General features: G+C 38.3%; 1 protein-coding gene and 1 non-coding gene across 3 annotated transcripts; both read left to right on the forward strand.

Annotated features, from left to right (window-relative positions):
- The first annotated feature begins 8682 nt into the window (after positions 1–8682).
- On the forward strand, positions 8683–11662 carry XRI1 (x-ray induced transcript 1). Of its 2 annotated transcripts, none has more exons than XM_006840867.4 (9): positions 8683–8949; positions 9632–9687; positions 9794–9925; positions 10002–10132; positions 10236–10326; positions 10402–10504; positions 10595–10635; positions 10763–10840; positions 10977–11662. In XM_006840867.4, the coding sequence occupies exons 1-9, from the start codon at positions 8894–8896 to the stop codon at positions 11252–11254; spliced, it is 966 nt and encodes a 321-aa protein (XP_006840930.1). In that variant the 5' UTR covers positions 8683–8893; the 3' UTR covers positions 11255–11662. The 2 variants fall into 2 exon arrangements, with proteins under 2 accessions (XP_006840930.1, XP_011622067.1); XM_011623765.3 differs by having other exon boundaries at positions 8684–8949; positions 10212–10326.
- A 31373-nt stretch (positions 11663–43035) lies between these two features.
- Positions 43036–51625, forward strand: LOC18430723 (purple acid phosphatase 15). The gene is made up of 8 exons (XR_002280353.2): positions 43036–43757; positions 44229–44420; positions 45038–45371; positions 46539–46756; positions 47735–47925; positions 48151–48440; positions 50758–50949; positions 51228–51625. It is a non-coding gene; the product is annotated as a purple acid phosphatase 15 (transcript).
- The last annotated feature ends 20464 nt before the right edge of the window (positions 51626–72089 follow it).

Raw genomic sequence — 72089 nt, forward strand, 5'->3', positions numbered from 1 at the left:
CATGCTTTGATAATATTTCTACACTCAATCCCTTTGTTAAAAGGTCTGCAATCATATCTGAAGATGGCAAATAACTTACAGTTATTTCATTCTTTCCAATAATATCATAAATATAATGATAATCAATTTCAATGTGCTTACCCTTGGAACTATAAGCTCCATTTCTAATTGATGAAATAACAGCCGGATTATCACAACAAAATTTAACATGTCCATCGGCTATATCTAGCTTCAAATCATTTATCCTTCTGGTTATGAAGCGTTTAAGCTAGATGGCATAAGTTGTAGCAATGCTACAAGCAATATACTCAGCTTCCATAGTATACCAAGCTACACAACATTGTTTCTTACTAGACCAAGAAACACATCCACCTCCAAAGAGAAATACAATTCCTGAGGTTGATTTTCTATCATCTTGGTCTCCTGCAAAATCTGCATTATAATACTCAGTAACATCTAAGTTGTCAGCTTGGAAGCACAACTTGTAATTTTTAGTTTTCTAAATATATCTAAGTATCTTTTTTACAGTTTGCCAATGAACCATCCCAGGATTAGTCTGAAATCTACTTACAAGACCATATGCATGACTCAAATCAGGTCTTGTACGCAACATGACATAATTTATGCATCCTATAGCTTGAGCATATGGAATTCTTTCCATTTCAGCTTTGTCACTATCATTTAATAGACACATTTTTTGATAATTTCAAGCCTTTACAAACAGGTATATCTATGGGCTTGCAATTTTTCGTCTTAAATTTCTTTAAAACACTTTCTAAATAATTTTCTTGAGATAAACATAGAAGTCTTGAACTTTTATCTCTTGTTATCTTAATGCCCAATACATATGAAGCTTCTCTCATATCTTTCATCTCAAAATGGGAACTTAGTCATGATTTGGTATGGTTAATCATGCCAATATCATTACCGGCTATCAAAATATCATCTGCATATAGTGGAAATATAACAAAATTACTCCCACTATTCCAGACATATACACAATGGTCTAACCTATTGGCGATATAACCAATTTCAATGATTGCATTATGAAAAGTAAAGTACCATTGCTTAGAAGACTGTTTTATACCATATAAAGATTTCTTAAGTTTATATATTTTGTCTTTTTGGCCTTTAATTACATATCCTTCTGGTTGTTTCATGTATATATCTTCTTTTAATTCTCCATTTAAGAAAGTTGTTTTGATATCTATCTGAAATAATTCTAAATCATAATATGCAACTAATGCAAGGATGATCCTAATAGATGAAAATTTGGCTACTGGAGAATAAGTTTCTACATAATCTATGCCCTCCAATTGGGTAAATCTTTGAGCTACCAACCTAGCTTTATATTTATCAATGGATATATTTGCATTAAGCTTTTTCTTTAAGACCCATTTGCAATCGATGGCTTTTTTATCTTTAAGGAGGTCAACCAACTCCCTGACTTGATTTCTTTTAATAGAATCAAGTTCATCATCCATGGCTTGAGTCCACACAACTGAGTCATGTGAGCTAATAGTTTCACTGTAGCTTCGAGGTTCATCTATTGTATCATCACTCATTGAAGAGTAATTGTATTCATTCATAAATACATAAAATTCTTCTAAAGTCATAGGTGGGGCTCTAGTTCTTTTAAGCCTATCTGGTATACTTGATTCGATTGAATCATTCTCACTAAATGTAGAGGGAGTCTGAGAAACAGGTTCTTCCAGACTCTTATCTTTATCAATTTTATGTAAGTCAATAGGCTTATTTGAAATATTTTCATCATCTATATTTTCTAAAAAATGAGTATCACGACTCTCTACTAATGATCTAGTATTATGGTTATAGAATCTATACCCTTTAGAATTTTCTGAATAGCCTATGAAAGAACATTGTATAGTTTTACATTGTAATTTATCTCTATTTTGTGGTGGTATAAACACGTGTCCAAGAACCTCAAACTTTCAAGATAGTAAGGTCAGGTTTCCTACCTGTCCATAATTCATATGGGGTCAAGTCTATAGATTTAATTAGAACATGATTAACGATATATACTGCAGTATTGAGAGCCTCACCCCAAAAATGAGGTGATAAATTTAAATGGCTCATCACGGACCTAACCATGTCCATTAGTGTTCTATTTCTCCTTTCAGCTACACCATTTTGTTGTAGTGTATATGGCATAGTTATTTGGTGAATTATACCATACTCCTTACAAAATTTAGAAAATAAGGCGGAGCAATATTCACCTCCCTTATCTGTTCGAAGAATTTTAATATGTCTACCTAACTAATTTTCTACCTCAACTTTATATTCTTTAAATGTTTCTAATGCATCTGATTTCTTACTAATTAGGTATACATATCCATAACGTGAATAATCGTCTATAAATATTATGAAATATTCCATACCTTTATGTGTTTTCACATTTAATGAGTCACATATATCAAAGTGAACAATACTAAGTAGTTCATTAGACTTTTTCCCTTTAAGGAAATGCTTCTTAGTTAATTTACCAAATATACATGGCTCGCATGTTTTGAACACAATTTCTCTTACATTAGGGAGCAAGCTTCTTTTAACCATTTGATTCATTTTGTCTTTATTTATATGTCCTAATCTTAAGTGCCATAAATATGGATCATCCATACACATAAAAGCATAAAAGAAACGTCAATATAACAAAAAAATGATGAACTTTCATTAATATTCAATCCGTACAAATTGACAACTTTAGTACTGTACACCTAAGCTCTAGAATGCTTCCCAATGGTAACCCGACCAGACCTGAACCTTATTTTATAACCCTTGTCGTCTAGCCTTAGGACATAAATCAAATCGCGCCTCATATTGGGCGTATACAATGTATCAGTCAATAAGAGATTTGTTCCTCCTGGTAAACACAGCTTGAAAGTACCAACACTTATTACATCGCAGTAGGTGTCATTTCCCATATAAATCCATTGGTTACGGGTTGCAATCTCTTTCAATTATGTGCATCCGTCCTTGGTCTTCGAGACATGTCGAGTGGAGGCTGAGTTGACCTACTAATTTATCATGTCATGATCGACAACTATTGATTATAGGACTACGCAGATCATGTCCTTTATCTTATTTTGATTATTTCGAACAGGGTTGTTATTTTGGTTCCTATTTTTACTTTTTAGCTTAGGACAACCAAACTTGATGTACCCAATTTCCTTACAATAAAAACAGGTCTCAACCTTATTCTTTTGATTTTTAAAATTTCTCTCATTTCCCTTATGCCTATTATTTTCTTGATAATTGAAAGGTTTCTTGGGGATCTGAGAAGATGAACTTTGGGCAAAGTGGAGCTCATTTGACTTCTTCCTCATTCTTCTCTCAACTTTAATACTAAAATGCATGAGAAGATTTAACATGGTTATCCCTTGTGCATAATGGTTTAATGCAATTACAACAGACTCCTAAGATAGAGAGAGACTGTTAAGGACAATAGACACTTGCATGCAATCAGGACTGGATTCTCTGTTACAACAAGGCCATTTGCGAGCACTGTCATTTTATTGACATGCTCGGTCACTGAGTCACTTTCTTTCATTCTGCAAGAATTGTCTTTTTCTAACAACAATTGTACATGAGTCTCAAAAGTGGTCTCAGACTTTTCAGATAGGGCGCCCATCATACTTTGAGTTGTGGTGTAATCCTTAAAGACTCTAATTAAATCATCTTCTATAAAGCTCAACATGGCAGTCTTAGCTACTCTGTCACCTTCTAACCATTTTTCAAGTCGCTTTCTAGATTGATCATTGGCATTAGGCTCTAAAACTGGTGGTTCTGTTTCTAGGACATAATCTACCCTATCTTGAAAAAGAATATATCCAATTTTTCTTTTCCACATAGAAAAATTGGCCCCATTGAGTCTTTCAAATTTGGATAGTTCTGACATGACTAACCTTGATGGCATTTTAAATTTTTAGCTAATACCTAAAAGTTCAAAAAAAAAAAAAAAAATTGTGTTTAAGAAAGGGTTGTCTGCTAGTTAACTCAATAGGTTTGCCGACTCTAGGTGAGCTGAGACCTCAAAAAAAAAATTCTTGAACAATTTATGTTTGCACTGCTGTGATGCAACAAAAAATTAATAAAGTAAGACAACAACTACTTTATGTCAAATCTTGCATAATAATAATTTTCATAAATATGTGAATATGTCTTAGCACAAGAGAGAGAGTTTGCAATGATATTTGATATTTTCAACAAAATATATAGCATAACATAATTATAAAAAAAAAAAAATGAATTCACAAAATCAAGATCATGAAATTTTCTTACCTAAAAAAAAGAAAAAAAAAAAAGAACAAAGCATAGAATAATAATGTAATGCAATGATAATTATTATGCAAATAAAATAGGTGGAAAATCCTTAAATTATAAGCTACAAGAAAAAAAAAAAAATCATGCAGTTGATATAACAACCTTTACTTGAATTGTTGTTGTGTGTATAACAATTTTCAATAATCCAATAAAATTATGCACTAATTTTCAGCAATAAATATGGAAGAAAGAAAGGCGCAAGCCAATTGATTTTCAGCAATTATGTGTCTCTTTGTCTCTCTCTCTCTCTCTCTAAAATTACAGCAATAATTCTATATCTCTCTCTAAAATTAAGCAACAAATTTTATCTTTAATTTTATTTTATTTTATTTTATTTTATTATATTTTATTATTAGAGAGAGAATTACCACTTCACTTTGGCCAAGTGGTTAAGGGGCGCGGCTGTTATGTGCACGACGTTTCAAAAAAGAAAAAAAAAAAGGGAACTTTTTTTGAGTTAAAGAAGAGCAAAGCAAAAGGGGCTTGAAATTCACTAAAATTTACTGAAATGCAGTGAGTTTCACTGTGATATTCAATGAAAAACAAAAAAAAATGTTCAAAAAAAAAAAAAGGGCTTGGCAAAAAAACAAATGAATAAATAAAATAAATAAATAAATAAATAAATATATATATATATATATATATATATATATATATATATATATATATATATATATATATATATATATATATATATATATATATATATATATATATATATATATATATATATATATATATATATATATATATATATATATATATATACGTTGAACTGCTTGGGTAAATATTAATTCACTAGAAGGGCTAAGTATATATCCAGATATGGAGGAGATCTCCTGCCTATCAGTCACCGACTTGCTACATACAAGAACAATGAATCATACAATAACTATCTATGTATGAGGGTCGATAACCTTATCAATAAGATATATGCGAATCAAGAACAATGAGTCAACAAGATATATATGAATCACGTAGGCAAGAAAGTGAATTAAGAGTAGAGGATTATGAAAAAAAAGAAGAAAGAAGATATATCTCGCTGCAGCAGTAGAGAGCCAAATTTGAGAACAAAAAATTTACAGCAAGATATATGTGAATGGCAAAGCACAATATCAAAATTACTGTAAATTAAACTCAAGATAAAACACCAATAAAAATGAAAAATAGAACCTGGGATCTGTAGGTTATGAGCCCACCACGCTTCCACAACCTACTCTGATTCCAATGTTGAAATCTTGAGGGAAGCGATGGACCCACTTCCAAGATTAGGGGCAATGTCGTGAGACTATCGATTGAAGAGATCAGGCTTTTACCAAAACTATGAGAACTCTGTAAATTTTTGTGTATCTCTCCATGGACATAAAACCCTTCTTAAAGAGGGATAGAGGAGGCCGTTCTCCAAGGTCCGGCTTCCTCATGAAATCTCTGAGAAAACGTGGCCCTGTAATCTTGGGAAGTGGGTGCTTACTTTCTAGCCGTTAGATAACGACACTTTCTCTTTCTAAGAAGCCTCTCTTTGTAGTGATAAGCATTAAATTATAAGAGAGAGAAATATTGCACGTTTAAAGGCCTCATGGCCACACACATGTACTAACAAGAACTGTGTTGTATGAGATGGTATTGTCTTGGATAGCGGACCCTCAAAAGTTGCCCTTCGACACATGGTGTTTTTAAGGAATAAAAAATTAAAAAACTATGGGGGAATAGGTAGGAATGGGATTTAAGGAATAAAAAATTAAAACCTGTGGGAATCGGTTGGGTTTGAAAATTTAAAAACTGTGTGGGAATCAATTTTAAGGAATAAAAAATTAAAAAATGTGGGAATAGGTGCGAATCGGAATAAAAATTAAAATATTGTGAGGGAATGGGTGGGAATGGGTTTTAAGGAATAAAAAATTAAAACATGTGGGAATCGGTCGGGTTTGAAAATTAAAAAACTGTGTGGGAATCAATTTTAAGGAATAAAAATTAAAAAATGTGGGAATAGGTGGGAATCAGAATAAAAATAGGAATAAAAATTAAAAAATTGTGAGGGAATAGGTGGGAATAGGTTTTAAGGAATAAAAAATTAAAACATGTGGGAATCGGTCGGGTTTGAAAATTTAAAAACTGTGTGGGAATTGGTTTTAAGGAATAAAAAATTAAAACTGTGGGAATAGGTGGGAATCGATCGGGTTCTCAAAAACTCACAGCTTCGATTGCTGTTTTATGACCTCATCACACTGATTGTATACAACATTGGATCCCGTTTAATGATTAGATCTCAAGAGGTGCAGCCAATTCAGATTCGGATCGCTTGATTCCTAATTGAGTAACGGATATTTTAAACCTTGGTTGCAACTTTATAGAAACCACACCAGAAGCAACCCATATAAACCACACCAGAAGAAACCCATCTTTATGTCAACGGCTTGCTAAGTTCAATAGTACTATGTTGTATCCGATGGTATTGGCTATCTTTATGTCAACATCCTACTAAGTTCAGTAGAACTATGTTGTATGGGATGGTATTGTCTTGGATAGCGGGCCCTCAAAAGTTGCCATCGGATCACATTTTTTTTTAGGAATAAAAAATTTAAAACTGTGTGAGAATAGGTGAGAAATGGTTAGATCTACAACGGTCCAATCGATTTCAGATCCAGATCGCTCGATTCCAAATCAAGTCACCAATATTTTAAACCTTGGTTGTAACTTTATAGAAACCACACCGAAAGCAACCCATCTTTATGTCAACGGCTTGCTAAGATTAGTAGAATTATATGGGAAGGTACTACAGCTTGTTAAGTTCAGTAGAACTGTGTTGTATGATATGGTATTGTCTTGGATAGTGGGAGCTCAAAAGTTGCCCGTGGGACACATTGTTTTTAAGGAATAAAAAATTTAAAACTGTGTGGGAATAGGTAGGAATCGGTTTTGAGGAATAAAAAATTAAATACTATGGGAATAGGTGAGAATCGGTCGGGTTCTCAAAAACTCACTGGCTCGATTGCCACTTTATGACATCATCGCATTGATTGTATACAACACCATATCCCGTTTAATGATTAGATCCGGTCTAATGGTTAGATTTAGAACGGTCCAACCGATTCTCAATCCGGATCGCTCGATTCTAGATTGAGTCATCGATATTTTAACCCCTGGTTGTAACTTTATAGAAACCACAACAGAAACATACCCGTGAAAAAATTAATTGTCATCTTCAAAGAAATATTTTTTGCTATACCGTTCTTTCTCAATTCAAAAGTAAAATTACACATCACAATAAAGACGGATATTGCTATCTATTCCTTTCTTTTGCTTTCCCTTTATTTTCCTTCTTATAACCATTTCCAACCCTTTCGGGAAGGTACGGAATAATGAATGATGCATGAAATGCCAGAAAATAAACGAGAGGTCCCACTTTTTCTATCACTATCCATTCGTTAATGGGACGGTTACAGACTCCATTAACCCAAGATTTTTATGGTTACGCAGATTATAATATATTGCTTTCCCTTTCTTTTGATAAGTAGTATGTTCGTCTTCAATTTCTCTTCTTCCTTTCCCAGGGGACGGCATCTCTTTTGATCAACCCACACAAAGCAATAGGTAAAAGGCCAAAATATTAATAATAAAAGGCCAAAATATTTCATACTTTAATAAGAGTATACTTTTTATTTATCCTACAGGTAAAACCCAATTTAGGAGTAACCCTGAAGGACTCTAAAATTTGGCAATGTTAATCTCTACAGTCCATATAGGGACCTCAATAAAATATTTCTAAATTGCGCTTTCTATGTACTGGAATTAAAAATTAATTTTTTTTTTTTAAAATAATCATCAAGTGAATCTAAGGCGATTATCAAAATTGAGATTTTTTTGTTAAATAATTATCTAGTGAATCCAATGTAGGTCATCTAAGATAGGGACTAGGCTTATAACATGCTCATACCTAGGGTTGGCAATGAGCCGAGCCTTGGCCCTACTCCCTACTCCCTATATGGCCTGCTCAGGCTCGGTCTAGCCTATCAAGGCAGAGCGGTGAGGGCCTAGGTCCTGTCCAACCCTAACCCTATCAAGTGTGGGCAGGGTAAAATTGAATTAAAAAAAATACGGCTAGAGAGAATTAAAAAGAAAAAAAGAAACAAAAAAAAAAGTAGAGCCACGTTGGGCTGAATTTAACCAACCCTATCCAAGCCTTTGCACGGCCCGATCCGACTCCATGGTGAGAGCCGAGCCGGGCTGAATTTAACCAGTCACTGCAGGCCGCTGTACGGCCCGGTTAAAGCAACGGCCTTTAGAGCCACGCAACACGACCCGGTACCAACCCTACCAAATACATCCTCGAGATTAAATTAAAGGAGCGTGCGCGTCATGTACGTTGGGAGTTACCCAAACCCCCACGTCTCACTCATTTCTATCTTTCCTTTTTCCCCTTCCATCGTTTTTCTTTTGCCCCTTCCATCGCTTTTATTTTTACCCTCTACCCCGTGAACAATGCAACCTTCCTTCCCTTCCCTTATTACTTCACTGCATTTCTTAATCTCTACTGTCCTTCCACTGCATTCTCATGTCGAGGTCGCCTTCTTCTTTGCCCGATTACGCCATGGATTTGGCCAATGCAAGGTTCGTATCTCTGCATAAAACCATGTTTTCCAATTTGGGTTTTTGATTATTTGAGACAAACCAGTTGTGGGTCTTCTTCTTTTACACTAAACATGGGAGGTTCTTGTTCATTTTTTACCTCTCCTCTTATGAACGAGTGAGGAAGCTATCTGGGTCCTTTAATGAGGTGATATCTGTTAATGGGGTCGATGGGTTTGATTGAACTATATCGACTTGTAAGAGTCTTCGATCTGTAACTGCGAGGCTCTTGGTCTTGAGTGGCAACTGGATCGACTGGTTATTTTGCTTCTGGTCCTAATGTAGATGCTTGCTTTACTCTGAATCTATCATTTTCTGTTGGTTCTTTCAGGCTGCCCTTTCGCAATTTGCTGCATTTATGATGGTTAGATGCTTTGGGCTTGTCCTGGTTTTACGGTCCAAGGATCTGAATCATTTTTTAACAGTACCCTGTATGCGTTTTACAAGCTTATCGATGTTTTAGAACCTATTATGTACACGTCTTGTTACTATTAGTTCAGACTAAGTTCTGTTAAGTAAATTTGTGCACGGTATGCTATTGATGAATTGTTGGGTTTTTTTCCTTGGTTTAATGTATTGTCATCCTTTCAATGTACATTTTTCTCGACAAATATTCAGTTGTGGATTGATAAATGCTTATCTCTACCCTTTTTCTGGTTATTAGTGAGCAGTGGGAATGGGAGGACGGTGGGTATCAACTTGCCGGGGATTCTCCATTTGGTAGGTTATTTCGCCTAGGACATTTCTTTATGTTTCCTCTGTCTTCTTCTCTCTGATTCAAAGGGTTGGCTATTCTCTGATTGGAATGGGCTTTTTGTATTCACAGAACCTATGGCTTCGGGCCTGTGGAATGGTTTCAACCCATCCAATGAAGATTCATTGTATATGTTTGATGAAGCAACACCTATCAAAGGGTCAACCTCTATGGAGTATCCCGTTTGCCCTGATCATAATCAAGGTGACTGATCTCTGTTACTCTCTCTCTCTCTCATTGAAGGACTGCATTTAGTGATTATCTTAAATTGGAGCTCCAGGAAGCTTGAGCAAGGGAATGGAGGTATGTCGAGAGTCTTCCCAGTCAAAACGACGTCGTGTACTACAATTCAATTCTCCAGAGAAAGGACACTGCCCTGATCAAAGTTCACCTGCATGTGTAGATTCAAAGGTTAGTTAATACGAGTATGATATGCTTTGCTTGCCTTTGTTATCTATTGCACATTTTTGTCACAAAATTTTATGTTTAGATGCAAGTCTCGATTAATGTCCAGGATGGGGAGAATTCTTCCATGGAAAGAGGAGTTGATTTGCATACCATGGAACAATTGGGTGCAGAATCATATTGGGCTTCAAGTGTCTCAGGTAAGCCTCTTTTTGCCCCTCTGTTTTTTATTATGTGGGAAATTTTGTGTTCTGATTATGTTTCAATGGTGGCAGAGGAGAGATGCAACTCAGGATGTGACAAAATGGACTGCTCATCAGAGGGCTGGGTCACTAAGTGCTTTACTGATAGTGAGATGCAGATCAATGTGGATGACTTGTATGATTCTAAGCTTCTTTGTTGATTTTAGTGCTTTACATCATTTTAATTTTTGGGGTGTTTTTGCTTATTCTGGTTTGAGCCAACCAGGAACATTGATGGAACCCCTGAGGATGAAATTGATGTTTCAGGTGTGTTAATCCTGTCATCTGTTATTTTCTTGAGTTCTATCTAGCTTATGTACTATAACAAATTCTAACATTTACCTGTTTTTTCTGTTTATTGGCTGATTTCTTCTGATGTGTAATTGCTTCTTAGAATTCTGCACAATACCTCCTGAAATGGAAACAGATACATGGCAAGAGCCTCTTCCTCCAGCTCCACGCGTCATTATAGGTACATTTGTCACTGGATCTTTATTGTACCATCCTTTATATAGAGAAACTTTATTTTTTAGTTTTTTGGATGCTTGAATAAAAACTTGGGTTTTTTTGCCATTTAATTCCCACTTATTGTCTCTGTGGCCTATTAGGTAAAAAAAAGATTCTTCGAACCCCAAGAAAGCTGGCCACTCCTGTTGCCTATCCATTTGCACTCATAAAACCATGTGGGGTACAAGGTGATGTTACTTTGAAAGACATAAATCAGAGAATCCTTACTCCTCGACAATCAAGGTTGAAGCACATGAAGGATGATGCATCACCTTCATATCCTACTTCTGCATTTTCAGGGAAGCCTGTGGTTGCCTTGACTAAAATCCATACTGAAGGAGGCAAAGGCAGCATCACAATCATGAGAACCAAAGGATGAGAATATATGTACTTAACCCCTCTGGTGTTCCCATCATATACCTCTTTTTTAGTAGGAGTAGTTCAATGATTTCAAATGGCGTCTCATGCTCATAGGCTGTGTTGTTAGTTCGTGTTTGAGTCCTGATGTAATTTCTGATGATCTGCTTTTTTATTTCCCTCTCTCTCTCTCTTGTTTTCTTTTTTTTGATGGCCCCCCCGAAAAGGTGGACAGGGGGGGGGGAGGGGTTTTAGGGGGGTGATTACATGTATGTTCATACTTTGGTTGCTTGTAACCTTTGATAGGATGCTCAAATCATAAAATTGTGATTGATTTGCCTCTCTATCATTGAAACTGTGATGACAAGAACAAAAGAGTGGAGTTGTAACTATTTTATCTTGAAAATTGGGACTCTCTTCAGTTTGTGTCTTTGTCCATTGTTTTTCCAACTAGCAATCTTCACTTGCTGAATGTCATGACTGACACAATACCACATTACTTCAAAGGATGGTTTTGATATGATTCATTTGAGCATGTATTCCATGCACAAAAAGTAATGTTTTTGTAATATTAGTCTGTCCATTAAAAGTTTAACCTCCTTGTAATTTGGTGCATCCTTCCTTAAGAGTGATGTTTGAATGTAATTTATGAACCTTTTTTGCCCAGGTATTGCATGGCTTCTTTACTTAAATCTTTTTCATCGCAAAAATTGTGCATCAATCTAAATCTTTGTTCCTGTGAACTTTAACCTCTGGCCTCTTTCTTGAAAATCGTGGGAGATGTTTCTAGAAGTCTAATAGTTTTCTTGTAATTTATCTAGGAATTCAATCCCAAACATATGGATTCCCGTTTTTGGCATCCTCAAAACTCCTTAAAGTTAAGAAAACTTGAGATTATTATTTTTTGAATAAAAGAAGACTTGAGATTATTATCGGAGCAAGGATAAAAATTAGTTTGCAATTTTAGTAGAAAAATGACTGTTCACCATTTTAAAGCTTTTAGTACACTGATTTTCATGGCTGGTCGTTACTTGCACATTTCCAGACTCAGTTTAGTACTCCCAATCTAGGAATTAATGCTCTTGGTGCTCTCAACCTCGCGTTCTGTCTCATGCTCCCTTGAAATTAAGGATTTCTTGTTTCTGGACTAGTTACAATTGGATAAACAAGCACATACGTAGTTTGACTTCTGATGTCCACTGATTTGTAACTATTAGTTTGAGAATTATTTAAATTATAGTGGGAAACAGGGTTCGTAAGGAATGCATGGAAAAGAGACAGGAAGAAAACCTCAATGGCATTTGATTCCTAATATATATATATATATATATGTATTAGATTCTTTTTTCATCTGGGTTGAAGTTGAGAAATCAAGTAAGATAGAACTAGCATGAACCATTCAGGACATAGAGCACTTAAAGAAATGTCGAGTAAATGCCCCAGGGTGTCTATGAATATGGCATATTTTTTAATGCTTTGTTCACTAATTCTCTTTCAAATTTGTGTCAAAGCATATGTACATTCAGTTGAAGCAGGGAGAAGGGCATGAGCTGATGAATCTCATCTCATAAAGGATTGCAGCTCTTGACCTGCCACAAAAAGATGAACTCATTCAAGTTCCTTCATAGGCTTGTTACATTTAAGACTGGTAGAAGTCCAGAGTGTGTTGTGCTATCTAGAAAGGGTGTTAGGTGTATTCTTTTGGTGCATCTCAAGTTAATTTGGAAGGAGGAAGTCTTTGGCTATCTTAATGGAGTTCTGCAACATCAAAGATCACTTTGAGTGTGCATTGATAACCATGCATGACAGCTACTAGGTACTGCTCTGGAAGAGCTCGATCAGGATTGGAAATCATGGCAGCTCCTTTTGTAAATTGAAGGGGATTTCAATATTATCTGCTTCTCTTATGAGATCACATAAAGCATGGAATGGTTTTTGACTTAGCCATTGACTGGTCATTACTTGTGGCTCATCTACTTAGAGGTATGTGCCTGCATACATGAACACACACTAGCATGCACCCACTTGCATGCAGGCCAGCAAACACATCTCTTTCCATGTAATCATGTGGGCATGGAAGCGGGGTAAAAAAGTCGTGTGGCACATGCATGTGCATGCATGCATATGTTTGTGTAGTTCACATGGTCCAATTGCCATTAGGATCCTACGCTGCCAAGATCGCTATCTTTGCATCTAGAGGCTTAGAAGGGATAAGAGCTTGGAAGCTTGGAAGAAACCTAGAGGTACTAAGTGAAGATGAATAAATGAAACCATACCACATTTGGGGTGTTTGGTACATGGAATGTTGAAACCTTCATGGAGCTCTATGACCTAGATATGAAGAAGAGTAGGCTGGTATCTCTGTAGAAGAGACAGTTTGATAGGTTGAAGGTGGTTTAATAATGTGTCCTACATGCAATAACAGTGATTGGCTACTAAAATTTAGTCTCAGATGTCTTCTTGTTGACCATAATTCATGAACCCAGTTACCATTTGATATTCATGAATAATCTTTCTTTCTTCAACAAGATTGCTAGTGCCAAAAGATGGGAAAGCCTCACTACGGAATTCAGTGTGAAGGGTTTATGTCCTTCTGCCTCCTAAAGGACACTAAATCTTGGATGTTGCCTTAATCACACATGAAGAACAACTGTGGGCATAGAGATTACTTGTTGAGTCTCATGTGTATTGAATTTGAAGATGACAATCATCATGTGGAATGGAACTTTTCCAACTGTCTATGGAAAGATAAGACGATCAGGTTTGATGTTTCCTGCATGTCAACCTCTGCTGAAACTTTTGGAGCTCAATGGGGATTAGATGTGGTGGAGGATTTCTACCATAGGATTGAGAGAGAGTGATTCTGGTCATTCTCAAGGACCCTGCTATTCCTCTGTGTAACCACACTCATTATGTGATGCCTCCCTATATTATTTAAATAATTTTTGTTGTGTCTTTGCTGCTTTGACGTTTTCTCTGGCCTTAAGATAATTGAGAAGAGTGCCCTAATGGTGAATGGTTTCTTTGCTGCTTTGTGTCAACAAGTCTGTTAAGCACTTGAGAGATTGGGCCTTGGAGCAATTTGGAATGAAATTGCTAATTGGCAAATGCCTTTCCTAATCCTTTTGGGTCCTTTTGGGCCAGGGTTATGCTTAATGGTAATGCTCACGAATCTCCAATGTATGCAGGGAGTGTTTGACTATGAAATGAGAATGCCTTTTGACAGTGTTTCAGTGGCGTGAAAATAATGGAAAGGCCTATGTACTATAGAATATTTTTCTTCTTATCATGTTGGTTAGTTTGGTTAATGAGCTTCTTAAGGAACAAAACTTAACTTACCGAAAAATTAGATCATGCAGACGGGGAATATAGACACTGTTTTTCGGGTTTGGGTACCAAATGATCTTGTTCCTGCCACATCTTGGGAATAAAACTGGCTTGAGCAACTCGCAGAACACGAGGACATGAAAACACAAAACCCTGAACTTGATGGATTCTTTTATTTATTCTTGTTTCTCAGTCTAAATGCCAGTTTACATTTGTTTGGAAATTAGAATCTGCTGACATCCCAATGCTCTATACAGTTAACATTTGCACGTAGGCATGTTTACCACATTTGATACTTCAAGCAAGAACAAATGTTGTTGCCTCATTGAGCATTAGGACCAACGGGGGCTTTGCCAGGCATATTTGTGGACATGGGTTTGCAGGTGTCAGGAACAGTCTTGGCTATGTAACAATGTCTAGATAACTATGTTGTATATGGTCTGTACAACTTGATCCATATGGTCATGATAACAATGTGACCATGAAGTTATCACCGACAGCATCTATGGGTTGAATGATCATGTAGGAAGTGGATCTCACTAAACATTACTAATTTGTCTGTATGTTCCACTGTCCTGCTACCATCAGATTCATTTGATTACATGATGATAGTCCACATGTCCCTATTGTTATTCAGGACCATGTTCATAAATTTGCCTTATCTACTTTTGTAATCCGGTGTCTATATGCATGTACTGCATGTCCATGAATAAGCCCTAATCTTTCATTCTCTGCAAAGCCTGGATTATACCTCTAGCTCAAACTGTATGTCTTTGACTCTGGTTTTGGAATTCTCTATTGTTGTTCAGGACCATGTTCATAAATATTTGCCTTGTCTGCATCTGTATCAGGTGTCTATATGCATGTACATGAATAACCCCTAATCATTCATTCTCTGTGAAGCCTGGATTATACCTCTAGCTCAAACTCTATGTCTTTGACTCTGGTTTTGGAATTCTGGTCTTTTATTTCTAGAACACTGGCTTCAAGTCGTATTGTTCTGCGAACTGTAGGTTTAGGTTTGGAAAGCTCTCATCTATGTCGTCCCATTAAAACCCTATAAACTTCCTGAAGGGTTTCTTGGCATATTCCTTGAGTTCATTAGTTGAATCTCTCTCTCTCTCTCCCGTCCTTCCCTCCTTCCCTCCCTCCCTCTGTATTTGTTGGTTCTCACATATGTCCTCTCCCTTCTCTCTCTATCTGTTGGTTCTCACGTTTTTCCCTCCCCCTCGCCCTCTCTCTGTGTGTGTGTATCTCATGTGTGTCCCCTCCCCCCCCCTTCTGTGTGTGCTTGTGATGGTTCGCACGTTTGCTGCATTGGTCAATCTTAGTGTTTCAATTTAATTCATTCTTGAGATGTTGATGCATTTAACATACATAAATTAGGTGCCACTGATTTGATGGTGATTGGATTTCCACCCATTTGAAGTCTACATTCCTCCAAGATCTCTGAGGCCCTTGTGTGCTGTATATGCATGCATATGTATGACAAAATCACCAAAGAACGGACTTACCAAAAAAGCATGAGAAAACGCCAAAGAACTGCATTTGTTGAAAACTAGCACTAATAGTTGGCTTTGTTGAAAACTAGCACTAATAGTTGGCTTTGTTAGACGAATGCTATGGTGTTTTGTTGGTGTCATTCCATGTTTCAGTAGTGGTCTTGATTGTAATCTAACATAGCCGAGGCTACCCCGTTCTTGCAATCACTTTTGTGGAGTTGCTTTAGAAACTCCCTTGTATCAGATCTGTGTTCTCTCGTAGCCATATAAGTATGCGTACAAACACACACACTCATATAGATGTATGTAGGTATTTGTATATGTATGTACTATTTTGTGTAATGTACACATGCTGTCCGAAAATCATTCACACATGGAGTTGTCCATGGGTCTGTCCATGTCTCTGTGAATCTTGTGTTGAGGTTTACCATTGACAATGGGTATTGTTGTTTAGCAATTCTATGGAGGTGTGACCTGCACTGCCGAGGTTTACCATTGACAATGGGTATTGTTGTTTAGCAATTCTATGGAGGTGTGACCTGCACTCGGCAGTGTTCGCTTATGGATATCTTGTTAGTATTGATATACATCATTATGAATACATATCAGTATGGGTATATATCTCTTAATTAGGTGTCTCTTGATTATGATAAGATTAGTTAGTAATTATCCATAATTGTTGGTATTTATATTTAGTTGTTACTGGCCGTATATACAGAGTCTTCTATATTCTTGATTAATCAATTAATAAAGAGAAAGTTCTCTACAGTATTATGCGTTCCTAATATGGTATCAGAGCTCTAGACGCTTCAACCTAAAATCTAGGCTCACCAACCTCAGATCTGAGGTTGGGAAATTTCATTACCCTCTGTCTCTGTCGTTGGCTCGGATTCGTGCTCACCGTATTTTCACGATATCTGAGTTTCTCTCTCTTTCCATTTGTAGTTTCTGCACTAAGTATATTACTCTCAGCCGATCCGCACAGATCATATGATCCAAACTCTAGTAATGCTATAAGGGTCTTCAAGATGTTAGCCTCAAAGATAAGTTGCCTCGTTGAGGCTAATCCTACTTGGCGATGGTCTTATTATTAGCCATGGAGGGATCTTTCATCTATATCAGTAGAATCAGAGATGATAAGCGCAAATCATGCTTGTCAAGCTCTACGTTTCTTTTTCTTGGAAGTCCTCAGTGAAAAATTGTCAAGCTCTAGATTGTTCCTTTCGGATGCTCCCATATTCGAGAGCAATGCTATTGTACGTTTTGTTGCTCGTTTGAAGGGAGATAACATTCTCTATGGCACTTCACTATTTGAATATGCCAGCACAGAGCAATGGATTGATTTTGCGATTTTGCATCTCTTGAGATTGATGTCACATTAGTTGGTGGTTCTACCCTAGACTGGGTTTCATGGTCTATGTTCCCTGGCCGAGGAAGCTGCCGTTACTGCTCTTAAGAGGGCATAAAATCTGGAGAAACTCCTTCATCATCATCCGATAAGAAGAAATTACGAGACTCGCCATTTGCACAAAAACTTCTGCTTTCCTCTACGTCCATTGTTGAATCAATCAACACTATCAATTTGACAAAAACTTCAGCTCGCCTCTTTGTCCAATGGTTGAATCACTCAACACTCTCAGTTTAGCGAGAGAAACTCCTATACCAAGGAAGCACTGCCAAAGGCCTCCAAGTCATGTTTCGACTCTCTGCCGAGTCATGTTTCGGCTCTCTGCCAAGTCTGTTTCGACTCTTTGTCGAGTCGTGTTTCGACTCTATGTAAAACAACATTTGTCTCTATTCTGGCCTGTGTTCTGGACTGCGAGTTGCTGAATCTGTCTCGAACTGTGAGTTGTTGAATTTGTCTCGATCCACACCGAGTTCTGTTGGTTCTTCCGAGTGCCATTCTGTGCTTGTTGTTCAAGCAATCTATGCACGTGAAGACTTCAAGATCCAACTAGTTTGTTTATGCAACTTATTGTTCAAACTCCAACTGCTTTGTGTAAAAGCATCTTGAGTTTGAGGGGGAGTGTTAGCATATGGATATCTTGTTAGTATTGATATACATCATTATGAATACTCAGGATGGATATGTATCTGTATGGGTATATATCTCTTAATTAGGTGTCTCTTGATTATGATAAGATTAGTTAGTAATTATCTATAACCGTTGGTATTTATCTTTAATTTTTACTGGCCATATATTTATACCGGGTCTTGTGTATTATTGATTAATCAATTAATAAAGAGAGAATTCTCTGTAGTATTATGAGTTCCTAATACGCAGAGACACTACGTCTTGGCCAATTCAGTAAAGAAACTAAAAGAGAGTCTCTGAGGACCCAAGGCAAACCATCTTGGGCAAGTCCTTAGTCAACTCCCAGAGCTTCAAAGTTCTTGATACTCCCAGAGTATCAAGAATGTAATCCTAATTACTTATCCGATGACCGTTGTAGCATATAGATATCAGGAAGTTAATGAGGCTCATTTCTGGTAATTTCAGTAGTAGCAACATTGACTAATGAGGTTAGTGGACAAGATTATTCTAGGATTTTGGCTATAATCAGAGACAGAGCAGAGACCTGAATTGAGTTCCATAAAGATGGATAATGAGAAGATTATAATCTGAGAGGTTTTGGAGGAAGAAGCCAGTGAAAGCGTCCTAGACATGAAGTTAAAAGAGTTCATTGGCAAGCTCATAACATTTCTACAAAGCAATATGGACCTGTTGACTATATCATAGTCTGATAAGGGAATTTTGGCTATAAACAGAGACAGCAGATACCTGAATTGAGTTCCATAAAGATGGATAATGAGGGGGTCATAATCTGAGAGGTTTTAGAGGAAGAACCCAGTGAAAGCGTCCTAGACGTGAAGTTAAAAGAGATCGTTGGCAGGGTCATAATATTTCTACAAAGCAATACACCTGTTGACTACATCATGATATACATGAGATCGGAAAAAAAACAAGATGGGATTGGTCGTCTGCCTCCATGGTTGCTCACTGTAAGAATATGGTGCTTCTTTACTGCCACCTATTGTATGTCACATTCGAGTGGCATGGCACAGGCTGATTTCTAAATTGCAAACAAGCAGAGTTGAGGTTGCTGCAATTTGTGAGAGGGGGTCTTGTCCAATCACTATCTCTTGTACATATGCTAGGTTAAGGGCTAGTTTGTTTAAAAGAAGACTACATTTTGGTTCGTCATGTATTGGTACCCTCACCAGATGCACTATTTGCCAGTGGGATACAAATGGAGCAGAGCATTTGCTTTTTTTTTGCTTCTGACAAAGGACTGGCATTTTGAGTGTCTGTAATACATGATTCACAGAGCAAAATGGCATCCAAAGCACTATTTTCAAGCATGTTTGCAGCACAGTCTAAGATGGCCCAAACATGGTTGAGAGGGCTATCCAAACTGGGGGTAATTGTGCATGCTTAGTTTGTAAGTTGGCATCTGGGTTAGGTACCTAATGATGAAAACGAGAAATTTGATCATATCGATGTAATACTAGATAGAATCCTAGTCTCCAACAAAGGACTAATGGGTTGTTTGGATCCTAAGGTACCTGAAATCATGTTTTGTATACCCAAGGTATTTTGCATAAAAATATGTTTGGCAATTTTCTTGGACTCATAAAACATAATCATGTTTTGTGTAAGCAAGAAAGAGGGCCAAAACATGATTACACAAAATAAAAAAAAAGTTGGGTTATTCAAAACACGACCTTGAGTAAGCATGAGAGAGTGAATACAATACAATCCAACTAGGGTGAGGTTTCTACAAGGTTGTAACATTAAACAATCCAATTAAGCGCACCTACATATTTTATTATAACATATAGTTTCGGTGTAAAAATTATTAGGATTATCTCAAAATCTATTTTTCATATCTAATTATAAAATTGTAAACTCTAAAAATGGTTAAAATCAAGTAGATCTGTAAACATATGAAAATCCTAAAAATAGACAGTCTAGATAATGTGTTGCAAGATGCAATGTTTTTTGGATTCAAAATATTTTTTTTTTTTTTTCTTATTCATACATCTCAATGTTGAAATGATCAATTAGAGCGTTTTTCAACACTAAAACTACCTTTTTTTAATGGAGTTTTGAAGTGCATCTATAATTCTACATTTCAGGGTTGCAACCTTATATGAACTTTTTCCTAGAACTAATGATAATACTATTTTCACATATCGGAGCTGCCCACTCTATTAAATACAATTAGTTCTGCCAAAATGCCCCCACAAATTAGAGAGAGAAACTACCTCAAATTTTAATTTTTAGAGAGAAAAAGTATTTCAAATTTTTAGATAGAAACTATATCATATTTTAGAAATAGAGAGAAACTATTTCAAAATTTTTAAACAGAGAAACTATATCAAATTTTAAGTTTTAGAGAGAGAAAGTATCTTAAAATTTTAATGAAAGAAACTATATCAAACTTTAGAGAAAAAATACCTGTAAATTTTTAGAGAGAATTTTTCAAAATTTTAAGGGAGGAATTATATCAAAATTTAAGTTTAAGATAGAGAGAGTATCGTCAAATTTTAGAGAGAGAAACAATCTCAATAATTTTAGAGAGAGGCACTATATTAAATTTGAAGTTTTTGAGAAAGAAAGTATATTAAAATTTTAGAGGGAAAAACTTCTCAAGAATTTTAAAGAGAGAAATTACTTAAAACGTTTTAAAGAGAAACTATCGCGAAATTAACTTTTTGAGAGAGAAACTATATCAAATTTTAAGTCTAAGATAAAGAACGTATCTTAAAATTTTAGAGAGAGAAACTATATGGAACACAAAAAAATAAACGCAAAAAAAATAACGGAACCTAGATTTTTCCTGATAGGTTTTATTTTTGTGTGTTTTTTTGCCATTTGGGCGGATTTGGTTTTGATCGGTTTTAGAGGCATCTTTGAACGATTTCAGGCCCTTAAAAACCACTGGTCCGTGGCGATCTCAGAGTTTATTCGTCCCCGTTTTCTCTCTTTGAAAAGGGAAAACTCTTCGAATCAATAAACCTCTATTGACTTTATTGCAGTGAATTTCAGTGAATTCCACTGTTTATCACTTAATTTCATACAAATCTGACGCTCAGCCATCTCAACGCTTGTTTAAAGGATTGATATTATCAGTTAATATCATACCAATCATATTCCTTTAAATATCACGCATTGTTTAAAGGATTGATAAGCACGTATTCAACGCGTGTTTAAAGGATTGATATTATCACTTAATATCATACAAATCTTATTCCTTTAAATATCACGTATTGTTTAAATGATTGATAAGCACGTATTCAACGTGTGTTTAAAGGATTGATATAATCACGTAATATCATACAAATCTTATTCCCTTAAATATCACATATTGTTTAAAGGATTGATAAGCACGTATTGTTTAAAGGCTACAAGGTTGTAGTATTATGTTTCTTAGGAAGCATATCTATAATTACTTATTCCAAAACTATATCAACATTACAACTATATTTTGGCACGTGCGAATTCTTAATATGATAAATTCATTTATTGTTTAAAGGATTGGTATCACGTATCTTATATCAACATATTTACTGCATGCAATATTACTGCTACATTATACCAACAAGATAATTACAAAGTGATATGGAAGGATAGATATTTTAGATTTCATATGGTAGAATTTTGTGTCATAGAGATATAATCGCCTCTGTGAATAAAATTATCCGTACGAACTTAAATTCTTGGATAAATATCAGTGGTTACAATTTTTTTTTCTATTTTGTTGCCTTATATATTGCTGATATTTCTATTAAAAAAAGAAAAAGAAAAAGAGGAGACAAAAACTATAAAAAAAAAAAAATATTATTTATTGCTCTATTAATTTTTTTTGGCTGATTTTTGAATGCAATTAATGCACTTACTGCCTTGGTGTGATATAGAAATTGATACTTGATATTTGTTCTTTTATTTTAAGTGCTTGCACACCCTTGATATTGCTCTTGCACCCCAAAAAATAAATAATGTAAAAGAGATATTTTATCTTTGATAATTGTGGTTCTTATAGATTGAGAAATTGCTTATTTCAAAATTTTTTAAGGCATCAATTAACAACTGATGTTGTTTATGAAATACTTGCAGCTCTCTCTGTACAAGTATTGACCACATATTAAATTTTGGTGCTTTGTTTAATTTCTTTATAACTTAAAAAGAATTAGTTTGCTAGCACAAAATTTAGCAAATGTCCAGTAGAATTGTAATGGTTGAACTTTCTAAAGTTGAGAAATTGAATAGAAACAATTTTGGAACGTGGAAGAGGAAGATGAAATATCTTCTCATCCAAGATGAAATAATATATGTCTTAAGAGAAGATCCACCAAAAGTTGGTGATAAACCAACTGAAGAAGAAAAGAAAAAGTTAGAAATTGTTTTAGAAGATGACCTTATAGCAAAAGCATCTATGTTAACTTTTATGTAAGAAGACTTTATTAAGGTTTTTGAGCATCATGAAACATCTAAGAAAATGCTAGAGGCAATAAAAACTAAATATGACTTAACCTCTGAAACACACATCCAATTGCTATTTGAGCAATATAATTCATTTAAGATGACGGATGGTAATAATGTAGTGGACTATGTTAACAAGATGCTAGTTATACCTAAAGACTTAGCCATTGCTGGGAATAAAGTCCCTGAGCGCATGCAAGTTTCCACTATTTTAAACAGTCTTCCACCTTCATGGATGATGGTAACAATTGCACTTAGGTTGAATGCAAAATCTCTTACATTAGGGGACCTACCTATGCAACTGGCCTTAGAGCAAGAGCATATGAACAAAGATAAAAGGAGTGAACGCATGCTTACTCAAGAACCTCCCAAATTTAGTCAACCCAAGCCTAATAACCATAAAATTTAAGGAAGGTCTAGTTAGATGATCAATAGGTTAAAAAATAGATGAACTAAGCCCTACAACCAAGAAACTAAACAAGGACTGCCAAAATGCGTCTTATGTAATCAGACAGGTCACTTCAAGAACTACTGTCAACAGAATAGAAACCTGTAAAATCCTAAGAATAGCGGGAATAAAAGCAAGAGGCCTGAAATTATTTGTGTGGTCTCTGAGTGCCTGATGACAGACCACAACATCAAAGTATGGTAGGTAGACTCAGGCGCTAATCGGCATATCGCAAGTTCAAAATGCCTCTTTGAGAACTTTCAAGAGATAAAAGCCGAGGAGAAATGCATCTACATGGAGAAAAACACCTATTCTGATGTATTAGATGTAGGAATTTGTAAGTTGTATGTACGGACAATCTACCTTGTATTAGCTGATGTATATTTTGTCTCTTTTATGAAACGAAATATTTGTATCTGTTCCCTTGCTCATTAGAAAGGGCTTTGAAGTTCGCTTCCGGTCATTGAAAGGATCAATCGGAAAGCATGGACAAATTTATGCTTGGGGACACTTAGTTAATGACCACAATTATTCCTACTTCATGTAAATGAGAACGCTGACAATAAAATTTCATCTTATTCTGGTTATATTGATAGTGTAATGGTTGTTGATGCATATACTTGGCATCTTAGACTTGGCTATATAGGAAAATACAAAATGAATCGGTTAATAAAGAAATGTCTTATTCCAAATCTAAATAATGTAATATTTTCAACCTGTCAGCACTATTTGTCAGGAAAAATGACTAGACAATCATTCAATAAAGGGGAGAGAGCTAAATGTAGTCCACTCAGACATTTGTGGGCCCCTCAATGTTAAAACTCATTGAGAGATGTCATACTTCATCACTTTTATTGATGATTTTTCTAGATTTGGATACGTTTATCTAATTCACCATAAATCAAAAGCTTTGGAAAAATTTAAAATATATAAAAGAGAAGTAGAAAATCAATTGGGTAGAAACATCAAAATTCTTAGAATTGATAGGAGAGGTGAATACATATCTGAACCTTTCAATGCTTATTGCCAAGAATATGATATTAAAATACATATCGCTATGCCTTATACGCCACAACAAAATGGAATAGCCGAAAGGCGTAATAGAACCCTTTTAGAAATAACTAGATTCATGATGGCTAATGCTAATCTACCCTACACCTTTTGGGGAGGAGCAATAAGCACATCCATGTATATTCTTAATAGGGTTCCAACTAAGGCTATAGATTCTACCCTTTATGAACTGTCGACAAGTAGAAACCTTATTTATCCAATTTAAGGAAGTGGGGGTCGACTACGCATGTCTTAATTCCATATCAGCATAGAAACAAGTTAGAAAACAAAACTCTAGTTTGCAATTTTATAGAATACCCTGAAGGATCAAAGAGATCGATTTTATCATAAAGATAAGGGACTCATTGAAAGTAGAGATGCTGAGTTCCTAGAAGATTTTATTGAACAAAACCTACATGTAGTGGATAATGACAATCCACTTAACATCATAGATGACTTAGAACCACTACCTACAGTAGATATGAATAGCCCTAATCAATATGATGATCTTGAAGTACACACACACGTAATGTTAAGTGGTTAAAAGAGGTCTAGAGCTCCTCCATCAAAGTATGAGTGAAGAGACAGATAACATTATTGACCTAGATGAAATCCATGACCCTTTTGACTTCAATGACGCTATGAAGTCACCAGAATCTCAAGAATGACTTAATGCCATGAGAGAAGAATTAGATTCTATAGAGAAAAATAAAGTTGGGATTTATGTGATTTACCATCAGATAGGAAACCCATAGGTTCTAAATGAGTATTTAAAATTAAAATTTGATGGATCAATCGATAAATTTAAAGCTAAAAATGACTTCACCTAAAGAAAGGGAGTCGACTATGTCGACACTTATTTCCCAGTTGCAACATTTATATCCATTAGAATAATTTTGCTAATCGTTGTATACTATGACCTAGAACTTTACCAAATGGATGTAAAGACTGCATTCTTGAATGGTGAGCTAAAGGAAACTATCTACATGAAGTAACTTGAGGGCTTCATAATTGAAGGTCAAGAAAGTAAAGTATGCAAATTAAATAAGTATTTATATGGTTTAAAACAATCTTCAAGACAATGATACTTAACATTTCATGATGTCATCCTACAAATGGGATATGAAGTAAATAAATTGGACAATTGTGTGTATGTCTTGAAGAGTGGAAGTAAATTCACAATACTCTTATTATATGTAGATGATATCCTGATAGTAGGAACTGACATAGAAATGATTGATAAAACTAAATCATATCTTTCATCTCAAACTGAAAGATATGGGAGAAGCATCTTATGTCCTAGGCATAAAAATAGTGAGATAGAAAATAAAAAATATCGTGCCTAAGCCAAGAGAGATACCTCGAATCTGCTCAAAGGATTTCAAATGAAAAATTGTAAACCATTGTCTACTCCTGTTGAAAAGAGAGTAAAGTTGTCTAGAAAAGATTGTCCAGTAGAAGGACAAGAAAAGCCTAATGTTCCTTATGCACAAGCTATTGTTAGCTTGATATATGCAGTAAGATGTATAAGACCAGATTTTAGTTATGCCGTAGGACTTATTAGTAGATATCAAAATAATCCAGAAATTGCTCATTGGAAAGAAGTAAAAAGAATTCTATTGTACATTAAGGGAACAAAGCATCTATAATTGTGCTTTCAAGCAGATAAGATTGAAGTTATAAGATATTGAGATGCAGGTTTTACTAGGGATAATGACGATAGTAAATTCACCTCAGGAGATATTTTCCTCTTTGGAGAGGCTACTATTTCTTAGTCTAGTAAGAAACAAGGGTGTATAGCTAGGTATACACAGGAAGCAGAACACATTGCATGCAGCATTGCTTGTACTTTTTTTGTCTGGATAAAGCGCTTCATAGATAACTTGAAGCTGCAAATAATCGACGGACCGATCCAAATATTTTGTGATAATCAAGCTACAATTAAATTAATTCAAAGTAGGGCAAATAGCTTAAAAGGAAAACATATAGATGTCCAATATCACTACATTCAGGATGTAGTTAAGGAATGTGAAGTAATTGTTAGTTACTTGCCCTCATCAAATATGATCGCTGATCCATTAACATAGGATCTAAGTGTTGAACAACTCTCTAAGCACACTAGCTTAATGGGACTTAAAAATGTTTAAGTCAGACAATTTTCATAAGTGAGAAATTTGTATTAGCGTGAAAATCCTCATAATAGACTATCTTAATGAGACTTAAAAATGTTTAAGTCATATAGTTTTCATGAGTGAGAAATCCGCATTAGCGTGAAAATACTCATAATAGATGTTTGTTATAAGAGGCATATCCGCAAAAGCGTGAAAGAAACCTCATGACAAGAAATTTTCTTAAAAGGTCTTACTCAAAAGTGGGAGTATACATGTGACTGATTATTACACTCGGCCGTCATGGCCAAGTGGGAGATGTTAGCACGTATGGCTATAAGGCCTCGCGTGAGTTTACCTACAATTGTGGGAGGAATCCTATCCAATATTCACATTAACCAATGTCCATATGAACGTTGGATGTATATCTTTGAGATTAGGAAATTCTTGTTTTCTCAAAGACCCCTTGAGAAATGCAACAGATAACGTTTCTTCTCCCTATAAAAAGGGAAGCTTGAGAGAGGAAGAACATAATAATAATAAAAAAGGTATATAGAGTTCCATCTGTAAACACAAAATTTATCTTATCTCTCTCAAAATGGCAAGAAAAATCCGGGCTCTGTGATCTGGGGTTGATATAGTATGCACCATCAATTTTTACTTTCACTTTAACTAATATTTATCCTTTTTTCTTATTATGTGTTCTCTCTTCTCAACAACACTCTCCCTGGTTTCTGTCTTGTTCACCTCTTATACTTTGATCTCAACTCTCGCTGCCCCCTCGCAAAGACCCATAGTTTCACGTCTTATACTTTGATCTCAACTCTCGCTGGCCCCTCACAAAGACCCAACTATGGGGGGTTCACAATGCGTAGATGAGAGAGAATCCCCAAAGAAAAAGTTATAGTAATAATTAATCACATTTGCATAATTGCTTATGATATTTTCAAATCCTCATATATCATCTTATCTATCTTCATTGATCTGTTTAGTTCTTTTACTGTACATTCAACTATGCAAGTTCCTAGATCATTCCCTACTATTTAGTGATTTATCAATCATCGAGTCCACTCGAGAATAGCTGATTTGTCTCGGAACCAGAGGCTATCGGGGCCAGTTCTGCTGCAGGGTCGGGCAAGTCGGCCTGGTTATTTTTTTATTTCATTTATTTTTTTATTTTTATTTTTTTAGTTTTGACAAGAGAAAAAGGAAAATTGGCCTTTTTATTTTTTATAATTTTTACCACCTTTAATCCTTACCCAAACCCCATTTGACAAATTTCAACCTAAATCAATCCATCTTATCCCAAATAAATATATGGCTCGAGCTCCCAATCATAGGCCTGTGTTTTATTTTGCATGTACTTGTTCTACCTTATTTAACAAAAATAAGTACGGGCTCAAATCCCCACTGAATCAACTAAAAGATAATCATGCTTTGGGTAAAAGAAATCCATCTAGGAAATAAAAGGAAATTATTGCTAATATACCTTAATTTTAAGAAAATCACAAAAAACTCTCAAAATCCCAAAACCTCACCCACACTTTTTTTTATCAGATTTTGGGATTTTTTGGACAAAAATACCCTTTATGGTAGTCTTTCTTCCGTAATACATTTTGAATGTATTACGGTAGAAAAACTACCATAATAGTGTGAAGATGCATTACAGTACTTCGAGTACCGTAATGAACATTACGGTAATTTAAATATCATAAAGAATATTACGATACTTTAATTACCGTAATACATAAATATATTCGTCACGGCATTCTTAGAAACCATAATGCTTCGAAAAGCTTCAAATCCAAGCTAATATCAGTGCTACCCCTCTCCTCCTGCACTCTGTGAAATCAAAACCAAGGGACACATTTTTTTCACAAAATCCCAAAAATTTCTCTCTAATATTTCATTTTTAAATAAATACAAAGTAAAGTTAGAACAAATTCGAGCTGGGTTTATCTGAGAAACAGGTTTACCATCTCGCACAAGCAAGTCATTTATGAAATCATAACCATAGGCGACTTCTTATTTTTCCATATACTTCGAAACTCAATTACATAAACCAAAATTACAAAGAGAGTGAATTATGCTAGTAGGTTAAATCAGACAATGCTCAATGATGAAAATACTAAAAATCATAATGCTAATATGAACATCATCAATGATAATATGATAATTTATTAATAAAGTATATATGCTTCCACATCATTTGATGGTTGTAATCTGTTAGAAAAAGTTAACATGTTCTGAGTAGACGCCATCTGATTGGCTTTCAATCTGACATTTACGAGCATGTCTTGGCACCGATGCAGTTCTTTATCTATTCTGTAGGCAACAAAAAGATAAATAATGCACATTAGAAACCATGTGTTGTGTAATTTTATGCATCTCACAAGATTAAAATTTAATGGCCATAGTATGGAAAACTTCATTAAAAGTGTACAGAAAGAAGAGAACTAGTAAACTAGATAGGTCTTAGTCTCTTTCTCTCTCTCTCTCTAGGAATTTGTAGAACCATTTTTTTTTTCTTTGCAAAATACCCACATGGTGGTGGGTAATCTGTGTACAGTATATACATTAAGGAAAAAAAAAAAAAAGCTCTAGTTTGATCCAATTTTTCTCTGTATTTATTCGAAAATGAAATATTAGAAAGAAAGTTTTGGTATTTTACGAAAAAAAATGTATCCCTTGGTTTTTGATTTTGCAGTGTGGGAGGAGAGGGGTAGCGCTGATATTAGCTTTGGTTTGAAGCTTTTCAAAACATTACGTTACTAATAATACAATGAAGAATATGTTTATATATTACGGTAATTAAAATACTGTAATGTTCTTTACGGTATTTAAAATATCGTAATGTTTATTACGGTACTTGAAGTACCGTAATGTATCTTCACACTATTATGGTAGCCTTTCTACCATAATACATTCAATTGTATTACGGTAGAAATACTACCATAAAGGGTATTTTCGTCCATAAAATCCCAAAAAGGGGTGTGGGCGAGGTTCTGGGAAGTTGGAGCTTTTTTTGCGATTTTTTTAAAATTAAGGTATATAGCAATAATTTCCCTTATTTACAAAGAAAAACAAAAAAACATTGCCCCAGTTTTGTACCCTAACTACTAATTCGCCATGTCTCTCAGTTTTCAAGCAAATCCGATTATATGTGATTCAAAATGTTGGTATTGGAGCCATCTAATATATCTATATAGAAATTTGTTAGATCCAAAACCACAAGAAATGAAAAATAAATGTTCAAAAAAATGAAATTATTCGCTTTTATCACTACTTTTTACCAAATTTGCTCAAATTTATATGAAAAAGTATTGTTCTAGTACTGATTTACAAAATCCTTAACTTTTTTCCTTGAATCATAACAAAAGCCTCCATTTTCAACTTTTTGTTTTCTTCATCCATTGTTTTCCCTCATTTTATTCTTAAAGTTTTTTTGGTATTTTGATTTTGTTTAATACCTTATGTTAGATGACATAATATCAAATTCAATTTTGAATTTTTCTTTACAATTTCTTGTATTTCTTACCATATTTCTATATTTTTCTAATTTTTTTATCTATTTTTCCTTTTCCAGTCTATATTATCGATCCTATATATAAAATATTATATATCTATATCTATAGAGATTGTAAAGATTGTAGGTCACATTCCTTATATCTATATCTATAGAGATAGTAAAGATGGTAAGTCACATTCATATATATATATATATATATATATATATATATATATATATATATATATATATATATATAGAGAGAGAGAGAGAGAGAGAGTATTTTATATGTGAAGGGTAGAGATTTTAGGAAGAGAGAGATTGTTTCCATATCTTATTGTGAAATAAGATAAATTTTTTTTTTATTGAAACCTTTTCTAAAATTTGTGAGTGAAGAATAGAGAAAAGAGAATCTTCACCTTTTCCTAATACTTTGTGCGTAAAGAGTAGACATTTTAGGAAGAGAGAAAGAGATCGTTTCCATTTCTTAATTTGATAAATAGCAGATTTTTTCCCTATTTTTTGTTCAAATTTCCTAAATTAGGTACCTATTCCCAACTCAAATTCAAGAGAGAGAAAGATATGCGTACATGTCTAAGATTATTTAGGTGAAGAGTAAATAATTTAGGAAGAGAGAGAGAGAGAAAGTAGAGATTTTCATATTTTAATTTGAGAAATTTAAGGTTTTTCCTATTTTTTGGTTTTCTAAAATTAGTACATAGCCCTAACTCAAATTCAAGAGAAAGAAAGATATGCATACATATCTAAGATTGTTTTCATATCTAAGAGGACTCCCCATCCAAGAGCATGATAACCTATATCAATCATGGTTAGCAAGTCGGGGAATAATAAAATATCGATAAGCTAAAATATCAGTGATGAATCGGTCCTGTTTCAAAATGTCGATGGAAAAAATCAGGTAAAAAATACACATTACCAAAAAATGAGGTAAGTTATAAAGTCGTGAAGAATTCAAATTTGTCTATAAAATGGAGTGAAAAAATTGGATATGTAAAGATGACGTTTCAAATTGTCGGTGGAAAAAAATCGGGTCAAAAATACAAATTGCCAAAAAAAATGAGGTAAGTTATAAAGTCGTGAATAATTTAGGTTTGTCTAAAAAAAACGGAATGAAAAAAATCAGATATGTAAAGATGACATAATATAGGATTATGATTTGAAGTTATTGTATAGATACATTAAAGGAATTGAACAATAATTTCATGACCTTACCATGTTTCGTTAGAGTGATACTTAACAATTTATTGTCTAAACTTTCAATAAGTCCAACAACAGTGCTTACTCTGTTGTCATAACACGAAACATATCACAAATTTATTTGGAGCATAAAATGAAATGTAAATAATACTTAACACAAGAACTACACTAGTAGATAACAAGAACTGTAAACTAAGATATAAGATTATTGTTTGAAGAAAAAAAACCACAAAAAAGACCGTCAGTATAGGATTGCAATTACCTAAAACAAAATACATACCCAAATACGTAAAATAGCAGTCCATCCAAAATGCTATGTTGTATATACCAATAAAAAAAAAAAAAAAAAAAATCAGACTCCTCTCTGTATAAAGAAAGCAACAAAATGTTTAAGCAAATTTGAATCTCACGCTGAATTCCTAGTTGCTTAAATATTTAGTATAAAAAATCTGCTTAAATCTTTAGTAAAAAGATGCTTAAATCTTTTATAAACTTTTTTTAAGGGAAATTATTGGTGAAATATTTTATGGAATTTTACTTTAAATCAAGATTCTTAATTTACTCATACTATGAATTTGCTTATCTTTAAATAAAAATTCAATAATATTAAGTTAATGAAGAATAAAGTTATAGGGAAGAAATGTTTTTTTTTTTTTTTGAAAAAAGATAAAATACGGGTTTACATCGGTTTCATGAAAAAAATGCATTTGTTTGAAGATCTTTTGAAAAACTCGGAGTTCTAAACGAATTTCAAAGAATTAGAGATTTTTTGAAAAACTTGTGTTTTAATTGGAGGCTTGCTAACTATGGTCTCAATACATGCACGCCCTACCCTCTCTATCACACCCCAAGTTTTGTAACACTAAACTTCTGGAGATGTGACAGTCAATTTATATAGAACAAAACAAATTTGAAATGTTTACTATATAGTGCAAATTTTCTATTCAAGAACTTTCATATTTGTAAAAAGTCTATTCACAACTTATAATTAACATGAAGATCTATATGTATATATATACAACTTTGATAGAACAAAAGTTACAAAGGCAGATTTCTTCATGACTACAAACTTCTTCCAAACTATTCATGTTGTACACTACCAAAGGGTCCCAATGAGTAGTGCCTCCCAAAGAGTACCCTTTGGCAGTGTAGCGTTCTTTCTTCAAGACGTGACTCTTTCATTTGCCTTTCTGATGAAAGAACACTACACTACCAAAGGGTTCCAATGAGTAGTGCCTCACATAAGTTTTGGGGGTGCAACCTCCCAAACACATACACTCCTAACTCTCATCCTATGATAAAGAGCAAGGATAAATAACAGTTGCCAGCACAATTATCTCATCAAATCATAATAGAAACATGTATCCATGCACACATATCTTATCAAAAGCTTGTTATCATGCATCGATCATATAACAAAAGCATGTCGCCATGTACACATATCTTTCCAGAAGAATGTGTCATATATAATCACAAGAAACATCAACATGTCTATGCTATACATATAATCACAAGGGACATCATTATATCATATTATCATGCATATAAATTCAGGGGACATTATCATGTCAATAGCATGACATATATCAATGTAACATATATTACTAACTATTAAGAAACAATAATATTGTATTTTCAAAGTATCATTGAAATCCTTAACGTGAATTCACATGAAGTAATTTATAACAATAACTTTTCACTGACATTTTCATAAATATTTTGGGCTATGGTTTTTAAAAGGTAGTAGTTCTAAGAGACATTTTTGGGATATAACAAGATAAGCAGTCTATTCTTAGAAGATTCGTTATGGAAATCCAAAGTCAAATTTTCAAACATCTAAAATTCTTAAGAATAGAAAGAAATATCATAAATGTATTAAATATGGACATATAAATTTTTAAATAATAATGTTAAAGAAACATGTAAAACTTATAGCGCCAAAACCCAATTTCTTTTTTAAATAACTGTTTTTCAAGAAAAGTAAGGCCATTTGCACATTAGCAAGCTTTCTATGGTTCTCCTACAACATAAAACTTATATAATTCCCTTTATCCAACCGTTCATTTTGAATGGAGGGTTAAGATTGCCCCAATCATAATGTCATGTCTCTACTCCATTTTATTTTTAATTTGTTATATAAACTATTTTGATACCAAATTTTGGATGTCCATTCCTCTATTAAACTTGCACTAGCAAAAATATAAAAAAATATTTTCGATAAAATAAAATGACCAAAATACCTTTAAAATTTTCAAGGGGGATTTTGGTCATTATATTTTATCGAAAAAGTATTTTTAATATTTTTTATAGGTGCACCCCAATGAGAAGATGACATGTACCAAATTTCATATTCATACAATTTATATAAAAAAACTAAAAATAAAATAGTTTAAGACGTCTGATCTAAGATCAAATGGTGAGTAGCTCTCTTGATCAAAATTAGACGGCTGGATGGTAGGGGAAGGATAAAGCTTCTATGTGTTAGGGGAAGTATAGAAACCTTTTGTGAGGGCCACAATTCAATTGAACTTGATCACTCGCGGCAATAGAGAGAAGGAAGTCGAGAGAGATGGAAGCGCACGCCCAACATTAAGGGCGAAGGTTAGCGTCGTCTGTGTGATTTGGCCTAGTGCCGTCCATGTAACGTAAAGGCAACACCACGCGTGTAAGTGAGGGCATTGCCGCGAATGTAAGGGCTAACACCAGGTGCATGAAGAGGCACAACCGCACGTGAACTTGGAGCAGTGTCGGCTGTGTGACTGGACTAATCGCCGACTGAGATAAAGAGGCGGTAGAGAGAGGGCGGGTTAACTCCGTGCGCAGGCCAGGCCAACTCCGTGTGTGAACTATTCTGACGTCGAGCGGGATGGGTAGCACCGTTTGCGCACCACCATATATGGAGTAAGGCCTAACGCCAAGGGCTTAAAGAGAAGGAGAAGGAACTGGCGCGTCGCCGCGAGCGTATTGCCGTCTGACGCACCGCCGCCAGTGTATTACCATCTAGGGCAACACCGTGAGCGTCTGGTCAAGTGTATGACTGTTGGCTAGGTCAGCGCCGCGCCGAATCTGTTAGTGCCGTGCCGAATTTGTCAACACCGCGCCGTGTGAGTGATGCTAACCACCACACCTTTCCCAACCACCCGCGTCGTTAGCCACAGTGGATCCCACCAACCCACGCATTGATAAATCATGCACCTCCTCACCCTTAGCGCCGTTTTCCCTCTCTTTCCCTCAAACTTTCTCTTTCTAAAGAGCCTTGTGCTGCTACTGTTGGGAGGCTGCCGACTGGAGCAAGGGGCGACCTGCGCAAGGAAGTCTAGGAACATCGTGGCCATAGGTAAGTGGATTTAGTGTTATGCCTTGAGATTTCCATAGAGTGATTGCTATGCCTTGAAATTTCCAGTGGGTAATGGGATATGAAGAATAGGAAAATGGTAGGTTAAAACGCAAGAATGTAGAAATGCATGGAAAATAAAAAGAATGAGTATTCATCCATTGCCAAGGTTATAAAGGAAATCTTCTTGCCAAACATGCTAATTTGATTTGTAAATGGTGTGTATTATGGTAAAAGCATGTTAATACATGTGAGAAAGAAAATTTTCCAGCAACTGTGAGGGCTCTTACTTTGAGATTTTCGCTGGTCAAACGATGCCCAAACGGGCCCAAACTAGTCTTGAATAGAAACATACGTGTCTACTTTAAGTTTTCTTTTTATGCTGTACTGAAAAGTTGTAAAGATTGAAAGATGTGGACTAAAATGTTATGACATGTCACTGCTCACAGTGCTGTAAATTCCAACAACTGTGACTTGTTTTGGGCCCCGCCTTTGCCCTAGAAAATGGCTTCCAAACGCCCTTAAAACTACCTGCTAGAAAACTCTATTAATGGGCTTACATTTGCATGTTTTGAGATTTTCGAAATTCCTTATAAATTTTAAGTTATGCCCCAACATGCGTGAGCATGTCACTGCTCATTGTTTTTCCAACAACTATACATGTTTAGAACCAAACCTTTGACCTAACAAATGGGGTTCGATCTCCTTGATAAGTGAAGTATTGAATTTTCTCATTTAGCTATTAATGGAACATTGAATTTTCCTTGATAAGCGATAAGTGTGATAATTGCTATGCATGTGCCATAAGGGTATGTGAATGATGCTCCGCCACAATGTGCTATGTGAAAAAAGTGATGCGTACAATATCGTTGTGATAACTTCATAATGAAAGTTTCATGATAAGTGCCAAAATGCCGATAGTGATATCCATGTGTAAGTACGCTCTGATAGCCTATGTGATGGGTGCTTTGTGCTAAATGTCATATTGTTATAATGAGAATGTGATTTATTTGTTATAAAGTATTGAATTGGCATGAATGAATTGAATGCTCTAGCTAAAGATGAGGCCTTAATGATGACCACTACACAATGGGATACCCATTGGTAGAGGATACTATTATGTTATATTGGGATGAGACTTGCCACTGCTTACTGATATTGGCCACTACGCTATGGGCCATCCATCGTTGGTGGAGATTGGTGTGCTTACTGATATTGGCCACTACGCTATGGGACATCCATTGCTGGTGGAGATTGGTGTACTGAGAAAGTAATGCCGACATATTTCCTAACCTATACAATGACAGGAACTGGTTAGGGGAGAAAGGAGGGTCGCTCTCTGTGATTCATGAGATGAGATATGTGATTGATTGATGCCTTGCAAGGTAAGAGCCTGTCTAACCCTCAATGCGTGCTGGGGACTGTGTGTGTGAGTTGAAGGTATTACGAAGTGAATTACCTCACTTGTCATTACCTGCCCACTTGTGGGATGGTAGAGGTCATAAGCAATAGGATTGGTTTGGCCCGATGGATAGGATTGCTACTACGGGAGTAGGTGAACAAGGGATGAGTGTGTAATGAATGAATTGTGAATGTGATTTCCTATAACTGTGATGATTGCATGATGACTCCTACTTGGATATCATGTCTATAATTGATGCATTGATATAATGATCACCGCACATGACCATTGCACTGCAACTTGCTATATTTAAATAAATTGTTTAGACTTGTTACCAATGCGCCAAACTAGATATGCTTACTGAGCTTTAAAGCTCATTCCATTATTTTTTTCCCTCCTTGTAAACTGAGAGTGACATGTTCAGAATTAAGAGTGCGAGTTAAATCTAAGGATCAAGGCGGCCACTCCGAGGAGGAGTTTTAGATCTTGCAAGTTGTCGGGCTTGTAGCCATGATTGTACTATTTTTCTTTTGAACTGCGTAACTTTGGGCCCTGAGGCCCAGAACTCTATTGTACTACTTTTGGGTTGTAATGTAATGTAACATCTTTTTCTTATGAATGGATTTGCTAAATTTTAAACTTTCAGGCTTTTGTGAGTATTTACTTTCCTTGGTTTGCTTGATTACTAAGAATAAGGTGTTGAGTCTACTCCTACCTGAGTGACGAATGCTACATTGGGATCACGAACCCATGCTCGGTCGCCCTCCATCATAAAAGGTTAGGCGGTCAGGGGCGGGGTTGTGACACCTTTCCCCTTGCATATAACACTTACAATATTTAAAATTTATAGTAGAAATATTACAATGAAATATAGAAATACTTAAAGCTTACTGTATCAGAGATATTACAATTAAATGCAGAAATATCAGTTTTTCAAATAATGATTTAATAAGAAAATGAAGTCACTTACCTATATGTCACTTCGAGATGGATATGTTACTATTGTTGCCGGAGTAGAATCAAAATCAAGGGTGTTTAGTTAAAGGTATGAGAAGAGAAACCGAATGAGTTTCCATAGCGAGAGGACCATAAAAATATGTTCATATAAGAGAGAGAAATATTATATGCCTACGAGAGAGAAAAGAACCATTATGAGGAGAGAAGATATAATAGTTTTTATGTAAACATTATTATGAGAATAATACTGTTTTTATGAAAATCATCATGGGAATAATAATATTTTTATGTGAATATTATAATTATGGATATAATAGTCACTAAAAGAAATGGTATGATAACATAAAAGACAAATTAAAATTGTATGGTATAGTCCAGATTTGGATTATAATGTGTAACAATGTGATATTACCCATCATATTTCTCATACTATAAAGTGACTTTTTTCTGTGGAAGTAATATATTGGATACGTGACATGATATATTATATACCAGAATAACATATATATGTAACATCTGAGATATAGGTGAGATATGTGAATACTATAATATAGATCGATGACGACTGTTATAGTAACCAATCCTTATTATATAAGTGATATAATATCCATATGGCATTAATTATATGAATGTGATATCCAAATTTATATGAATATGGTGTGACATTATAGACTATATAGTATCATATAGGTCAGTTTATCCCGTCACCACAAATTTCATATACTATTTTTATAAGAATATCATCATTATCATAATATTATTATGAGAAAATATTGAGAATATTAAAAGTGAAAAACAATATTATTTTTATAAGAATATACATCGTCACCTCATCCAATAATCATTCAATTGGGATATATATTAAGGACACACATAGTTACCTCATCTAAGAACCATTCAAACTCAAGACTTAGTCTTCTTTATCTTTTTTTTTTGTTATTATTCTCGTGTATATTTTTTGTACATAAACAAGTAAGTCTTGAGTTTGAATGGTTCGTGGATGAGGTGACGATGTATATTTACTTATCTAATTTACATTTACGATTAATTATTCTTTTCTTTTCTTTCTTCTTAAGTAAAATTATTTTTACTTATACTAATAAATATATTATATACTTATAAGTAAGTACTATTTTAAAAATTGGAGAAACTAAAAATATAAAATATATATATATAGAAGGAATTATATTGTTATTTTTTGTATTTTTGGTTAATTACTTTTGTCTCTTATCTTTTTTTTTCTTATTTTGAATTATATTATTTTCTAAAATAATTAAGATTATTTTAAATTAATATTAGCAAACAAATTATTAATTTATAAGTAAATATTATTCTATAAAGGGTGTGGTTTTTATAAGGTTGCAACCTTAAACAATCCAATTAAGGTGCACCTCCAATTTTTATCATAACATGTAATTTTGGTGTAAGAAATTATTAGGATTATCTGAAATCTATTTTCATATCTAATTATAAAATTATAAACTCCAAAAATAATTAAAATAAAGTAGATCTACAAACATATGAAAATCTTGAAAATAGATTGTCTAGATAATGTGTTATAAGATACACTATTTCGGGGACTCAAATCTTTTTTTTGTCATATTCATACATCGGGGACTCAAAATATTTTTTTTGGCATATTCATACATCTATATATCAAGATGATCAGATTTTTCAACATCAAAACAATCTTCTCCGATGAATTTTGGACGTGCATCCGTATTTCTACATTTTAAGGATGCAACCTTATATAAACTTTTTCCTTCTATAAAATTAAAAAAATTATATTTATATGAAATAAATATAATGAGTAATGATCCTATAGAACCCTCCTCCACCCATGTGTGTAGGACCTCAAAGGAATACCATTAAATTTGACACCAATCTTTGGAAAAGTTGTCACATGGTATGAGACTTATATTTTTTAGAGATCTGTGCCAAATTTAATGATGATTATTTAGGGTCCTACACATATAGGTGAAGGAACATCCTATAGGATCATTTCTCTAAATATAATATTTAATGGGAATGTGTACCATAAGACCATTAGCAGTTGGTTGCATGCTCTTTTTATAGTATATTCTTTGGTTATACTTCTTAATGTATATAGAATGGTCTTCTTGAAGCATTTCAAAACTATAAGCCATTATAGCCCTATGAAATTTTATATACCACTGTCTTGATGATTGTTTGAGACCATATATGGATTTCTTGAGCTTGCACACTTTGTGCTCAAGGCCAGAGGCTACAAAACCTTTAGGTTGCTCCATATAGATCTCTTCCATCAAGTCACCATTTAGAAAAGCAGTTTTCACATTTATTTAGAAGAGTTCCAGGTTCATATGTGTGACGATTGCTAGGATTAGGCGAATCAAGGTCATTCTTACCACTGGGGAGAGTGTCTCATCGTAGTCCACTCTCTCAATTTGGGTGAACTATTTAGCCACTAAGTGGGCTTTATACTTATCAATAGTTCCATCTGCCTTCCTATTGATTTTCAAGACCCACTTATTTCCAATTGATCTTGTATCAGGCGACAAATCCACAAGTTCCCATATTTGATTTTGCTCTATATAATTAAGCTTATCTTTCATGGCAGACATCCACTGGTTCATAGCAGGAGAATTCAAGGGCACTTGGAATGAGCTAGGCTCATCAACATCAAGTGAATGCATGTGAGACCCTCTACTTTGAAGTGTCTACGAGGAACTTTCCCACGTTGACTCCTTCGGAATTCAACCTGCGATTCACTCTTAATAGGTGTCTCTAGCATAGTCGGTAACTCAATATGGGTCATATGCTCATTCTCAACTAATAGTTTACTCCCACTATCATTAACAATCATGAGAAAACTCCCACTTTTATCTTCAAGTGAAAGAATTATCTCAATGTCTGTCTGAGATTCAAGCTCTTCATAGAGCTCATCAGACATACGAGATCACTTCCTGTTAGGGAAGTCTCTATAGAATCCACATCTCGATATTCTATTTCCTTCATCCCGCTACCATGACATTCTTGACAGAACACATATCCCTTCGAACGCTCAGAATATCTGACAAAAATGTGCTCAAGAGATCGCCTGTCTAGTTTCCCTATCAATTGAGAAGGGATGTGAACATATGCAGCTGACCCCCAAGGACGTAAATGAGAAAGATCTGACTTTCTACCTGTCTATAACTCATAAGGGGTCTTGGGAATAGATTTTGATGGCACTCTGTTTAGGACATACATCGCAGTAATAAGAGCATCTCCTCAAAATGATATTAGGAGGTTGGATGAGCCCTCATAAACCTCACCATGTCCAACAGAGTACGATTCATTCTTTCTGCAACATCATTTTGTTGTGAAGTGTAGGACATCGTCTCTTGTCTTCGGATTCTGTTATTCTCACAAAGCTTCTTAAATTGATTAGATAAGTATTCTCGTCCTCGATCAGTACGAAGAACCTTATTCTTTTATCGAACTGATTTTCAACCTCTAGCATAAAATGGTGAAAGAAATTTATTACTTGCGATTTATGCGAGATTATGTGTATATACCCGTAGCGAGAATAATCATCGATAAATGTGATAAAATAACGAGAATCGTTACAGGCCATCTCATTAAATAGACCACACATTTCAGAATGTATTATATCTAGAAGACCGATTGCTCTTTTTTCTTTAGAAAATGGCTTTCTAGTTGATTTTCTAGCTATACATGGTTCACAAATAGGCACCACTCAACTTTTCACCTTTAGTGAGATCCGCGATCACATTTTTAGAAGTTATTCTAAGTCAAAACAACAAAATTGCACCAATTACTATGGATGTCTCATGATTTGTTTGATATATGATGTCACTTAGATTATCATTTTTATGCTTGTTAATTGTTTAGCAAGAAAAAACTTGACCCTTAAAAGTCTTGATATGAAAATTTCGTGTGGCCACATTGGACCCTTACTTGTAATCAATATTAAGTTTCTTTCTTGGATCTAGCTTCTCAAATACCTCACAATTTGCAAGCGGTGCACCTTCCTAGTTGCACTCCCACTAAAAAAATGCATTTTTATGTGGTCTTAAAATGCCAAAAAAATGAGTAGGGCTCATCATACACGGTTTAGCATATGAGGCCTATCAAGATTAGTTAGCCATGATGCTCATGGTCTAGGATGCCTCAACTTGCATAGCCCATGTATGAGGCCAACATGACTATGTGATCGGTACATAAGATTACACAATGCACATGCCTATGGTCTTAAAATAACTATCATGTACACTTTGCAACATCATAGGCCAACCATAGCCAAGGCTTCACAAGAAGGCAAAAACGATAATGTGAGCACAATCAGGAACCCGGTTCCACAATGGCTCTGATACCAATGTTGAAAAAAAAATACGGTCCAGCGACCGAAGTGGAAGCCAAATAAAACAACCAGGAACCGGGTATCATACATGAGTGCTCATAGAACAATTTTGATGAACGTTTGCAGAGAGGATTGATCAACTTCTGTAGGCACGGTCGACAACTACTAGAGCTATTGAAATCTGTTCTACACTGTAAATCCCGAGAGAGGTGGAAGCTCACGAATACTCTCACAAAATGCGATAGGAGCAGTCCTAACTCGACTCTCATACACAACTCTATCTCTCAGAGTTGGATCTTTCTTTAGAACTCGAATGGGAAAAGGATTTTACTCACTCTCTCTTACACTTTCTCTTTCATAATAAGGGCTCTCACACCTCTCACACCTTTCTTGTATGTGTGTTGTGGTGTGTGTAGAGACCTCCACCTCTCTCCCTTTTATAATAAGAGAAAGGGCCCTTTCATTCATGAGGGAGTAACTTCTTCACGAATGGGCACCCGTATAGTGCATGGTGCATGCCATTTATGGGAAGGTAACCCCCTCATGAAAAGGTGCAACCTCTCCCCACCTTTCTTCATGTTGTAACGTAAGTCAAACATGAAGGGAGTGTGATCTACTTGGGTGTTCCTTCACACTAGGGTTGCACCATCATATCTACAGGTGCAATACTATCTGAATATGGAAAATGGGGGTTTCTAGAGTATTTAGTAGTCTCTGGTAATGAGTTTACTGGCAAAATGCCTGGTGAGCTCGAAAACTTGACAAAGCTTAGCAACTCTATCTTGGCTATCATAACAAGTATGAAGGTGGCATACTATCCAAGCTCGGGAAATTATCAGAGCTTGTGAGGTTGGACATGGTGAACTGTGTGTTCTCTAGTTTGATTCCACCAGAGCTTAGAAAGTCGTAGAAGCTCGACACCCTATTTTTGTAGGTTAATGGCCTTTCTGGTCTGATTATGTCAGGAGCTTGAAGTCCATGGATCTGAGCAATAACACGTTTGATGAACATCTGTATGTGGAGTTTCTGGAGCTAAAGAACCCGACTCTATGGAATCTCTTCTAAAATTGGCTATACAGCTCAATCCCTGGTTTTATTGCGGATTTTCTTGACCTCCAAGGCCATCAATTGAGAGAACAATTTTACAGGGAGTGTTCCTCAACAATTTGAAATGAATGGTAGTCTCATTCTGTTGGATATCTCATCGAACAAGCTCATTGGTTAGGTTCCACCTCAGCTTTGCTAAGGTGGAAAGCTTACCACTCTGATAACCTTAAACAACGGGGGGAGAGAGAATCAGTTGGAAAAACGAAGCGAGAGAAAGAGAGAAGATTTGGGAGAATCACCGGAAAAGAGAGAGAAGATGACTTTAAAAAGCATGTCTATTTAAGGTTATTTGGGCTAAAAAACTAGAGTAAAAGTGGATAAAGTTGGTTGTGGGGGTCAAAAGATAATATATAAGATCTTGATTTTTAAAGATATGTTTTGAAACCTTGGGTCTATTGAAAAATAAAAACTAAAAATAGAGGGTATAAAGATATTTTCTTAAAAACGAATATAGAATTCAAATAGAAATACTTCAAGTGTTAATCTCTCTCTACTCTCTCTCTCTTTGTATCTAAAACATAAATTAAAAAAAAAAAAAATGTAGAATTCAAACAGAAATTCTTCAAGTATTAATCTCTCTCTAAACATAATTTATTGAGAATTAAGATTATAAAAAAAATTAAGTCCATTTAGGGGGCCCTTCCTGGATCTTCCAGCAAGCGCAGAATTGCTTGTTCCGATAGGTGCCCGGCGGCATGCACAAGCAAACAGCACAGCAGTTGTTGCGGAAGAACAAGCATGGCTGCTTGTGTGAAGTTGCTGAGCATCGGTACTGACACTAACCCGTGCAATCAGAAGGAAAAAGGCATCTTGTAGACCCTCAACAGATGATGAAATGGCCAACGCCAAGAACAACGCCAGAACAAGGTAGCGAGCCATGCTCATTGAAACTCAGCAGCAAGCGATCAAACTCTCGATTTCTGGTTTGTTTTTCTGGTGGTTTAGCCGGATTTGGAAAGAAGGATTTGTTCAATTCAAACCCTCTCTCTCTCTCAAACATTTTACATATGAGTTGTTTAATTCAAACAGAAATACTTGAAGTTCATTGGATTGTAGAATACGAGTTTTCTGTTTTATGTAAAACAGATAGTATGATAGTTTTTTAAAAAAATGTTACAAAGTTTAAAAAACGGAGATACATATAATAAAAATGGAGGTACATATAATAACAACGAAAAGTTAAGTAATTTCATAATAAAATAAAATAAAAATGGATTTAGGCTGATCTTCAAGGTTGAAACAAATAAGTGAGGGTGCTCAGTACGAGGATGTACTTTCACGTCTCGCGGAACATGCCAACAAATTTTATTCTCATATATTCTCTCTCCCCCCTCTTCGCGATTCTGCAACAAATTCAAATCGTCACACCTCTCTCTCTATAAATATAGGCCATGAACCAGCAAACGTGAAATCTTCTTCTGGGCTTTACTGCGTTGAAATGTGAAAGGAAGTAGAAATAAACACCTCTTCAAAAGCAAAAGATTCATGGCGTTACTCTGCTTTTCACTAGTCTTAATCTCTGTGTTTCCAAGCGCCATTGCCAAAATTCCGACGACTCTCGATGGGCCTTTTGACCCCATTACGGTCCCTTTTGATAACTCTCTTCGTGGCCACGCCATTGATTTGCCCGATTCTGATCCTCGTGCCCGAAAACCTGGCAGAACTTTGGAACCTGAACAGATTTCTCTCTCTTTGTCCACACCTGATGCAATTTGGGTTACCTACATCACAGGTTTGATTTTCTATCCATTTTTCTCTCATTCTTTGCCTTCTTTTTTTTTTTACTTTATTTGTTGGGTTTCCTTTATCACAGGTTTGAGCTTCTTATCCGATTCTCTGTATTCAGTTTTGTTCCCATTTCATAGCTTTCGTTACAAATTTACTCGTTGACTATCTCGAAATTTTGTTGGGTTTCGCTTTCTCATCAAATTATGGAATTCTCTCTCATTTTCTCCTCCTTTTTTCATAAATTTTGTTGGTTTATTTGGTGAATTACAGTCTGCTTGTCCTATTTCTATTTCTTTATGGATGTAAGAATTTCTCCCTGTTCTTGTTTTTAAATCCTTTACTTTCATTCTTCCTGGTGCTGCTTATCTCTTGCTTGGTCTTTCATTTCTTTTCTGATTAATTTCTCTCTCATAAATTTCTCTCGATTCTGGTTTTTTTGTTTGCCATTCAATTTCCTGTTGAAGATGAATTGCAGGGGATTTTCACATTGGTAATTGCACGAGGCGCTTGGATCCTTCAAGTGTGAAGAGTTTGGTTCGTTATGGCCAGCTGAGATACCCTCTGGCCCATAAGGCCACTGGTTATTCTCTGGTTTATGAGCAGCTCTACCCATTCCAGGGCATGCAAAATTACAGTTCGGGCATAATCCACCATGTTCGTCTCACTGGTACCTTTTTGGTTTTCACTTTCTCTCTCTTCTCTTGTACTTGTTTTTTTTCCCTTTGTTTTGTGTGGTTAGGCATGGTTTTGAACGCACAACCTCCCCAGGGTTGAGACAAAAAGCGAGTTCCATTTGAGCTATGGGCTAGAACCCTGCATTTGGCCTTCTCTCTCATCTGGTGTCTTTTCTTCTTTCGTGGTTTTAGTGTTTTTAGGGCAGTTGACATGGGTTCCAACCTGCAACCTAACAGCGACCTCTTCCCTGTTAAACCATCCCTATTAAACCATGGACCTGAAAATCCCTATTAAACCATGGACGTGAAAATTTCTCGTTTTTAGTATTTTTAGTTTCTCCATCATCCTTCCTCCATTGTTCTCCAGTGGAAACAAATCTCTCTCTCTCTCTCTCTCTCTCTCTCTCTCTCTCTCTCTCTTTCTCTTTCTCTTTCTCTTTCTCTCTCTAGGCATTAGTCTAATGGTAAGATACCATTGAAATTTTGTCTCCCAAACAAACCGAGCTAGCTTCCTGCCCCTCTCTCGTCTTCCCTAAAAGTTTGGCCCAGTGCTTCGACGCCCTTGAACTCTATCTCCAAATCTTCCTGAGCTCTCTTTCTCTCTCTCTAGGCCTGAAACCAGGAACAAGGTACTATTATCGATGCGGGGACCCATCAAATGGGGGAATGAGCCCATTCAAGTCTTTCAGGACAATGCCAGAAGTTCACCCCAAAAGTTATCCGGGGAGAATTGGGGTCGTGGGGGACTTGGGTCTGACATATAACACCACCTCTACTGTGGATCACCTGCGTCGAAACAATCCAGATCTCATTCTTCTTGTTGGGGATGTTAGTTATGCGAATCTCTACCTGACTAATGGCTCTGGTGCTGATTCTTATGACCATGCCTTCCCTGATACACCAATCCATGAAACCTACCAGCCCCGATGGGATTACTGGGGAAGGTCTCTCTCTCTCTCTTTCTCGTTTTCTCCTATTCACTTTGATGTTTTGCACCCTCTGTCTCTCATTTGTTGAATGTTGCTTTGCTCTATTTCTCTCTCTTGTTTGTTGGGTTCTCTCTCTCTATCTTTTGAGTTTTATGTTATTTTGCTCTATTTTTCTCTTATTTGTTGGATGCTGTTTCTCTTCTCTTTTTCCTCTCTTATCAGTTGGATATCTTTCTACTTCTCACTCTTCGAATTATGTTGGTTATGTTCCTCATCTGATTAATTAGGTTTATCAGCGTGCAATTCCTCATTTCCAAACAAAGGCTATGTTGGTTATGTTTTTTTCCTATTTGGCAATAACCTATGTATTCATGTTTTTTTTTTTAAAAAGAGCTCAGAACCACTGGGCTATGGGAGTTCTCCCTACAATCATGGTCATTCGACAATTTCTTTTGATCTTTCAGAGGACCTCCCCGGGGCTCAATCTCCAGTATTGATCTTGTAAGCATCATTAAGTTGGAGTTCTACTCCAATGAGCTAGTTTTTGCTGAACTTGAATTTTTTATGGATAGGAAGTTCTTCATGTAGAGAGGTGTAGAGAGAGACAGAGTACTCCCGCCTGTCTTGCCTTTGTTACCCTGGATTTTAGAGTGAGATGCTTGTGTAGAGAGAGAGCACTCCCGCTTACCTTGCCTTATTTACCATGGTTTTAACAGAGAGAGATTCCCCTCTTTTGCCCCAGCTTTTAGAGAGAGATCTCCCGCCTTCGTGTGTAGAGAGAGATGCTTGTGCAGAGAGAGAGAGTTGCCCTGTTTTCTCGCCTGCTCATGTAGGGAAGAGACCTCAAGCCGCCTTTTTCGGGTAGAGTAAGAGAGATTGCAGAGAGCCACACTACTTTGACAAAAAATTGGATGAGTGTTATTGGGTTACACCATACATTATGCAGGCCTTGAGAGAACTGACCGGCATTCTATTTTTGCTTCTTTCTTGTGTAACTCTTCTAATAATGGAGGAATAAATATTTGTAAACAACTCACTTTTCTTTATTTCTTTCAGTACATAATTAAGGATCTAAGCCTCTTCCAACATTAAGAATGAAAAGAAAAGGATCTGTATACCCATGCTCGACATGAAATGGATTTTTGGGCCAAAATGGTGACCTTGGTTTGATTGAAACTGAAGGTTTATGGAGCCACTGGTGTCAAGAGTTCCAATGATGGTGGTTGAAGGGAACCATGAAATTGAAGCACAAGCTTTCAACAAAACGTTTGTGGCTTACAGCTCAAGGTTTGCATTCCCCAGTGAGGAGAGTGGATCCGAGTCCACATTTTACTACTCATTCGATGCCGGGGGCATACATTTCATCATGCTTGGTGCCTACACCTCTTACTACAAGTCAGGTAATGCAGAATCCTTTCTTGTTTATCTCTGTTTCTTCTTATTTTCTTATGTATTTTGGGTCAGTTGCCTTGGAATTCATTGAGGTCCTATTTTTGTGAATTGGAATATGTAGACTTAGGCTTGATTCTTAGGATGTTTATCATGCATGCAAATGCTTTTGAGTTTGTTAATGAAACATGAAATTAGGTGACATCAAGTAAATTTCACATTTCATAGATTAGTAAACCTCTGCACAGCTACTTGAAGAGCTCATGAACGACCCCAATACTACATAAATAGATGGGGACACAAGTCTTTTTGTGTCTCAGTAAAGTGGTTTTATAGTGTTGTTGTTGACCATACATGGTAATTGTGTGTATGTGTAGAAAAATGAGGTTGTAGACCATAAATATTATTCAAAAGTAACTATTCTTGTTCATGTACTATCATTGCTCTACACAGCAAAAAGAAAATGTGTTCTTGTTGTTTCCTATGTTTGTTCCCACGAAAATGTAAAAGAGAAATGTATATTTTCCTTTTGGAAATTAGTAAATTTTTCAAAACAGTCATATTATTAGTAGCTAGAAGCAAGTTCATCTTTCTAAATGAGTGTCATTACCTCATTTTTTATCTTCTTTCGGAGAAAAGATCAAGAATGGCCACAAGATGGAAGATGCAGTTGAATGGAAAGACAAGACAAAAATATTAATGGTTGCTTAAAATGATTACGGAACACTATTTGATGAAATTTTGGAGAATAGCCAAGGAAATTTACATTCTATTTTCTTTCCACATATTATCATAGAAAGTTGGAATACAATCAGATTAACAGAACTATGGAACTTTTTATGGTTGATTGCATCCGATGAGAAACTGTTCAAAGCCATTTATGGGGACTGACTGTAAAAGGCACAACAATAAAGCAAAATTTAAAATAGGATTTTTTTAGTTTTCATATTCTTATGCAATTTATTGTTCTAGATGTTTGTCTTCTCCAGGAGACGAGTACAAATGGTTGCAGAAGGATCTTGAGAAGGTGAACAGGGCTGTGACTCCATGGCTGGTAGTTTCTTTGCACCCACCATGGTACAACACCTACAAGGCTCATTACTGAGAAGCTGAATGCATGAGGGTGGAGATGGAGGGACTCCTCTACTCCTATGGTGTTGACATCATCTTCAATGGACATGTACATTATTATTAAGATTTTTCCCTCTTATAAAGAGTCATTTGCATTGTAAAGTCTTGAACTATAGTTATTTATCATGCTCTGCTTTTCTTTCAACGAAGACTTTTTTCAGTAAAATCCATCATATATATTTTACTCATTTTGGTAATAAATTTTATCGTGGTCCATTGAATAAAAAGATCTATGTTGTTAATAACTATTCTCCTTCTGGAAAACTATTGTAAGGTTCATGCCTATGACAGATCAAACAGGGTATATAACTATATGTTGGATCCATGTGGTCCCGTTTATATCACAATTGGGGATGGGGGTAACAGAGAGAAGATGTCTGCTCCTCATGCTGATGATAAGGGTGGATGCCCTGAGCCGTCATCCACACCAGACTCTTTCACTGCAGGCCCAGCTGCTGTGCTGCTAATTTCACTGCAGGCCCAGCTGCTGGCATGTTTTGCTGGGACCGTCAGCCAGTATTCGGTGCTTATCGAGAGAGCAGTTTTGGCCATGGAATCCTAGAGGTGAGCATCTGGTCCTTGAGAAATTTAATTGTTTTGTTGATTTTCTTTTCTTCTCTTCTTCTTCTTTTTTCTAATAGAGTGAATTTTATTGATCGGCTTCAAAGAGATGTACTGTTTAGCATTTGACCTAATTTTGTATGTTCTAATTTTGAAAAGTTCTTAAAGTACAATACTATAATGAGTCACTAATGGGTTAAAAATGATGAGGGGCAGTTTCCAATTCTGCTCCTCCATCAAAATGGAAGTACTTTTTAGGAAAGCTACCCATGTGAGGTACATATGTTTTAAAAGATCAATGTGTCAATCTAAATAAGATATGACAACATCCCACTGAGTTGATTACCATGATATTGGTAACTTTGAAAACCTATATTACCCAAAGAAAATTGCCATGGTATTGGTATTGTAGAAACCAATATCTCACTAATTCATCTTGTGAGATATTGATACTCTTGAATACCATTATCTTACAGGTGTTAAGTGTTCACAAGATTATTGGTGTTTCCAAATGCCACTATTGCACTCTAAACACCCTGTGAGGTATCTGGATTTCTTAACACTAGTATCTCACTAAATAAGTTACTCTATGAGGTATTGGAGTTCTTGGGCATTGGTATCTCACTAAATAAGTTACTCTATGAGGTATTGGAGTTCTTGGGCATTGGTATCTCTCTAAGTCATCCATGAGATTTTGGTGTATACAGATACCAATATCTCACATAAGTAATTTTCTTGAAATTTTGATGGAGCATAAAATTTGGAAATTGCCCCTCCAGCATTATGTGACCGCTTATGATTTGAACTTGCTGTATATTGTGATGGGCTCTTTGAAAGTCAGAAAAGGTATGGGTGGTACGGGTGTGATGTTACATAGTGAATCTCTTGGGTGTGGTTTGACAAATTTCCCAAAAAAATATTAGTGGCATTTGGTTCATAGAATCGTAGGGTTTAAATGGTACTTCTACCCTCCAAAACAAAGTTACTTGTGTGGTTTCTCCTTGATCTTCCCAGGATAGTGACCATAATGCACTACATTATTTTTGTAATGTGCCATGCACCAACTTGAATATCTTTTCTATGACAATAGCTCATTTTCTTGCTTTGTTTCTGATATGGTGTTTATTTCCATATTCTTTGATAAGGCCTTATTATTTTTTGGATGGTACTGAATTTTTGTATATTCAATTTGTGAACGATCATTAATTCTTTCTGAATTCATGCTTTACCCACAACTTTTAATGTTGCCTTTTGTTAGTGTTACGTTTTCTGCAGAATCTTGTTATTCTGCCTATTTGTATGAAGAAGTGAGCCAATATGGATTGTAGCCAGAGGATCCTGGATACATATGGGGATGCGTCCAGTAGGATGAGGGTGTATGAAATTATCTTGAACCATGAGGCCATTTTCCATTGTGATTATTAAGAATTGAAAAAGTCTGGTTGCATTTCTGTCCCTCTTCTCTAGTTTTCTTCTTGATGATGATCAGGGATCACACAATTTTCTTTTTTTTGTGCCCATATACACACACGAGCCTGTGTGTTGTAGTGTACTGATTCACAATGAGATTCATTCTCAGTTTATTTTTTTCCAGTTATTTTTAAATAAGAATCTGATGCATCAAATGCTTCTGTTTTGAGCTCCCTTTAGAAACAGAAGTCAGCATAGTCCGTATTTAAGAAGGATAAAGATATACATCTAATCTTTTTTTAGAGTGAGGATTTGTCTCGTGTGATGGCTATGTTTTATTTACATAGTGAAATACTTATCTGGATGGTTTTGTTCCTGTGTCTATTTTGTAATGGACCATAATTTGGTAAGAAGTTTACAATTATCCCCTGATCTTTGATTCTTAAAAGAGTAGTGGTCAGAATTTTCATGTTGCAGCGTTATGTAAAATGATCATAATATGCCTGATTACATATTGTTCAAATTAATGTGGGCTTTATTGTACAAAAGGAATTCAGTTGAAATATTAGTTCATTTGTTTCTATTTCCTTTTTTTTTCTCTGGTTTTCTAATTGGTAAATAGGATCTGCTTTAAGTTTGTGACAAGATGAACCTTACAATTGAGCTATGAGGAACTCAAGTCTCCTCTCACATTTTGTATTTCACATCTACCAGCTTGCTTTTGAGTAAAATGGTTTCGACAATTACAATTTTACAATTTTAAATTTAATGTTTGCGCAAGGAGACCGACTTTAGGTCTCTCTGTCTGTGTCTTTTGAGTGCCTGAATGAGGAAAACTACAATGATATGTCATTCATGTTGAAATTTCAGGAGCTATTGGAGCATATAACCTTGCCTTTATTCTGTGCAGGTGAAGAATGAAACATATGCTCTTTGGACATGGCATAGGAACCAGGATATGTATAACAGCATAGGTGACCAGATTTACATAGTGAGGCAGCCCAACAAGTGCCCTGCCCACCCTAATGTGACTAAGCCATTTAGGGGACCTGGTTCTGTCGCAACAAAACCAATGGTTGCTGCTCGGCAGGTTCTTTTTTGGGTAACTACCTCTCCGCAGGTCTTGTAGAATAGGAGAAGAAAATCGCCATGAAAAGTGAAATTCCCCAATTGTTAGGGCTTGGGGAACATAATTATCATATTAAACATACAAGATCCTTCTGTAGTTACAGACAACCTAACTTGCACCAAAAAAAAGAAAAAAAGAGAAAAAAAAAGGTTGAAAATATTTTCGTTTTGCAACAGTATAAATACATGTATAGTTCCATGTTGACGTCTGCTATATGAATGTAACTCTCTTTTTGCCTCTTTTTGCTTTAGGTGGTGGTAGGGCTGACATTGTTTTGGGGCAGCTCGATTAACGTGGCAGAAGGCTTGGACTTGGGCTTGGACCCTGCATCAATGTCGAAACTTTGGTTTCAAACTTCGTTTAATTTTCATGAAATTTTTTGTCGAAAATCTAGTAAAATGTGGGGTGAAATTTTCGGTTGATCTTTTGATTGGTATTCTTCGGGAAGTTGGTGTTTGCCAAGTATGCCAAGATAAATTTGTCATTTTTTTTTTTGACAACGATAAAATTTTCATTGACGATGCATCTGGTCAGAGTTGCCAATCCTTGGATTGTAGTTGTAGTTTGTTGGATTTTATTGGGTTTCCATGCAGAAATCTATTAAACTCCATTGATTATTTTGCAATTTAAGTGATGAGGCTTTCATTAATCGTTTTGTTTTTTTGGTATGTGAGACAGCTTCATGAAAACAAATTAGAGCATCACCTCAAATACTCAGCTGGAAAGAATTTTTGGTAACGGAAATTTTTATGATGGTTCTAAAATCAATTTTCAAAACCAACAATTAAAATTTGGAACTTCAAAAAAAGGTACAGATCGTGTCGATATGTGAACACTTATTTTTTAAGGTAAAATGGAAGGTCTAGATAATTTGTTACAATGTACACTTTTTTAGAGCTTGAAATCATTTTTTCTTTTACAATCATAATGTTTAAGCCGAGATGATTAATTTTTTCCATTACTTGAATTGCATTGTCAATGAGTTATTAGGTGAAGATTTAGTTATTTTGATAGGGCTGCAACCCTAGCAACCATTTTTTTTTTTGAACAAGAGACTTTCATTAATCTTAAATCTTTTCTTCCGTAAATATTTTTCCCCTTCAAATTGCCTCACTATTCGCGGTCTCCTATTACATAAGGAGCATGTTATCTAATTTGTCAAAATCTCTAAGGGTCCATTTGGATAGGATCAAATTAGGAATCTTGGATATTTGAAATCCAAGAAAATTAATGAATTTACTGTATCAAGGATTCTTGTCATGAATTCCTCAAATCTCTTGTTTGGGTAAACTACACAAAATTCATTTATTCTATTTCTCCATTATTTGGTAACAAAATTTGAAACAATTTCTTTGTTTTAGGGTATTTTTCGACACTTGTATCCTCGATGCGAATAAGGAGGAGGCCAATTGCGACCTCGACCTGTGGGTACCAAAATGCTTGCGGACTGTGGAACTTTTAAAATAAACCCTGATCCGGAACGAAATCCTGATCTGGAATCTGGAGCGAAATCATGATTTGGAATGGATGGGCCCCAGAAAGAATGTGGGGGTACCACTTGACTCCCTAAGAAGCAAAGTTTCGTCGTAATCTAACGACATTAAGGTGGATGACAGGCAAAACCAATTTTCAGATTCGGCCTCTAAGATGTTGAAAAAGTATCTTATAACTACAATTCTATCACCAGTGCTATTACTTCCATTGGATTCATAAGGTTCGAAAACCCCAAGATATCAAATTTCAGCTCATTCGGATGCGTCTAGACCATTTTGTGCCCAACTTACCCAAAAAGGATAGGTTACACTATTTTGGTGGGTGTGTAATATGATATCGGGATCACCTTCAAAGGGGCATAACTTTTCAAGTCGAATCAAGCTCAAATTTTAGGAGGATCTCTGTCTCGACGGCGCGCACGTTTTTGATATGTGGCACGACACACAACACGAGATAGAAAAAATCTTAGAGAGAAGTCGCTTAAGAAATTTCATGTGTTGCAGATTTTTATAAAGAGGAGATCCCTTCAATCAAACGGTCATATCACGAAGCCTCGTCCTCGAATCGACTTGAAAACGGGTCTGTTGTGATCGGGACATCGAGGGCTTCAATCCAAAGTAAATATCATATGACCGAAAAGGATGTATTTCGAGGTGGCAAAAAGAGGTATTTTCTGGTGATCAGAATCCATATTCCGACAACTTCCCCAATTCGAAAAGTGGTGCTCCAGTCACCAAATCGAGTTGTTCTTGTCACCAAATGACCATGACGACTTCCTCGTCGTTCTACAATGGAAAGATCGAACTAAAATACCAAGGAATGGACAAGATCTAAGATCGTAAATTTCCCATCTTTTGCCGAATTTTGTCAAGAGCTCAACACTTCGATTCGATGATCAAATAATATATTAAAATGATCACCTCACCGAGACCATGATATTCTTTTCACTGGAGGGTTGCCGAAAAGGCCCTGGATGAGCACCATAGCCTATGGCCCCTTTTTGGGGATCATCTTGCCATTTTCAAGATTGTGGGTAGGGTCAAAACGGTTATTTTACTCAAAAAAATGGGATTTAAATTTAAATCACAAAAAGTATATTTTTCAATAATTTAGGTTAGCTTTGAGCATCCGCCCTTGTTTTGTTTAACTGTTAATGTGTTTATTCATTATGTCTATTTCTATTGCATTGTTGCTGTAATATACAATTTGAGTATTTATTTCATTACTTACACTAATAGAATATTCATATCTAATAGTTATATAGAATGATTCTAATCCATATTCCATATTGTAGAATACACTACGATAGAATAAGAATATTGTTTCAAAGAGGTGCTATATAATCAGGTATAACCCTAACTTCAAAAAAAAAAAAAAAGGAGAAGGGGAGATCAGAAGTTCATAAGCTCAAAAATTATTGCAATTGGCATGAGTTTTTCCCTTGTTTTGCAATATTTTGTCTCTATCCCTTTCACCCAAAGAGAGGAGAGAGAAAACTTTCCCAATGAAACATTACCCCTAGAACTTCTCACTCCCCACTTGGAATCCCTCACTTCCAACTTGTAGCTCTTCATTCCCAACCTAGCCACTGGTCCGGTTCAAGGACCTCATTAAGTAACTCCTCACCCTTTATCTCTCCTCCCTTCTTCTCTTTCCCTCTCTCTTCCCCTCTCCCTTATTTCTCTCTTTCTCTCTCTCTCTCTCATGACAACCTTCTCTCTCTCTCTTTTTTTTGTCTCTCTTCCTTCCCTCTTTCTCTCTCTTCTCTCTTTCCCTCTCTCTTCCTCCCTCTTTCCCTCTCTCTTCCTCTCCATTTTTCTTATTCTCTCTTCCCCTCTCTCTCTTCCTCCCCCTCTTCCTCTCTCTCTCTCTCCCTCTTCCCTTTTTCTGCTTCTCTCTCCTTTCCTTTCTCTCTCTCTCTCATTTTTCTCTTCTCCCCATTCTCGAGCAAGTCAGGCCATCGTCGGCCTACTTCTTCCCCTCTTTGTTTTTCTTTCTCTCTTCTCCTCTCTCTCTTCCCTCTCTTTTCCTCTCTCTTTTTTTCTTTCTCCTTCTCTTCTTTTCTTCTTCTCTCTCTCTCTCTCTCTCTCTCTCTCTCTCTCCCTTCTCCACTAGTACCCCTCTCTTTCTCTCCCTCATGCAATTGGGCCGACGCCTCTTTATCTTCTTCTTCTTCTTCTCTCTCTCTCTCTCTCTCTCTCTCTCTCTCTCCCCCAAATGCAATCGGGCTAGCGGCTAAGTCACTGTCCCACCCCTCTTTCTCTCTTCTTTTTTTCTCACTCTCTCTTTCTCTCCCCCACACAGTCGAGCCGCCGACCCACCTCTCTTTTTCCCTTCTTCTTCCCTCTCTTTTTCTCCCACATGCAATGAACCACCAACCCACCTTACTTTCTCTCTTCTTCTTTGCTCTATCTCTCTTGGTCTCTCTCTCTCTCTCTCGCATTTCTCTCTCTTTCTCTCGGTATCTCTCTTGCTCTGTCTTTCTCTCTCCTTCTCTCGGTATCTCTCTTACTCTGTCTTTCTCTCTCCTTCTCTCGATCTCTTTCTTGCTCTCTCTCTCACTTGCTCTCTCTCACATTTCTCTTTCCTCCTCTCGGTCTCTCTCTTGCTCTCTTTCTCCCACTCGCTCTCTCTCGGTCTCTCTCTTGCTCTCTTTCTCCCACTCGCTCTCTCTCTCTTGCATTTCTCTCTCCTCTCGATCTCTCTTGGTCTCTCTCTCTCACTTGCACTCTCTCACTCACTCTCTCTTTCTCACTCTCTCTCATGTTTCTCTTCTTCTCTCGATCTCTTTCTCTCACTCGCTCTCTCTCTCTTTCCTTCACTCACTCTATGTTTCTCTCTCGTTCTCTTTTCCTCGCTCTCTCTCGCTCATGCTCTCTCTCGCTCACGCTCTCTCTCGCTCACGCTCTCTCTATCTCTCCCTCTCTCTCTTTTCTTCTTCTACTCTATCTTCTTTCTCCCTCTCGGTCCCCCAGGCTCTCTCTCTTTCTTTCTCTCTCGCTCTCTCTTTCTCTTTCCTTCATGCACTCTCTCTCTTTCTCTTTTCCTCGCTCTCTTTTACTCACGCTTTTTCTCTCTCCCCCTCTCTCTTTTTGTCTTCACACTCTCTCTCTTTTCTTCTATCTCCCTCTCGGTCCCCCATGCTCTCTCTCTCTTTTTCTTTCTCTCTCGTTCTCTCTCTTTCCTTCACTCACTCTCTCTCTTTCTCTTTTCCTCTCCCTCTCTCGCTCACGCTCTCTCTTCTTCGCTCACTCTCTCTCTCTCTTATCTTTTCTCTCTCTCGGTCTCCCACGCTCTCTCTCTCTCCCTCAATTTTTCTCTCCTCCTCCTTCTTTCTTCGCTCCTTCTCTCTTCTTTCTCTCATTTTCTTCTTTTCCTCTACCTCTTCTTAAACTATCTTTCTTTCGTCTCTTATAAGCTTCCCCCCCCTTTTTTTTCTTCCCGACTCTCTACTTCTTTGACTGTTGTTCTATCTCCCCCACCATCATAATATCCTCATCTTCTAGGAAGTGCATCACGAACCCATCGTGAGGTAGGTCCCACCTTACACCCTATAATCCTCTCTCATTAGTTGGTACCTGTTCGCTCGTGCACCTCACGCATTGCGGTCCCCGAGAGAGCTATCTCAAGCTAGACCCACACATCTGGGTCCCCACGCAGTCGTACAACCTGACGATATTGAGGCCCAACCGGCTTGACGATTCTACTGGGGACATCGCTATGCACGACCCGAGATGGAAGAAATCTTAGAGAGAAGTCTTTTAAGAAAACTCATGTGTTGCAGATTTTTGTAAAGAAGAGATCCCTTCAATCGAATGGTCATATCACGAAGCCCCAACCTCAGATCAACTTGAAAATGGGTCCGTTGTGATCGTGACGTCGAGGGCTTCGATCCAAAGTAAACATCATAAATGATAAATGAACCAAAATTCTGTATTTCAAGGTGAAGAAAAGAGGTATTTTCTGAAGCACAGAATACATATTCCAGCAACTTCCCTAATTAGGGAAGTGGTGGTTCGATCATCAAATTGAGTCGTTCTTATCACCAAACGATCATGGCGACTCCTTTGGGGACATAGCTACCCCATCATTGGTTTAGTTTGTTTGCCAAGCATTCTGCTCTTCACACATACACATGTCTTCGGAATTATTTAATCCTTACGTTCGAGTTGGGGATTTCATCATCCCCACACTTGTGAGTCTGTCCCCTACGGACGAGGTTGCGCGAACCTCGCTCCCTACATTCTCTTTAGCATCGACCAACTTTTGTGTTCTCGGGTTCTCACTCCGCTCGAGGTGGTGCAACAATCATGTCTCACAGCACACCTAACTACCCGTAAATTGCTTGTCGGCCCATTCTCCGGGAAGCCAAAAGGCCACCTCTCTCTCTTCCGCAATTGACAAAATGCTTGCCATGGCCTCTGCTGGTCGCCAAAAGGCTACCCCCCATTCTCAATCACTCCGAATTGCCACTTCTAGTGGTTTGACACAAAAGGGAGACCTCAAAGCCATTCCCTCTCACCCACTTGTAAAGATTAGCGACTCAGCCGCCAAATCCACATCTCGGGGCAGCCCTAAAACTATCTCGGTCCACCATCACAAACTGGGTCTCTTAGGACCTAACCCCACGCACGAGGGCAACTCGAAGGTGTCTTCACTAAGCATGTTGCATTTCTATCTCTCAGCTCAGTGTGGCAGCAATGCCACACCATTGCAAGCACATGGGCAATGACCTCCTCGTTGACCCCATCCGCACATATCTGCATATCCTGTGCGGGGTGGTCACAAGACCACTTCATCATGCACAACAGCTCGTGAGACCGGCATTCTTAAAGCTGGGCCTTCTAACCGAGCTCGGGCTGACCCCCAAGTCATCTGGAAGCCCTCTTTAAATCGTGCACATGCACGTGACCCTCGAATTGCCTCGACGACCAAGGGTCAAGGCCATTGGGGTGTGCCTTCGCCCCCATTTGCTCTACATGTTCCATCAAAACCACAGACTATGTGGTATTCGAAGACGTTTATGCTGAGAACCCTTTTCCAATCCCCTCAACAATCCCATATGACCATTAGCTCTCAAAAGAGAGCTCGGGATAGAGCTCTAATGGTCAAGAAAGTTCAATATCCCCTCATTCCCTACCTCGATTGATGGAGGCGGCATTGGCCTCCCTAAGAAGAGCCAACCACTACAATCGCGCTCCCAATTCTAGTTTTGGGAGAAGGTATACTGAAGTTTCAGGATAAAGCACAAAAAGTGCATGCTGCTCACTCAGAGGGAGAAGTCTGAGACATGAACTGTACCCGAGCCCCTTAACCTCTTGAAGGATAACCCCTTCTACCCATTGCAACCGGTGATGAAGTCTGAGACAAGAAGAGAGGAGCAATGCATGGTGATCAAAGTTGTGGGAGATGACCCCAGCCATAAAAAATCCACTGTCCTAAGACCGTCACCAACCAGTGATGACCCTGTCTATCATCCGAGCCCAAGCTTAGTTGGAGCACGTCCAACCCCTTCTGACTGGCCTCTCAGATAGAGTCATCCGACAGCACAGAGCCCCGGCTATGTTAGAACCCTCCTTTCCCTAGCATGGGGCCAATTCACCACAACTGCCTCATCGGACCTGATTTTTCTATGCACGGATGGCAGGAAAAATCCTCTCTCAAACAATCGAGGGTCCATGTGTGTTGCACACGTGCTCTCCTACATGCGAATAGGAACCAACAAAGAGAGAAAGTTTACAACAGAGGTACGTTTAGGCACTTACCTTGTCGTTTTGGGGAACCAACAAAGAGGGAGAGAACGTATACGTCTCTCGCAACTCAACTCGACTGTACAGAGAGGAAGTTGGAGCGATGATCTAAGGGATGGAATCCTTAGGTTGACTCTAAGAGGTATTGGGTCGAGCATAGGTTGGATAGCAGGGTACTATATATTACAGTAAGTTTTCTATATCTATGCTAGAGATGCGAGGGGAGAGAGACGCGACCATGTGTTCTACATTGGTAAGGGTTACTGCGTAGGGCAAGTAACAAGTAAAGAGAGAGAGGAAAGAAAGAAGAGGAAGAGAGGGTTTTAGGGCCGCGCGACTAGAGAGGGCTAGGGGTAGTTTCTCTCTCTTAAAGTTTTTCTCTCTATTTGGTGTTAGATCCAAGGGTTAGGAGCAAAAGACAAGTAGAAATGAACTTAATGCTTCTATTTCATTAATGAATGATCTGACCCTTATACGATTGACTTAAGCTTGTTTATATAGAATGGAGATGGTACCCCTGGGGGGAGGGGGGGGGGGGGGGGGTGATTGGAGATGGGACCCGCGAGGGCGTGAATGGAGATGGTACCCATGGGGGGTGAATGAAGATGGTACCCGCGCGGGGTGAATGGAGATGGTACCCGCGGGGGGTGAATGGAGATGGTACCTGCAGGGGGTGAATGGAGATGGTACCTGCATGGGGTGAATGGAGATGGTACCTGTGGGGGGTTAATGGAGATGGTACCCACAGGTGGTACACCTTATAGAGGTAGTGTTCGGCTGACGAGACACCTGCATGCTGATAGAGGTCAGATGGAGTATGCCACATGGCTGCAGGGCCTTGACGTAAGATCCGTTTGAGTGCTTTGTTGATACGTTAAACTGGTAGTGCGACGATGCAAGATTTGACTGTGATGCTTCGTGAGTAACGCTTGGTAGGTGAGGTTTCAGAAGGTTTAAATGTCGTGGTCAACAAGGCACCGTTGTGCTGACACGTGGCTGAGCAATTCGGCCACAGGATGCTCGGAAAGCAATAAGGTTAGATGAGCCTAGGCCTTTAAAGAGGGGCTAGGTAGGAGAGCATGATTGTAGCCAGTGAGCGATGCCCACAGCCGGGGCTGACTACTTGACACTGACCTTTGGGGTGTGCACTGGGGTTGAGCATCCTTGTGAAGACGTTTACCCATGCGGAGGCGACGATGGACCTGTGACAGAGGGAAAGCTTGCTGCTGTGGAGCTCCTTTGTTTGTGCAAGACCCATGGCATGAGGCCTGCGGTCGTGTATGAGGCGTTGGGGCCAGCCATCCTGAATCTCATCATACCTCTTTAGATATGATGGTAAAATACAAGAGGGGGGCGGTTGGCCAGCGAGATTGTCTGGCGTAGTGCCCTCGTTGGAGGGCATGTCGAAGGAGGGGGCACCCACTATTCTCTTCAAGTCTTACTCGAAGAGATGGATGCAAGCTCTTGAAGGGAAGGGATCCACTTTTGAATGGATGTACCCATTTTATTTCACAAAATGCATTATAACAAACATGTAATATCTTTTGTTCATGAAATGAAATCCATTTTTCACTTTGAATTCTCCTTCTTTGCCTTGTGTCACCTTGTTTTGCTTTGCTTGGTTAGGTGCCTCTATTTTTCTGTATGGATCCGGATGATTTCGCGGCACTTGTCTTGGGTTTCATGGAACCCGAGACTTGAGATCACTCTCTTAGGAACCTTGCTCAGGAGCAAGGGCAGGTAGACCAACTGATGAGAGAGGAATTTAAGGTGGGCTCGTTTTCTTCACAAATAAGCAACTTCTCTCTAGTTTTTCTCCCCGCTTAGGCATTGTCACAAGGCGTACCACATATCGAAATGCTTGTCTTGATTAGATGAACATGCTCACCAAATTTGAACGTGATCTGACTTAGAACGAGTGAGATATGTGCCCCAAAAGTCACTATCCGTGACTGTGAAAACAACCACCTTTAATGGTGTTTTGGTATGGGAATAGCGTGCAACATACACTTTTCAGTATTTTACCCATAACTTTGTCTTGGAGTGCCTGATTAAGCGAAAACTTGATCCATAAGGGTTTTTGACCGTTTCGGATCTAATGACGTTGATCCCACTGCTATTTGATTCATCAAAAATATAGTTCTAGTTACGGGGTCCATTTCAGGGTACTAGAGGCCGATTTTTTCAAAATTATTTATTTGTGTTCATTGCTTTAGATATATATGATTGCGATGAAACTTGGTAGGTGGCCTTTTGAAGTGCTTATGAAGATCTTGACCAGTTCTGGGGGTCATTATGAGACTATCAAAATTTCCATTGCTTGTTGGGACTTTATTGACCTGCTTCCTTTTTATTCCTCATCAAGGACCAAGGTGCTGAAAAATGTGTTCAAACAGATTGCCCCGTTGAATGTTGTGCTTCAAGAGAAGAGAGAAGGACAACATTCAGAAAATTTCCTTCGGCTTTATTACTTTTTTCCTTCCTAGCCATAGGACCTCATGAACACCGAGGAGATTCACGCAATGCTGCAACTAGGATGCTCAAACATTTGGATGCAATGTACATGTCCATCCATGGAGACTTTTGGGAGAGAAGAGACTTTTTTGAGGGATCCTGTCGAAGTCCTCACCCTGGATGGTCTAGTGAAGAGCCTTTTATCGGCGCTCATCTGCGTAGTGCACCAGTTATTCCTTGGCGGGTAGGGTACCTCAGTTTATCGAGGTGATCGGTTTTGAGTATAACCCCTACCCACTATTAGCAGTCTCGCGTAAAAGGTCCAAAGTCATGGCTGACTTAGCTTTCTTAGGGCATCTTCAGCATCTTGGAGTGTGTTTGTAACCTCCTAAGAATGATACTCTTCTTCTTGAGACTTGTTTTGCGTTCTTGGCGAGTTATCTGTTTTTCGAGTCCTTTTGCGAATGGACTCAGGCTGTCATAATATTTTCCTTGAAGCTCATATTTTTGGGTCTTGGTATTGTGACACTAAGGATTTTTCTCTTTGAGTACGGGCGAAAGGCACCTATGGAGGTGAACGCTGTATCAACCTGTTTATTGGTCCTAAGCGTCCTTTACGGATTTTCACTTGGACTTGGGAAGCGGTGCCGTAGAGACAGTTTTCACCAACTTCCTTTTTATTTGGGGCTCTTTTACCCATGACCTTTCAGGCATGTTCACCCTTATTCTTCCATTTTTACTCACAGTGCCCTTTTGGGTTTCACCGTGCTCGGGTTTTTTTTATTTATCGAACTCTTTTACTCATGGTTTCATGGCCGTGCCCATCCATCATTTTTATCATGGCGTTCCCTTGACCAGATATACACTATGCCCATTATTTTATTTTCTTCTTTTTTTTTTTGTGAAGGTGTGTTTAGGGTCATGCCTTTGGGACCTGCGCGAAGCCTTTTAACGTCATGTGGCCAGGACGTGCACTACAGTTTAAGGTCATACAGATGGACCATGATGGTGATGAATGACAGTGTGTGGAGGCCATGGAGTAAGTATGGTAGTGGTTTTAGCTCACTTTGAGGAGATGGCATGAAGCTACATGTGAAAGATGGATGTTGCGTGAATGGAACGTGAAAAAGTGGTGACCCACTAGCTTACGACGAGTATGGATGGCAAGATGGTTCGCCATTTTGTGAGAACGGGTGAGACTCACTAGGGAATGATAAAGGATGATGGAATGAATGGACTCACTGGGGAGGTAATGAAGATGGTACGTGCACACAAACGGGTCGGTTAGGGACGACACGTGTGAAAATGCACGTAAAGGGAGTGTGCGCATGTTGTGGGGGTGAGTTTAAGGTAATGCCTCTGGGACCTATGCAAATCAGTTTTAATGTTATGCGGCCAAGACCTGCATTATGGTTTAAGGTCATACAGATGGACCGTGGTTATGCAGTTTAGAGTCATGCAACTAGGACCATGCCGTTTAAGATCGTGCAACTAGACCTCTGCTATAGTTTAAGGTCGTATAGTTTGGACCATGGTGCTAAAATTTTTATCGTCATGCAGCCAGGACGTGCACTATAGTTTAAGGTCATATAGCTCGGACCGTGCAATTTAGGGTCGTGTAGCTAGACCTCCGTTACAGTTTAAGGTCGTATAGTTTGGACCATACAATTTAGGGTCGTGCACCTGGACCAAAGCTGTGTAGTTTAAGGTCATGTAGCCAGGACCAAGGCGTGGGTCGCCATGTGGGTGGAACTGTATGGGGAATAAATCTGTAGATGGGAATCTGACTCCCTATGGATGAAATGGTTAAGGCCAACAAAGGGTTCATATTGGAAGATCAACTTCATTAGGGCTATTAGGAACAAGTGTGGGTCCCCTATAGGTGAAAAATGGTGCACGACTCCTGGAGGAGAGGATAACTAGGTGTGAGGTAGATCCGCTGGGGGTTGCAGTGGTAAAAATTACCCTAACTCCATTAGGAATAATGAGCTGTAGTATAAGTATGATTCCTACTGGGGATGAGAAGTCAGGTCCTGAGTAGAATGACCTGGGTACCACTCTATTGGGGATAATAGGTCACGGTCAAGGTGTAACTCTACTAGGGATAACAATAGTAAAATGCGCACATCTTTTAGCATGTGGCATCTGATAATGAACATTTCTTGAACACTCAGCTGGCGTTGAGTCTTTTGAAAAAGTGGTCAGCGCTGATGTCAGCCAACATTACCTTGGAACACTCAGTCGGTGCTGGAGTCATTAGAAACACAGCCGGTGCTAAGGATAGCCCGTGCTATGCCGGCACTGGGGTTATTGAAAACACAGCCGACGCCAGGTAGTTTTGACAACATAGCCGATGCTGGGTGTGGGTTAGTGTTCCGGCCCATAGTCAAAACCCGGCGTGGTCCTGCCCATTGACGTTTGGCCTTCTTGGACGTGACTGGGATTCCCAGTTTGCGAAGTGCATCTGAGGGAAGCATCAGCTATAAAAGGGGGTAAACCCCATTTTTTCTGTTTTCACCGAATGAGAACTTAAGGACAAAAAGTTTAACGGTGAGGGGGAGGTTTCTAGCAAGAGCTTCGGTGAGTACTCAGGGGATTCCAACAAGAACAAGCAGGGAAGGCTACGCTTTGTAGGAGTGTTTCGACTAGGGTAGTGAAGCAAACAAGGAGTTTGCCAGGGTTTGCTGGAGTTGTAGGAGCTTGCAGTGAGAAAAGGGAGTTCGTCGAGGAAACAGGGAACTCCAGCCATTGTTTTGAGGGTTCTAACAAAACAATGGAGTTGCAGGTTTCTGAGGGTTTCTGGAAGTGGAAGGGAGTTTCTGGTAAGAATCTGAAGGGTGTGAGGAAACGAATCATCGCTGAAGGTTGACAGTTGCTGGAAGGCACACGTGTGAGGCCAAGACGTGGTGGCAGTTATCAGGTGGTGAAACGGGGAACGTGCAGAATCTGTAGCACGTGTGGGAGACTTGAACCCGAGTGGAAATTGTCTTTTAAATACACAGCTGATGTTAGATGTTGGCAAACAAAACCGATGTTAAGCATTAGCCAACACAACTGGCGGCAAGCATTGGTAAACATAGCCGGCGCTAAGCGTTAGCAAACACAGTCGGTGTTAAGCTTTGAGTGCACAACCGATGCTGGATTCTTGAAAGCACAACCGACGCTAATCTTTTGAAATCACAACCGGTGATAGACCTTTGTAGTGGCGATCGACTCTAAGCTTATGGAAGAGCAGTCGACTCTGTACCTCTAACAATACAGTAGGCACTTAGCCATTGAAGACATAGCCGGTGCTTATCAGTGCCTATAGCAATTTTTCCATTCGGGGGTGAATCCTTAAGCCCTTTATAATCACTGAGTCTTCTTACCAAATTCCTGACATAAAGAACCTTCCAGGGAAGGAGAGGTCGGTACCAACGAATATTTCGGATACTCTAGTAAGGGGCGAGCCCATTTAGTTAACAGAGCCATTATGTAAGCCAAAGTGGCCTCTGAGTGTCACTTTTATCACTGACCTGGTTCATTTTGAAGTCCGAGAGGACAATGATGGCAATGTCAGTATTGAAGAAGGGATGGAGCTCCTTCATTGTATGCACAGGAACACAACTTCTGGGGAGAACTTGACCACCTTAGGAAAGTGAATGGTGCAAACAAAGGGGCCAATGTGGTCACGGAAAGGCCTTCGAATACAGGGGGAGCACCAATTTTTAATGGGATACTCTTCCTGGACCACCGGGGTGTTGGTGTTGCATAGAAGCATTCTTGAATGCGCTTCTCTGCTAGCAGCAGTTCAATGCTTGCACAGCTGTGATCGGTGTTCCAATACTATCAAGGTACTTCTCGAGACATGGAGCCATGTTAGCAACACCTGGCTCCTCAGACATGGGGAAGCAGGAATCTCCTTATTAGATCTTCATTTCATCGGGGGCCTTCCGCTGATCGGGGCAATGTATGATGAGTTCGTACCCCAAAACTCAGTCATATTCGGTGGTGCCAGCTTGGGGAGAGAAGAGCCACCAGCTAGTCTTTGAAAGGTTTTCGAGGTCTACCAATTGCTCCATGCTCAATCTAGTAATGGTCATGTAATCTTCACCGAATGGGTGAAATTCTTTTGTGGGGACTACCCTGAAGGTGCTCGAGGTACTCCAAGAGGAAAAGGGAAGGGAGTTGAGAAGGGGACGCCTCCCATGTATCAATCTGAGACTAGCGATGACTGTGACTTCTTGGCCACATGTTTGGCCTTATTTTTATGTAAGTTCGTGCTCCCTAGAGGGGCAGATGACATTCCTCCAGATGCCTCCTATGTAGCCTATGATATGGAAAGAGGGTGTGAGTATGCCCTTGCTCAACCTGTTTTGTGCAATATTTACCATGGCTTGGGGGCCATCTCCCATGGAAAAGCTTACAAAGGCAAAGAGGGAGGGAATGGCATTGTAAGGGCCATGAGTCATTGAAGCCTGATAGCTTGCAAAGTGGAGAGGAGAAAGCCACAAGAAGAAGAAGAAGCGTGCCAGGCAGAGAGGACGAAGGGTGAGCGCTGGCCGAGACACTGTGCATGCAAGAAGAAGCATTGCCGCGGGAAGAGAAGCCTAGTGCCGTGTGCAAGGGTGAAGGACGTTGCAAAGAGGAGAGAGAAAAAGAAAGACTATCGACACACGAAAGACAAGATATCGCCACAAGAAAAATGTCATGCATGTGAGGAATAACGCCGTATAGCAGAGGGCAACGTTGTGTGGAGAATGCCGCCTGGACTATTGTCCTTAGGGGTATCGCCGTCTGGCGTGACGTGGCAGAAGGCTTAGTGTCGTGCATGGGACGATAACACTACGTGCAAATGGGAGTATCGCCGCGTGCGTTAAGCTTTGAACGATGGTAGGCAGGGTCAGCACCGCATTGCTTTTGTCAGAGACATGCTACACGACTGATGCCCGCTATAGTTTTTCTTTCCCCACATACTGCGATGTCAGCCATATTGGGCCTCACCAACTCCCACCAACCCTCACCTACCCCCACGTCTTTAAGTAGCGCCCCACTTCCCTTGTCACCAGCTTTTCCTTTCCTTCTCCGCCCCTACACCACCCGCAAGCAGTGTGCTATCACCGTGAGGGTGAGACTTCGGTAGCGAAAGTGGTCTGGGTGTGAGAACTCGAAGGCGAGGCTGCTGTGGGGAAGAAAGGGCGACCTGAGCAAGGAAGTTTGGACGGCCACATCCCTTTGGTAAGTGGATCCAGTGCCATGCTTGGGGTCTTCCCATAAGTCATATGATGAAAAGAATAAGGTAATGGGAAGGGAAATAATGACCAAGGGTGTAAAACTGCACTGAAAATGAAGTAAAATGAATGTAAGCTTAGACAATGAGTTTTGGAAAGATCTCAAACATAGTTCTTTGCCAAACTTACAATCTTGTTTGGTATGACTAATGCTACATCTATAGAATGCATATAATGATGTTAACATGTGATTGTTCATGGGAAAAAGGGAATTTCAGCAACTGTGAGAGCTCTTGCATTGAGCTTTTCACTGGCCAAATGATGCCAAATTCTGATCTGGAACAAGAGATGTGTGTGTCTAGTTCAAGTTTTCTCTTGATGCTTTATTTTAATACTCCATAAAATGAAAGATATAGACCCAAACATGAGATAGGTGGTTAGGTGCCTCGATCTCGCCTCTCAGGATCTAGGTGATCGGGTGGCAATGTCTCGGGTTTGGAAGACCCAGGACTTGAGATCGCTATCTCGAGAACCTTGTTTAAGAACAAGGGCAGGTATCCAACTAGTGAGAGAGGAATTTTTGGTGTGAGGTGGGGACTAACCTCACCTGGGTCCATGAATTACTCGAGCTGATTTGCGTGACCGCCCTCTTAGATCATGTCAGAAAGCCCCCCAACTGTTTTAGCTGGTTCAGAATTGCCTCCATTGACCAACAATCTTCTTATTTTCTGCACAACACTACTATGGTTAATTTGCAAGACAAGTACCCACCCTTGTCTCAAGGCAATGTATGTTCACATGAGAGAGTGACGAAGTGGAAGGTCTAGATAAAGATAGAAAGAGAACAGAACTTGATGAAGGGGCTAGGCTAGCACGATGGGTGGAAAGTTACTGACTCGGAGTGGTAGCTAAGCAGGCATGATTCTCAGGACTAGCACGACAGCAATACTACTCAAAATCGTGGCCGATATATCGGTGCTAGACCGAGTCAACCCTCAGTCAAGTGAGGAGAGAAAGGAATGAAGAAAAAGAAGAAGGGAGGAAGAGAAAGAGAGCTAGACGGCCGAGGGAGGACTAATCCAGACGGCAGTGGGCATCAACGTCGGCACGATGAGAAGACACCACATTCCTTGTGGGTTGTGATGGTTTTTGCTGAGGCTCTTGACGATAGCTGCTCATAAGCCACATGGTGCTAGACGTGGAACACTTAAGGATCCCGCAGACGACAAGAAGAATCGCTGTTGGCAATGCGAGAACGCAACACGTTCCTTGCGGATGACGATAGCTTCTGGCGAGATGCACAACAATAACTTCTCATGAGTCATGCGACGATTACCTCTTGTGGAGTGCACGACGATGGGCGCAGAGAGGCGCGGAAGGAGCCTGTGCGTAGCAATAGGTATTGTCGGGACCCTTTTGTAGACGGCGATGGACGTCGCTGTCTGCAATAGTCACGCGACAGGGTGAGGTCCCCACGGACTGTAATAAGCTTCGCTACCCATATTCCTCACTGAGATGTTGAGGATACACCTACGGACAGAGATGAGCAGTTCCATTTGCAAGCCTCGATAAGAGATAGAGATGAGAATAGAAAGAGAAAGAAGTTGTGCATGGCGCTGCCATCACCATGCGTGACCTGTAAGTCCACCAGGGAGGCATGCACGACACTACCATGCATGGCCTCTGAGAGAAGCTCATACGAGAAAGAGAGAGGAGAAAGAGAAGAAGAGAGAGAAGAAGAAGAGAGAAGAAGAATAGAGAGAAGATCTCCTTGAGCCGAGGGTTACCGATAAAAGTTTTTCTCACCTTACTCTCTCTCTCTCCAAACATGACCCAACAATGAGAAGAAAGAGATAATGTATTAAGTAAAAAGTCTCTCTTTTGTGAGGGATCGAGTCCTTTTGTGCATAATGATGCTATGGTATATATAGAATTGTGCCCCAAACATGGGTGGATCATCAAAAGTAATCCTAATTGCTAGAAATCAAGATTAAAATGATTTACAAAAAATTAAAAAATAGGGTGCAAAATGACAGATTTACCCCTTCCTAACAAGTTGTGGAATTCCAGAACAGTCCCTGTATTGCCCTAGAACGTGAATGATTTTTCACGGATGATCAGGGGTCGATGCTCGATTGATCGAGAGATGATTATTTTCTTGTAGGGCTCGATAAGGCGATCGATTTGATACAACCTTTGAACCATGGATCATGTTTTTAGGGCACGAACATGTGACTTGAAATTTGAATGAATCTTTAAACTTTGGATCAGTTGTGTGCTCGCACCTTGATTTTTTTCTGTGATTTATTCACTGAATCACACTGAGCATGCCGTTACGATCGCGGGGCAACAAACGCAGCTCGTTTCCCTGCCCAACGAAGATTTTACAACTTTGTAATTTTGGATGGACACTGGAATTTCAATGGCAAAATTTATAGTCACTTCATTGGCTTTGTTTGCGAAATCCGACCGTTCATCATATACGGAGTTGGGATTAGAGATAGCTCAAGACCTTACGCATGCGATGGAGTTGGTATCACGTTTATCAGGATCGCGAGTGGCAATTTGGCTGCTCGAGTGAGGCACAACGCTGCTGAATTTTCTGCACTTTCTTCACGGATCAACAACTGTCTCTAGATTTTCTTTTCCCTTGGGTGTCTTCACGGGACTTGCCACATATCGAAACGCTCGTCTTGATGAGATGGATACGCTCACAAAATTTAGGCTTGATTTGACCTCGAACGAGTGATATATGAGTGTCAAAAGTCACTGGTCGTGACTATCCCTTAGTGGAGTGGAGTTGTAGGATGGTCGCAAGGGAATAGCGTGCAACTCCTCCTATTTCACTCTTTTGTCTATAACGTCTTTCTAGAATGTCCGTTTAAGCTGAAATTTGATCCTTAGGTTTTCAATCGTGTTGGATCCAATGGCAGTGGTCCCACAACAATTTGAGACAGCAAAAATGTAGCTCTAGTTATAGTGTCTGTTTCAGAGTAGTATAGGCCGATTTTTTCGGTCTTGTTTCTCAGTCTGCATTACCTTAGTTATGTCGGAATATGAAGAAACTTGGCAGGAAAATCTTGAGAGTCTGCATCAAGATCTTGACCAGTTCTGGGGCTATTATGAGGCTGTCAAAATTTCCTTTGTTTGTTAGGCCTTTATTGAGCGGGGGCCTCATGTTGATGAAAAATATCTTCCAACAACATGCCCCACCGAATGTTGTGCTTCGAGAGATTCGAGAAGTGCAATCATTTGGGAATTTTCTCCTGGGCTAGCCAAGGAGTACACGAATGCTGAGGAGGTCCACACAATGTTCTGACCAAGATGCTCGGATGTTGGACACATTGTACGGGTCCATCCATGGAGACTTATGGGGAAGAGAAATTTTTTTTTTGAGGGATCCTGTCGAAGTTCTCACCCTTAAGGGACTATTTTGCGATTCTAAAGTGTGAGGGTTTTGTAGGGACCTCCTCGGACAGAATCAGGCATATCTTGAGGTCAATTTCTATGAACCTTTGGTCGGCATTGTTCGCTGCTACACCAGGTATGCTTTTGATGTTCAGGGTATCTCTGTCAATCCTATCTAGTGGGTCCATTCAGGGGCTTCTGACCTGCCCGTAAGTCTGGGCTTATTGGCTACATGGAATTTTGGCGAGGCGGTCTCATGGCAAGACACTACCCTAAAGTCTCTGGCAGGTTAGGCCCTGGCTTCGTCATCTTCTTGCCTTCGTGGGGATCTTTAGCATTTTGGAGTTGAAGTGTGAGAGAGCTTATGCAGCTCTCACTCCCGGATGAGCCATTTAATGTTGTTGATATATGGGAGATCTTCTGTTGCTCTCACTCCCTAGTGAGCCATTTGGTGTTATGAATGGATGCTAACATTTGAGGATCTTAGGTAGACCTCATTAGCCAGGATTGTGACTGTTTGGAAATTGAGTGTTGGCTGAGGCTGTGCTAGTGCGTCAACCTGTTTTGTCAGTCTAAGCAGCCTTTTGTGGGTTTTCACTTAAACAAGAGAAGTGGCGTAGTAAAGACGATTTTCACTGACTTCCTTTGTTTTTGGGGTCTTTTACCCATGACCTGACAGTCATGTCCACCCTTTTCCTCCATTTTTGCTCACCGTGCCTGGGTTTTGTTTTCACGAAACTCTATTACTCATGGTTTCGTGACCATGCCCGTCTGTCATTTTTACTCATGGAGTTTCCTTGTTCAGGTGTACACCATGCCCTTTTATTGTGAAGGCGTGTTGAGGGTCATGCCTTAGGGACATGTGTGAAGCCTTTTAATGTCATGCAGCCAGGACATGCACTATAGTTTAGGGTCATACAGTTGGACTGTAGTGGTGATGAATGGTGGTCTGTAGAGGCCATGGAATGAGTATGGTGATGGTTTCGACTCACTTTGGGGAGATGATATGAGGCTACCTATAAAAGATGGATAAATGTATGAATGGTGGGTGAACAATGGTGACCCACGAGCTGACTGCGAGCATAGGGGTGGAATTATTCGCCATTTTGTGAGCGTGGCTAAGACTCACTAGGAAATGGTGAATGAATTCACTGGGGAATGGTGAATGAAGGTAATGAAGGTGGTGCACGCACACGAATGGGTCGGTTAGAGAAGGCGTGCATTGAGATGCACGTAACGAGTGTGTGCACGTGTGCGGACTCACTGGGGAGGCAATGGAGGTGGTGTACACACACGAATGGGTTGGTTAGAGGAGACATGCGCGAAGATGCATGTAAAAGGTGTGCGCACGTATGTGGGGGTGTCTTTAAGGTCTTGCCTCCTGGACCTGTGTGAAGCAGTTTAACATCATGCGGCCAGGAGGTGCACTATGGTTTAAGGTCATATAGCTTTGTAAGGGCCACAATATTCTCCCAAGCCAGTATAGCCGTGTGAGAAGAAAGATGTAATGTCGAGCGAAAGGTGTCTGGAGTATTGACGTCCTAGGCATTGCCACGCGTGTTTAAGAAGCAACTCCGATTGAAAGAGAAGAGAGAGCAGCACTGGTTGGAGCAGCGATGGTTGGAAAAGAAGAGGGAGCAGCGCCGGTTGGAAGAGAAGAGAGCAGTGCCGGTTGGAGTAGCACTGGTTGGAAGAGAAGAGGGAGCAGCGCCGGTTGGAAGAGAAGAGAGAGCAACGCCGATTGGAGCAGTGCCAGTTGGAAGAGAAGAGGGAGCAGCGCCGATTGGAAGAGAAGAGAGAGCAGTTCCTGATGGAAGAGAAGAGAGAGCAGCGTCGGTTGGGAGAGAAAAGGGAGCAGCACTAGTTGGGAGAGAAGAGAGGTTGGAAGATAAGAAGAGAGCAGTGCCGGTTTGAGCAGCACTAGTTGGAAGAGAAGAGAGAGCAGCCGGTTGGAGCAGGGCCTGTTGGAAGGGAAGAGAGAACAACGCCGGTTGGAGTAGCGCCAGTTCGGAGAGAAGAGAGAACAACTCCAGTTGGAGTAGCGCTGGTTGGAAGATAAGAAGAGAGCAGCACCTGCTGGAGCAGTGTCAATTGGATGTTTGATAGCGCAGCTTCGGCAGTGTTTTAGTTATAGCCTCTGTACATGTCAAAGCAACCATGTACGTGTCTGAGTAATGAGCGATTGCATTAGCTATAGTGTTTTTCAACCACCCTCTCCTTTTATGCCTTGGGCAACACGGGTCTCCCCCATTTTTCTCAGCTTTTCCCTCTCTCTTGAAGTTCACTGCTGCCCCTTTCAAGACAGCCCACTGGTGAAGCCAAGGAAAGCTCGTGAAGGCCATGAGTGAGGATTTGTGATACCGTGAGAAGTCACGGTAAGTGGGTTTAGCTTTATGCATCCATGAGTGTTGTAAAAATTTTGAAATGGATTAGATGATATAAAGGAAAATGGAAAGAATGAGTGGGTTAACATGAGGTTGGTGTTTCAGTTTGTGCTTCTCAATGCCATGACTGTGTCTACCATATGTTTGAAATCGCTCACTATGAGACACCTCAACACGAATAAGGTTCCAAGCCAATAGTGTAGCTTGGCTAAGAAACATTAAGTGTTCTTTAGAAATATATTTACTTGAGATTGTGAATTTCCAGAACTGTGAATGTTTTTGCAACTATATGTTCGATGACCAAATGGAGTCCAAATAGGACCAAATTGGTCCCAAATGAAAGACATGTGTGTATACTCCAAGTTTACGTCTTTGGTCATATAATATTTTTCATTCATAAAATGATATGGTCC

The sequence above is a fragment of the Amborella trichopoda genome, chromosome 6 (assembly GCF_054954075.1).
Source record: "Amborella trichopoda isolate Santa Cruz 75 chromosome 6, AtrichopodaSantaCruz75HAP2 v2.0, whole genome shotgun sequence".
NCBI classification, from domain to species: Eukaryota; Viridiplantae; Streptophyta; class Magnoliopsida; order Amborellales; family Amborellaceae; genus Amborella; species Amborella trichopoda.

Excerpts from the sequence above, each read along its gene's own strand:
- XRI1 (XM_011623765.3), top strand. The coding sequence starts at position 8,894 with ATGTCGAGGTCGCCTTCTTCTTTGCCCGATTACGCCATGGATTTGGCC. Across the intron at positions 9,926-10,001 it reads TTGCCCTGATCATAATCAAG|GAAGCTTGAGCAAGGGAATG; the intron begins GTGACTGATCTC and ends TTGGAGCTCCAG. Across the intron at positions 10,841-10,976 it reads AGCTCCACGCGTCATTATAG|GTAAAAAAAAGATTCTTCGA; the intron begins GTACATTTGTCA and ends GTGGCCTATTAG.